Source organism: Rhopilema esculentum, chromosome 13 (assembly GCF_057945365.1).
Source record: "Rhopilema esculentum isolate cy_ngs chromosome 13, ASM5794536v1, whole genome shotgun sequence".
Classification (NCBI taxonomy): domain Eukaryota; kingdom Metazoa; phylum Cnidaria; class Scyphozoa; order Rhizostomeae; family Rhizostomatidae; genus Rhopilema; species Rhopilema esculentum.
The window spans coordinates 2301120-2362067 of record NC_142827.1 but is presented as its reverse complement, the minus strand read 5'-3'; the positions used below and the strand labels follow the sequence as shown (position 1 = coordinate 2362067).

The 60948-nt window shown below is 36.4% G+C and overlaps 4 protein-coding genes, 1 long non-coding RNA gene and 1 other non-coding gene across 8 annotated transcripts in view; 3 read left to right on the top strand and 3 right to left on the bottom strand.

The window, feature by feature from the left end:
* The first annotated feature begins 6685 nt into the window (after positions 1-6685).
* On the top strand, positions 6686-7320 carry LOC135691625 (uncharacterized). Its single transcript, XR_010516768.2, has 2 exons — positions 6686-6842; positions 6951-7320. It is a non-coding gene; the product is annotated as an uncharacterized LOC135691625 (long non-coding RNA).
* Positions 7321-8030: 710 nt separating this feature from the next.
* LOC135691622 (protein HID1) lies at positions 8031-36897 on the bottom strand. Of its 2 annotated transcripts, none has more exons than XM_065209541.2 (28): positions 36691-36897; positions 33657-33806; positions 33123-33186; positions 31451-31545; positions 30524-30559; positions 30166-30219; positions 29208-29258; positions 28381-28427; positions 27967-28088; positions 26965-27019; positions 26231-26302; positions 25624-25762; positions 24991-25047; positions 24566-24622; positions 23625-23708; positions 22436-22526; positions 21180-21245; positions 20451-20536; positions 18954-19032; positions 17937-17998; positions 16614-16716; positions 15909-16053; positions 13122-13171; positions 12400-12527; positions 11708-11799; positions 10649-10748; positions 10008-10066; positions 8031-9540 (listed from the first exon to the last, which is right to left on the bottom strand). In XM_065209541.2, the coding sequence occupies exons 1-28, from the start codon at positions 36754-36756 to the stop codon at positions 9477-9479; spliced, it is 2274 nt and encodes a 757-aa protein (XP_065065613.1). In that variant the 5' UTR covers positions 36757-36897; the 3' UTR covers positions 8031-9476. The 2 variants fall into 2 exon arrangements, with proteins under 2 accessions (XP_065065613.1, XP_065065612.1); XM_065209540.2 differs by having other exon boundaries at positions 12400-12545; positions 36691-36896.
* Trnay-gua (transfer RNA tyrosine (anticodon GUA)) lies at positions 21946-22031 on the top strand. Its single transcript is given in 2 exon segments — positions 21946-21982; positions 21996-22031. It is a non-coding gene; the product is annotated as a tRNA-Tyr (tRNA).
* Positions 36898-40221: 3324 nt separating the features above from the next.
* On the bottom strand, positions 40222-46381 carry LOC135691623 (uncharacterized). The gene is made up of 7 exons (XM_065209542.2): positions 46227-46381; positions 44152-44376; positions 43583-43666; positions 43028-43124; positions 42125-42239; positions 41345-41598; positions 40222-40787 (listed from the first exon to the last, which is right to left on the bottom strand). Exons 1-7 carry the CDS (start codon positions 46247-46249, stop codon positions 40323-40325), a joined length of 1263 nt encoding a protein of 420 aa, XP_065065614.2. The 5' UTR covers positions 46250-46381; the 3' UTR covers positions 40222-40322.
* Positions 46382-46418: 37 nt separating this feature from the next.
* Positions 46419-53203, top strand: LOC135691624 (uncharacterized). Of its 2 annotated transcripts, none has more exons than XM_065209543.2 (8): positions 46419-46564; positions 47273-47341; positions 48084-48119; positions 49005-49079; positions 49219-49286; positions 49846-49871; positions 50390-50680; positions 51215-53203. In XM_065209543.2, the coding sequence occupies exons 1-8, from the start codon at positions 46508-46510 to the stop codon at positions 51733-51735; spliced, it is 1143 nt and encodes a 380-aa protein (XP_065065615.2). In that variant the 5' UTR covers positions 46419-46507; the 3' UTR covers positions 51736-53203. The 2 variants fall into 2 exon arrangements, with proteins under 2 accessions (XP_065065615.2, XP_065065616.2); XM_065209544.2 differs by lacking the exon at positions 46419-46564 and adding an exon at positions 46609-46957.
* Positions 53204-59187: 5984 nt separating this feature from the next.
* The window catches only part of LOC135691821 (uncharacterized), a 5561-nt gene continuing 3800 nt past the window's right edge, over positions 59188-60948 (bottom strand). The window contains exons 4-5 of the mRNA XM_065209799.2: positions 60385-60451; positions 59188-60153 (exon numbers count right to left, since the gene is read on the bottom strand). Coding sequence (XP_065065871.2) covers positions 59458-60153; positions 60385-60451 — 763 coding nt within the window. The 3' untranslated portion in view covers positions 59188-59457. The remainder of the gene's footprint in view (positions 60154-60384; positions 60452-60948) is intronic.

Genomic DNA, 60948 nt, shown 5'->3' with positions numbered 1-60948 from the left:
GAGGATGAGCTATGGGGGCATGAGGGGACAGAGGATAAGCTATGGGGGCATACAGGGACAGAACCTGAGCTATGGGGGCATGAGGGGACAAAGCCTGAGCTATGGGGGCATGAGGGGACAGAGCCTGAGCTATTGAGACAAACCTTCAAAAAAATTAATTTCAAAATCGTGGAGTTATTTACCAATTGGGGTGTTTCATCAGCTAATTTTCAAAAGTGTCAACAAATAAAGTATGAAAATGGCTTTGAAAAAAGCAAACATTTTACAACATACTTAAAGCTTTTTCGTCTGACACTCCTCAGAGCATAAAACGTCAGAATAGGTTCCGAAAAAACACGTTTGAAAAATATATACCCAGTTGTGGATCGAAATAGGCCAATCAGAAAAACGCAAGCACAAGACCGGTATAGTTGACCAATCAGTGCCGCGAGCCTAAAGAAAAATTACCAATGGAGTCCAAGAGAGAAAACGAACTCCTTTTGTCTACACAATGGCGGCTTTTTCGTTTTTATGTAGATTGACTCCAAAACTGCTAGATGGAAGGACGACTGGGCTCTGCCAATTATCCGAAACATGTCGTCATTATAGAGTTTTGTACAATCTGGGTTGTCTAAAAGATGTTGACCAATGGCAGAATCACTTGTTTTAACAGTGTTTCTAGACCTACAAGATCGAGGAGGCTGTTCTCTTTGAGGGGCAGTTTTGTTGTAATGTTGTAAAATGTTTGCTTTTTTCAAAGCCATTTTCAAATTCTGTACCGCAAAAAAATTGTTCAAATAAAGTATGGCCCAACCACTTTGTCGGCAAATGAGACCTGGACAGCCCCCTTTGAGCAACATAACCTTGAGCTTTGTTGATATGATTTTAATACAAAAATGACTATGCCAAAAGACAAAACCAATGTCTTATAAATACTGGTGTGCATAAGAACAAGTTCCCATTTTAGGAAAGCGGACAACCAGCAAATGGTTGGCATATTATCTTAACACATTTGATCATAGCTAAAAATTGTTTGGCTTTCAAAGGTTTCAATCATGTGTTTCCCATGGGAAATATAAAGATTTTCATCATACTTGAATATAGATTTGCCTACACACATTAAAGAAGCACCCCCTTGCCTAAAACAATAAAATAAGACAAATTCTTTCATATGAAGGCAAAAGGGGAAAATTGCCCCAGTTTTGCTAATATGAAGGCAATACTGGTTATGAGGTAAAGTTGTCCCAAAAAGGCTTGAAAGAAATTACAATGAACCTAACAAAATGCCTTTTTTAAACCAGAGTGCATTCTGTGATCCTTTTCCCGGAGTAATCTAGTGGAGAGGGATCTTCCAATTTCTTCACGCCAAGGTTTTTGTTAGAGATTTGTTTGTTTTTGTGGTAGACAGTACTGGTGTTCACACAGAATCTTGATCATAAAATTCAATAAACTGTCATGGTGGCAATTGTCATGGCACCAAATATTGTCTAATGGGTTGTTTGTTAAACATTTTTGTGCTTCGTCATTTTTCTCAAAAAAAGATATTTTCCTGCCAAAAATCTTTGTCACAAAATGATTTTTCTTAAAACATGGATTAAGTTGGCAGCATACATTCTCATATGAAGACAACAGGGATAAAGGGGTAAAGTTGCCCCCAAATGTTGAAAAGAAAATAGGCCTTTCTTTAAACAATAGAAAAAAGGTGTATATTTGAAGAAGTAGAGATGACAATGTCATTGTTTAAAGAACAAGGCTTTACCCCTCCCCTTGATTCGCCAAGTGTCCAGAACTAGTTTCAGTCATTATCAATCATTTATTAAAGGAAAGATGACTTTGATGTTGCATTAGCATTCTAAAATTAGTGACATTGTATACAAGAAAAATTACTGAACTTGTGGTGATAAAGTTGCGGGGAAAAGATACTTCTCTTCATGATGTTCAATTATGGGAATTTGTCAAAAAAGAAGTGTGACATTCAAAGAAAAAAAAATTATATTTCATACTGGAGACTGCTTGTTAAGTGTAACCATCCATTTTTCAAAATTGTTTACAACCCTGTGATTCAAACAGTTTGCAAGGCCAGATTTAAAACTCTCTGTCGGTTTGGAGCAATTTTCATTTCTTTGTTTCAATCTCATTGTCTTTGACCCTTAGTATTCATACAATCACATTTCTATCTATATGCAGCAGGTTCAACTATAATAGCCTGTGTGCAGACTTAACAAATAGGAGAAATTTTTAAATCTGTGCAAAAATGTTTTCTTTTCTTCTATCCACTAGGTCACAACTACTCTAGGGAATCATTTCTATTCTGCAGTCTTTTATCTTTGGCAAAATGGCTTCAACTCAGATTTTATTTAAAATTACTACAAATTATATCACCACTTTGGATTTCATGGCAGTTTTTGACGAGATCTTTGGAGTGCACAACAGGAATGTAACTATTGGGGGGGGTTTGGGGGGGGTGTTTCACCCCCCCCAATCCTGAAAAACAGCATTTTGCAGGACAAAGCAGAAGGAATTAGTAGTTCTCGCAGGGCAAAAGAGATTAGAAATCAAGTTTCACAAAATATCTTAATTCATTTTACTTTCTTATCAAATCCAAAACATATGTTAGTTTTTCCGATTTGTTGTGGTATTGTGAAGTGAGTTTCTTATTTCCGTGCCCCTCGCGAAGAAAAAGTGACACTGCTTGGATAAACGGTATCGCATCATGGCATAAGATGAAAAGTGGCAAGCTTGCTCAGCATTTTTCTTCTGAAGCACACCAAGCAGCATTGGCTGATTTTGCTAGGTTTTCAGTCGAACAAGGACATATTGACATTCAAATGAATAGGCATCTGAAGGACTTCATCATTCAGGAGAAGGCTGACGAAAAAAAATGCAAATCGATAATGAACATTTTGTTTGATATTGCTAGAACATTGGCAAGGCAAGGAATTGCTTTCAGAGGCTCCGCAGGAGACCAGAACGGCAATTTTGTCCAGTTTGTGAATCTTCTGTCCAGGCACTGTCTACAGATGAAAGAATGGCTTGATAGCAAACGATTGAAGCCTTTCAGTACGAAATACATGATTCTAGTTCACAAAATGAACTTTTAGAGATCTGGGGGAAGAATGTTAGAGAAAGAATAAAATATGACATTGAGTGTGCTAAAATGTTGTCGGTTTCGGCCGATACAACACCCGATGTTAGCAATAAGGATCAAATGGTTGTGACTGCAAGATATATTGGTGAAAATGGAATTGTGCGCGAGAGAGTCGTGGAAATGAAAGAGTGCAATGACAAACATGGAGATAAGACAGCAGAATGTATTCTCAAGTGTCTGGAAGCAAATGAAATTAATGTGAATTATCTCTGCTTCCAAACATACGATTTCGTAAATAATATGTCTGGGAGAATTGCAGGGGCACAGAGGGTTCTACAAGATATTCTTGAAAGACCAGTCCCGTACATTCCATGTCAAGGGCATCGATCTAATACTTTCAAAGAGCATTGTGCAAAACAAAGTGCCATAATTACGTTGATATACGATAATCTTCAAGATATATATGTTTTCTTCAGTGCCAGCTCCAAACGAAACAAAATTTACAATAAAGAAGTTCAAGAAGTTGATGAGTACTCCTTGAAACTCCGCAACATGTCTAAAACGATATGGGTCTACTCTTCAGAGTCGATAGAAGCAGTGTGGCGAAGTTTACAAAGCATACTCAAAGCAATTGAAAAAGTTGTCAGTGACAACAGCACAGAAATGAAGGGTAAAAGTGACTTGACTTTCTTTTTGCATTTATTTTCATGAGATTAATTATGAAGAAAACAAAGATTTTGACGATGCAACTCCAAGCAGAAGAGCTTAACATCCTAGATGCGATGAAGTTAATTGAAGCAACAGTAGAAAATCTTAAGAAGATTCGCATTGATAACAAGGCTATGGATGAAGAGTTGGATGCTCTAAACGAGTGCGCTAAACAGCATGGAATAGATTCAGCGGCTGAGTTTAGTGGAAATATCAACTCAGGTTGCAGCCAAGAAAGATTGACAACGGTCCAGAAACATCAGCGGAATTTAAATTTGATTCCTTCTACAGAACAGAAATGTGTGTTGTTCTCGATTCTCTGATAGCAGAGTATGGTGAAAATATCAAGGCATGCTTAAAAAAAATTGAGCCATTGGCAATGGCGTTGCAGCCACCACTCAAAACGATAAACCCAGAAACAGTCCACGATCTTTAAAAGCTTTTCCCACCAGGCTTTCATATTGAAGCAGGGGTTATATTATGTGAGCTAGATGTTTTTAAGTCAATGATTGAACAGCAACAGATCCAGCCAACTTCCGTCAAAGAGGCTGCCAAATTTTCATATGAAAACAGACGACTTTTCCCAACGGTTTACAAATGCTACAACCTTCTTCTTACAGCACCTGTGTCTGTGGCTAAAGACGAGCGAACCTTTAGCAAACTTAAGATTGTTAAAAATTTGCTGCGATCAAGGATGAAAGATGAACGATTGAATGATCTCATTCTACTTGCTTGTGAGAAAGACCTAACAGACACTATCCCACTTGATAAAGTATTAAAAGTATGGCATGAAAAAAAATGAGAAGAATTTCAATTAAGTAAATTAGTGTGAAAGTAGACTAATTATTGACTTTTTTATTGCGATTGTTGGTTTGTGTTGCTTTTTGAAAATAATATATGTACTTATGTAATATATGCATAAGTACAGTACATCTATACTTGTTTTACAGGGAAAATTTTGCAGGGCAATAGTGTTTACACCCCCCCAAAAAATTAGTGAAGTGACGTCCCTGGTGCACAAGTTATACTTGGATGGCCAATCTTTATCTTTGCCATCCACCACTCATTTTAGGAACAAGATTAAGTCACTGTCCAAGTTTGCAACAAATCATTTGCTTTTGTGACAAATCAAATCACTCAATAACTTTATGACGAACAAAGATATTTACATGAAATCGTTAAATCAAATTATCAACAATTAAAAGGGTTGCGGAAGAGGAGGAATTATTATTTCAAAATAATCACAAACAATACACAACACGAACAAAAAACACAGTAAACTCCCATAGACAATTTATAAGGTTTTGGTGGTAAAAAACTATAAAAGTTTAGGCCCTCATACAAAATTGGAATTGACCTTTGTCGGTCGGGAATGTTGAGCCCTTCACCCCTCCCCCCCCCCCAAATTTTTATCAATTTACGTCCCTGCTAGTTACTCTTTCGAAGAAAATCAAAATAACAATAGTAAAGCAAAAAACACCAAGAAAGCAGAGCAAATGTTATACTTGTATACCTGTTTGGAGCTCTATGCAGTGCATCCTCAAGCCTTTCTGCCGCCATTTTTTGAAATTGGCCTATGTTCCTCCACTGCGCATGCCTAGTGGCAGATGCGTTCACTGAATTTGGGCCTCGTATAAACTGGCTTTTCTTAATAAACCCTCCATTTCACAATTTAAAGCAATAAACAAAAATACATTTTGGGAGGGAAGTGCATCTGATAATAATATCCATGTATTTGCATCAAGAATCAAGATGGATTTTGCAATTTGGTTAAAAAATTATTGAGACATCACATCACTTTCAAGCAAGATAAAGTAAGATCTTGCTTCAAGTTATAAAGAATTTGTATGTAATAGATTTTGAAAGACTTCAAATTAGCCCGACATAAATTTCCACAAAAGTTTCAAAAATTTTCATGCTAAATTTAGCTTCCCTTCGGCATTAACCAGCGGGGCTCAGCCCTCTGGAAATACACCCCTATTGATGGACCACACCATAGACGTTTGCAAGGAAAAAATGTTCTGTTCTCCGGGAACTGCAAAGCATAGGTGTGAATCGTCAAAAATTATTCTATAATCAGCAAAACACAGGAAGACAAATTATAAGAAATAAGTTTTTCAAGCCGCCTAGGAAAAATACCCATTGATAACAAAAAATTATCATCGTGTTGACTTGCTCTCGCGTTGTGCAGTTAAAAAATACTGCTACGGTATGTGTCTTAATCTATTGATTAATGTTGTGTTCTTCGTTAGTTATATGGCTTTATTCGAATCTCAATAGCTTGATACAACAGATCTGTAACGAAAATTCTATGTCACGGATATGCAAATTTAAAAAATGGAATTTTTGTAGCTATCTTTCTAGGTAATGTCATTTCTGCACATATTTTGCATTCAGGGATGGCGCCAGAAAAGAAATGCTGGGGGGGGCTGTAATGTCAGAGTGCCGACAGTGAGTTAGCCACCAACAATGATCATATAACACCATCTCCCTTGTGGTAATTCCAGTTCAAAAACGAAACTGAAAAAAAATCAAACAATGAAAAAAAATAAAAAAATCACGAAGTGGAAGTTATGAAAATACCGACATTGCTTAAAATTTTTCAAAAATTGAAGTGCCGACGGAGGGGCTCAATGAATTTTTGGGGGGCTCCTGCCCCCCCCCCAAGCACCCCCGGTGGCGCCATACCTGTTTGCATTGCAACTCTATATGCAGTTGATTCGAAAGAGTCCTCTGTTGCAACGAAATGAAAGTGCATTATTAAAAAAGGACAGAAACGCTAATACAAAAATGCGAGTTAAAGCATTTTGTCTGATAACGATGCGTTTGTCCTCCGTCTGGTGTGACTTGTCTCTTTGTCGATGTTTACTTCATTGGACTTGAAGTAACAAAGGTACCTGCATATTAGAATCCCAAACCAGAATTGAATGCAGTTAACAATGAAGGTGGCTGCATTTCATTTGCAGCTTTGTGAATAAAATTACAGCATTTTTTAATATTGAGCACACTTTTCATGTAGCTTTGCAAAGTTCGAACGAAATTTCGGTTTGGTTTGCAGCATAAAATGGTAAGCGGTAATGTCAATTATCAATCGTTGTTAGAAAAGATATCTATTGATTGTAAATAACTAGTTTTGTTAATCGAAATGAACCCAACGCTTTCGTTTTTCGCACAGGATTTTTTCAAGTCAAACATTGGCAAAGTTGCAACACAGGTCGACGCTGTTCTGCCTGATGAAAAGCGCAAGGAGTTGATAAAAGAAAAGTTAGGCCCGCTAGTCATGAAAATAAACCCTACCCTTGGCGAGAAAATTACTGAAGAATTGATGAAGCAAGACCTAAGTAAGCTAGTGCCGTTGGCAGACGATCCGAAGAAACTCGAAGCCACTGTGGAGGAGGAAGCTAAGAAGATTGAAGAAAAGGAAAAGAAGGAGACTATCGATCTGGACTGAATTCTATTTCATTATCATCTCATTTCGGACATTTAGATAGATGCTTAATCAACGGCTAATACCTTCATACTTGAAAGAATCATTTTAAAGTTTAGACCGGATTTCTCTTTTTCTGAATCAAACCTAACCTTTGTATACGACCTAAGGGTGCAAGCTTTGTTAACGACCACACTGGATTCTTGTCGCCGTTTTGCTTTGTTCCTGGATTTTACCCTTTATATATATTATAATCATTGCAAGATTCGCAAAATCCGGCGGACAGCCTGTCCTGCGGTTCTTCCCTCTCTCGCAAACACACTCAGACTTTAAGTCGTCTGATTTTCGTCTTGACAGAATTTCATCAATAGGGAGTTTTACGTCGTATACAAGTTTTTGTTGACGTTGACTGCAGGTATATGTGAAGCTGACTTTTGTCGTATACGAGTTTTTTGGTCGCAGGCAAAAATTTGTCTCAAGAACGACGAAGTGTTTTTCATGAGCTTTTGATGTCCGTGGGGATGTTTTTCCTTCCAGGCCTGCGCCGGTTACAATTATCGATCAAAAGACCGTGCAATGTGCGGGTAGGAAGACGACAGGTCGTTTGTAAAAATGAAGTACCGCCCTTTGCCACTGGCTTGGAGGCTTTTGTTAATGAAAAGCTACTTCAAGTCTAAAACCACCGTTTTCCAATAAAGGAATATTTATGGCAAGTTTCTATGAAAAAGACTTTATGCGCTTGTGGGGTGCTTGCTGGCAAATAGGTTTTTTGAAAAGACTCTGAAAAATCGATTTTTAAATTGTTAAATGCAACGAAATTTCTGCGTATTTTCAGCATCCAACATGGTTAATAAAACTTTCTCAATACTACACTTTTGAATACTATACTCCAACTGAGAAGAAATACCTCGTTATCTCATAATGTCCTCGGCTGTCTATTTATATGTTCGCTGTTTAAGGAATAAAGATTTTAATCATAATGATTAATATCTACGTTAAACTTTTAAGAAAAATAAAGTAAAACTAAATCATGATAATCTCCTTAATTTTTTGCGTGTTTAAAAAGAAACGCTGAAATATTTAAACGAAGCTCCAATTAATCTGAATGTAATTTCAATAATCCTAGAATATAAAAATCAACAGCGTTTAGTTATTTCTTAAGGTGCAACGGGAGCCCAGCATAAATTATGTTGAGGATCAACTCAAATATACGGGTACCTAAACAAAACTTGAAAAAATGAAATCCTAAAAGCATCTAGTTTTACATTTTTAAGCCTTTAATATGACCAGCGATTTGAATTTTACAATAGAGTTAAAAATTGATGACGTCCAAGAATATATGTTTAGAAGTCTTGAATCTGCACCAAATCTGAAAGAACACAATAGAATACCGCATACTTCAACGCTTTTAAAATCAGCTAAATCTGTTAGACATTGGTTGAGATATGGCCAGTGAAAAACGTGGAATTAACTGAAGTGCTAATGAAGTTTTTGCTTGGTTCATAGGTAGTAGGGCTAGGACCAAAATACAGTGACTTGGAAAAGAAAATCCCTATTCACACCTCAGTCAATATGTTTTGGTTCAAAAGGTTTAGCACTAAGATCAAATTACATTATGTTTTCGGTCACTGGTTTTTAGGGCCAAGGATTTTACGTACAACTTACATTAATTTGGTAGAAAAGAGTCTTGCTCATGTGGCCATATCTCAGCAAATATTTGTTACATTCGATTACTTTATCAAATGTGGAACAATTTTTTGATGATCTTTCAGATTACATGATCAAAATTAAAAAAATTCTTAAAATATATCCTAATGACGTCATAAATTCTTGACTCTACATCAATACTATTACATTCTTCAGCCCCAATACAACAACAAAATATTAAGATGGTTCCCTGAATAAAACCATAATAGCGAAAATGAACTATAACAAATGAGATACTTGGGTGGTGTAACCCCCCTCCCTTATCTTCAGAATTTCCAAAAAGCAAATTTATGATTCCGCAAAATCATCATTCAAGTTACTGAAAAATCCCGTACTCGTCTCGAAAATAAACAAATTGGCCTTAAAACAGCACTTGAATCAAAGTCCCTTGATTACGAACTCTGTCTACGAGACGTTTTCCTGTTCCTCTTCATCATAAATACTACTTTTAATGCAAAATAAATACTTATGTTCTAGATATTGAAAAATGTGACTAAGTCGTATTTATTTCAAGAAAATGGCAGCGAATGCATTGCAGTCTTGTTCGTGCTGCCCTGACTGTGTCAACTAGACACGCTGGATTTCAAAAAGCCGCACGTCTGTGTCGTACCAGATAGGAGGATCAATATTCCTGCGAAAAAAAACATAAACAAGATGGATATGGCACTTAATAATTAAGAAATCATGCATGAAATAGCCCTTGCAAACAGCACGCTGGGCGTTTGTAAATATTTCTTTACTTTTCTTGGGGATGGGAAGAATGTCAGATAAAGGGAGGGTTCGACTGTGTCTTGTTTTAAGATTTGATAACATACAAGAAACAGATAATCTATTGCAACACGGACAAGGTAGCATCTTTCAATTCTGTAAATAAATAAATGGTTCCTATTATCCTGGTAGATAAAAACATCTTTATAGCATTTTAAGGCTTTTCTGGAAAGATTTTCTACCTACAGAAAAATGACGAAAATGAGTATATAATAACGGAAACAAAATTTCAGTTTCCGCAACTTGAAAGAATAAAAGCAAGTAAATGCTGCATAGAGCACCAAACATCAAGTAGCTTTCCTGAAAAGTGCCAGCGAGATGAAAAGTTACCTTAAATAGATAATTCCCCACATGTATGTTCTGAACCACAATTGTGTGCCACTATTTGCCTAAATGACAAAAACAAAATACAACGGAGGACCACACAGTAAAGAATTTACTTTCAAATGTTTGAGCTGATAGTAAGTGTTTCACATTACGAGTGCCAGTGCGATCTTCTAACAATCAGTGATACAATGAAGGAAGACGGGATATTGACAGCAAGTAACAAGGCAAAAATCAAAGATATCGTTTCCTTGATTGTTTACTCTTGATTTTTTTTCTAGGAGCCTATACTATTCTTCGTTGCATATATTTCGTTTTTGAGAATAAATTCTCGTGGCCTCAAATAAACAAAAAAATGTTGATAATTTTATCTAGCTAATTGCATCTCCATCTAATTACTGTTTCTCTTGCCGTAAAATTTGTAATGATTTCAAAGCTCTTCTAAAATCCGAAAGATTACTTTCAGTTGCACAACACAAAGGACTGCGCGTAGAACTTCCTAACAATTTTGACAGTTCTAACAGTCAGCCATAGGAAACAGAGACAATAGCCTATTTATTATCAGATTAAGCTGAAGAACAACAAAATGTTTTCTGATTACATTATGTGATCATTATTCTGGCAGATTGTTCAAAGATGGCTGGTACCTGATATTTCCGGATTAAAATTGGGTGTGGAACAGGTAGCAGCCCAACCAATGTTCCATGTTGAAGAAATTTTATGATCTCTGATTCATCTGTAAGACCCCTTAAAAAAGATATAAAACAATTTGAAATGAGATTTAACATAACTACTTGAAGCAGCAAGCATTGCTAAGTATATTAGAAACAGTCTTGAAAACAGAAATCCGGCGACGACGCTCAGCTGAGAGGCCATTCCAAGACCTAGCACCTCTAAACGAGAAGCATTTTCTGTCCATTTTCAGAATTTTTCTTTGGTAGCTTTAGGTGAGTTGATGCATTCCGAAGATTCCTAGAAGTTAACTTGGCTATTTCCGAGAAATGATTGCACATATATATATATATATATATTATATGTTTGACTCACTAGTAATTAGCTCGTCTATGGTCTTAAGTAACTACCTCACCTACAATGCCTGCCAAAAGTACTTGGAACACCCACCAATTCACACTGCATTTGATATTTTTCATTCCTTTCATTGAAAAAAATTACTACTTCCGCCCCCTTCCCCCTAAAACAATGTTGATGATTTAGAGAAATATCATAAAAGAGGCGCAAAGGAAAGTATTTCCTAAAATCCTAACCCGTTTGATAGTAAACCAACATTGTTCTGTAAGGGAGAGGGGGATGATTGATTTTGACCTTGGAAATTGACGTCAGTGTTCCAAGACTTTTGGCAGGCATTGTAAGCCTTTCATATTGTCTATGGTATCAGCTTTTTCCTTCCCTCTAACCCTCTTTCTTCCCTTAATCTATTCTAATCTTCTTTAGTCATCTTAACCAATTCTAAAAAAACACTCCAGAAGAGCCACTACCTTGATTAGGAGCATTGTAAGTAAAAACATTCAAACAACAAGGAGAACAATACAACGTCTTGATAAAAACACAATAGAAACTATGAAAAACAATGCAAAAGCACAATAGAAACTATGAAAAACAATGGAAAAGCACAACAGAAGCTATGAAAAACAATGGAAAATCACAACAGAAACTATGAAAAACAATGGATGCATCTGTGAACTTACTTATCTATGCAAATCTTTTCAACTTGAGGGACAAGGACTTGCAACAGTCTCATTATAGTTTGAAGAGGCAGCTTCTGCTTCCACGAATGGACCTGGTGGAGACAAGTAATTTGACGAATGAGGCGCAGCTTAAAGCTTATCAGGATGTTGATAGACGAACATGTTGAGTTGTATTGCATTGTCAACTATAAGTCTAACGAAAAACCTGTAACAATTGGCCAAGACGTATACAAAGACTGTATGAAAGGTCTTATATAAATAAAGGAAGATAGGCCACATTTGAATTTTAGTGCATGTCGAATGCGAGATGTCTAGAAATGAGTTCTATTGCTCGTGAACAGCAGAGAGGTGCCAGACCTAAAGAACTTTCAGATGCCCAGAGATATAACGATCGAATTTTATTGGAAAATTAATAGAAAGATCAAAAAGTGAAGGATTCATTATGTTTTTCTCTGTTGAAAAAAAGCAAAAAATTGGAAATATAGCAAGAAACATTGAATTTAGACAGAGCTTTGAAAGTATGGAACTCAGAGGTATGGAATTTAGTCGCACTCTTTATAAGCTCGTGAGGATTTAAGGCCATTGGCACCTTCACGCAAACTCATTTGATTATATACTCGTTATCTAAATGAAAAACTTCCTCTGGCTTTGTTTAATGCCAGCAATAGCGATCTTAAAAAATAGACACGTACCCATTCAGCAGAAGCGATGAAACCAGAAGCATCAGGCCTTTTTTGCGTCGGGTATTCACTGTCGGCTGGCTGTCCATCTGGGGTGGCTCGATGGTGTTCCCCAGGGCGTCGTGATGGGCTACTTTGCTCTGCGTGTGGATTTTGAACTAAAATTGAAATCTCATGCCTCAAAACAAAAATACAAATCTACCTTAAATATCGCCATACTGTTTGTCTCCTTATGACTTACGACGCAAGTAAGAAGGTTCTGAATGGCGGGCTTGAACAGGACAAAACTGATCACAGTTCTAGCATCGACTCAATTTGATTTCCATTTTAGGATAAAAAAAGTTTAATCTTAGAAATAGATGCTCTAAGTTTGAAATGGGAGACAGCTGTAGCAAGGCGTCAATCACAAAATTTATGAATAAACAAAGAACTGGGACCGAAGACCGCCTTGCTACTGAAATGTTCCTCGTCCTAAACATTCATTTGTTCAGAACCCAGAGTTGAACACGAATGTAATATGCCAAACTCTCTGCAAACACGTCTGCTGAACTTCAAACTTCAAGCTGCAAAAATCAACCAATAAACGAAGCGCTGAAGGCTGATTGGCTGAAAGCAGTTTGTTGACCAGATGTCTCCTAGCAACCAAGCGCTTAATGGATAGGCCACTCACAACAAGTTTGCCAACATGAAGTTGTTACAAATAAAGGAATGTATACGTCATTTAGAATACGAACCGGTTTTTGTCATGGTTGGAATGCCGTCTAGTCTTGGCTGAACAATTTCTCTAAAAAAATGAGAGAGATCTAGTGATAAACAGAAATGATCCCCTCATTTCATAGCAATCGTTCTATTTTGTTAAAAGGCCTAGGAGATGACTTTGAAGACACAGGGTAGGCTTATTGTCTAATGATTTGGCATTCTTTTTGGTAATGTACAGTGGGTTAGCTTGGGGTGCAGTTAACTAACACGGGAATATCAGGGAGTCACACAATAGCATTAGTGCCATGACGTACAATTGCTGCTTCGATCCTGTCAGAAAATTTCCAGCGTTAAACATTTGATGCATCACTGTGTTTTGTTTGAATTTTGATTGACAAGTCGATATGAATAATAGATAAATCCGTCAACAAACCCAATTCACTGTCATAGCTACTGTCTCCTACTTGTTTGCCACCGGTTAAAATCAAGAATATTGAAAATGGCCGAACAGACAGCTGAAAACCGTAGCTGTAAAACAGATAGAGTCCTAATCTGTGGCACTAAAATGACTGCCAAAATTACTTTGAACTTTTTACAATTGCGTCTCATTTTAGCTTTTCTAATTTTATTTTCCCAAATACTGCCACACCAAGATATTGTTGAAAGTCATTTGAGTTATACATCATTAAATTACGTCATTTTACGTGGCTAAACAAAAGTGAAATCAGGCAGGCGACTAAATTATTGATACACAAACTTTTTAAGGGGGAGAGGGGAATGGATCTATTGAATCAAGCTTAGCAATTCAAGTCTTTGACCGCCACTGTACCGGCATCGTAACTATTGAAGTGGACACAAACGTCCTTATCTGCTACACAAAGTTAGAGAACATGACCATTGACTCTAAATATGTTTTTCACATTCCACAAAAGGGTGTAGACAGTGGGGCGAATATGATACCCCTTCGAATTCGCAAACTGGGTCGTGTATTTAAGGGTAGAAGATAATTGATACTGTCAGCGGAGGTAATGTCACTTTTGCTAAGAAGACCCCCTTCCCTATTTCCCCCACAAAAATCCTGACTGCGGCCTACAGTAAACTTTGATTTTAGCACTGGTCTAATTACAGTTCTAGCTTTTTAAAACCTAAAGCCTCGCTTCCATGCCAATATCAATCATAAGCGTTCTAAGTAGCACCGTGTCACGTAATTACTTAAAAACTCATTGCTAACAATGGGCCTTTGCGAGCGTGGCGACGGTCCAAACAATGGCAGTAAACTTCTACGGATCAACCTAAATTGATTTCAGACAGTCTAAAAATGCATTATGGGATGCTTGCGTAGCGCAATGGCTCATTGTTAGCAATGAGTCTTTAACAACAGCAGCTTCCCCAGTCTCGTTTTTCTGCACAACATTTGCCGTCAACAATTTTAAACGCTTTATTCTTTAATGAACCTGACACCTATAAATGCGAGTTAATTTGAACCAAACCATTCGTGGTAATGAGGTCTCAATGAGCAGCTAAGCATCCATGCATTATGCATGGTTACTGCCAGTCGTTTCCATAGTGTAGCCTAAATCTAACAATAACACAAAATTCATTGGCAAACCACGAATTCTTGTCCTAAATCGAATAGAATGCCGTGATTTGCGTTAGATTGAATCGAATAAAATATCCTTGAATGCTAACGTCAGATTTTTCAATTCTCTCTTGTCGCATTCGTGTTAATCTCTTCTTGTTAATTTTGAAATAAACTGAAAATCCTGGCCTGCTTTCAGACAGAACAAAACTTAATGACAAAAAAATCGGCTTTTCTTTATTTCAGCTTGAGTCTACGATCTAGCTAGATCTCTGTGATCATTCATAGAAATTGATAGTCTGAGAGAGCACGGAGCCTGAAAGCCTGAAAGAGCAGGTTTTCACAACAATTCAACAGCGATGAGGTTTAGTTGGTAGCTTGTTTATCTGTAAACGATTTTAATCGAAAATTACCGGCCAAAACTCTTCTAAACAACAGCGAAGCTGGATAAGAAATAAATGCGACCAACAATCAGATTAACAATGCCCGCAGATGCCTACTAAACTCAAACAAAACGCTGCTGCGCTATTAGCAGAATTATTGCAGTCTTTAATATATTTCAAATATCTGTCTTTACGTTTGCTTTTTATATGAAGGAGCACTAAAGTTTTGAATATTTCATACTGCATCCTTCTTCAAACAATGTTGTTTTATGCCATGTTAAGAAATTCTGTGCGATCCAATGGATTCCCTTCAGAGAGCTATGATATTTGGCTTAACCAATATTCTTTTTGGGGAAGAGGGGATGCAGTATCGGTCTTTTTTAACCGGCAACAATTCATTTTTCAAAACAACAATGAGGCAACATGCGTTTCAAGGACTTTTGGCAGGCATTGTAGCTTATGTTACTGGCAAAGTTCAGCGTTTCAGTTAGTATGTAAATACGAAAGTACTTAAAACGGAACACTCTGATTAATCCTCGTTGGAAATAAAATACCTTCATTCGCGTAAGAAGGTTAGGAAATAGTTGGGGGGGGGGGCTGGTCGGTTGCTTCTAAACCCTTGGCGAACCTCTGGTATCTGATACCACGCAAAGCCATCAGTTTTACAAATCATCTTGCTTGTGGTGTCTTTGGAGAAGGAGAAAGGGGTACGTAGCCTGTCAGCTCCTGCCCTCCACAATACAGTTTGCGATGGTGATTTTCAACATATTAACTATCCGGGACATGAAACACGATGAAATGTGACGAAATACAACATACTTGAAGCAAGCACTGTCTCCAAATTCGATTTTTTCACTTACCCATCCTCCAGGGACGAATCTGAATCATTTCTTTTCTTCGCATTTGCCTTTGGGCGTGACACAGCAGAAGGGTCTGTAGGCAGGTTTGCCAGCTGATGAAACACGTTCCGTTTTCTAATTATTGCGTAAACAAGATGGGCATTTCCTGAGTAAAAAGAGTTCAAAACGTCGCATTAAATTTCGCTTCACTGATGGATAAGGTAATTTAAATATATAAACAAGAATGCAATGATGCAAGTTTGAAAAGCTATATTTCCTAGCTTGTCTATCGATCATTTTAAGTAAATCCTACATTTTGAAGTGTCAGGGTTGTTTTAAGTCCTTTAAAGGGCCGATTCTTTTCTAAAAGATATATTTTAGTTACAAATGCAGATCACAAAGTTTGACAGTATGTGTGCCACGAGAAATCAGATCATTTAGGAGAAAAGCCATTCATTATAAAAACCATACAATCAATCAGGCAAAGAAAGCTCTTAAACAAAAGATGCTTTTTCCAAAAAAGACAGTCTGTAATGTCTACAATTCTTAGGCTCATCTTTAAGGGAATTGGCAGATGGGGTCACACTGGAATGAAAACTGATTTTATAAAGCACACTAGAAGTATGAAAACTGATCTGATTTAAAATTGGCAGGTCATGTCACAGTGTTTTAATCAATTGAATCATAAATGTATTGCAGACTGCACAAGGAGAATATCTGACTCACCGTCAAACTGATACTGGATGATGTTGTTAAAAGTTTCAAGGAGAAAGAAAACTAAATGGTGATTTGTTCCATTGGTGAAAAGGAACCATGGCGTGGAAAAGGCCTACAAGAAACGGGATATTTGTAGCAACTAATACAGGCTTAGCGAGGAGAGAATATGTGGGCTAAAAGCAAATGTAAGAATGCAACAAACGCTTTCACCATTCGCAGGAAAGATAGAGAACAATGTTTACTAACTTTCGAATCTGATAAAATAACAATATATTTATTTCAGAGAGTTTGACAGTTTAACTGAGAGTAGTAGGTATCTTTGCGTATACATCTTTTGACACAGTATATTCAGATCTATTCAGATCCACAAATAGTGTTATCACTGTTGCTATGGAAACTATCTGCTCAAAGAACTCTTTTGCCGGTGTAATATGCGTTTTGGTACCCTGTGCAAAAGTGTAACATTGTGAAACGCAATGTGTTTCAGATCGTGTGATTTCATCATCGTGCGATGTTTCGACACGTTTTTAAGAGTTTCATATTTACACTTGTCAATCACGCAAAGTTTGGAGTCGCCATTAATGTTGTACTTTTTTGCATAAACTTAACAACGGTAATCACAGCACCGCTTCTTATTTGCATCCCTTTTATAAAAATAGCTTAATTGTTCTTTACATACTGAACAATATGACCCAGAACATTTGTGTACCCGGACCGGTTCGGATGCTAAATTCCAACATTCGTTTTGGTACCTTATTGTTCAAGTGCTTGGGTACTTTTTTGCATAACCAAAATTGTCATGCGTTTGTGTACCCGAACCGAAATGCATAAAGTTACCGAAAACAATATGACATCGACAACGAGGTCTGCTTATCATGCAACGTTCTGCTAGTCCTCGAGGCCTGGAACACTGTCTGCTGCTATAGCAACAAAACACTACCATCTTATCCTAGCTCTTAAGAATAGCATTATCTTTTCTACGATAACGATTGTCATTTGATCGAATCCTTAACAATAGGTTCCATCAATGATATCATCATTTTCACAATTTTTCACTGATACCTTGGGAAAAAAATTTAAATCAAAGAGGCTCTTCTCAATTGTTTAACTGTTTCCCTTGATTGCACATGTGCAGTTAACAAGCACTTTGAAAGAGACAAGGGTCAATTCTAAGAAAATATTTTTAGATACATTAAGGTTCTAGGTTCATTGAAAGTTTATCTTCAGATTACCAAGAAAATTTTCCATAACATCTCCAACAACTTGAGGTAATTCTCAAACTAGAGTTGTTTTCATTTTAGCAGTGAATACATTTATAAAAAAAGGCCTTACCTCAAGTAAATGTAAAAGCTTATTTGCTGCTACCATTGATAAAGACTTCAAGTAGGGTGACACTAAAAAACAACAGGACTGAAAGGTAGAAACAACAGCTGAGAAAGAGTATATAATTTCTTAGTGATTTTGGCCTTGTTTACACGATACTGTTTCCATATCATATTGGACCGGTTTCAGATCATGCTTGTCTACTCCTGAACAGGACAACCCGGTATTATTTATACAGTTTCCAGAGGTTTATCCGACATTTCTATATGCTCATGTAAATGGTCGAATACTGTACCTTGATACTTCGTTATCATTTTCAAAATGTCAAAAGGAGACCTGTACGGTATCGTTTAACAAGGCCTAAGTAACAAGGAGAACTTCAGTTACACATAAGTGTTTCCTTTAGGCAAGATCAATAGAACCCTAGATCAAAATGCAGCTTCTTTGAAGCATCAACTAATTTTCAAACAGATCGTCAACTGAAATACTCTTGAAAACGGGCAGGGAACCTTGTCATGAAACTTTCTACATAATTCTTGGTTCATCTGAATTATTATCCAAATTTGAGGTGAGTACCACTAGATACTCGTCTGAAACTAGTAAGATCTGATAGAAAGGTGAAAGGGAAGATCTAGCTAGTTGCAGTTGATCGTGCCCTGTACATTCGTCGACAGAATTCAGATTCAACCTAAAAACTGATGGTACACAGGATCCGATTACACGGGAGCGAATAGCCGAAACAGTTTTGATATCATCTCATATCCGAGCTCGGCATATATCTAATTACTTTGGCTAATTTTGTGAGGGAAGCTTTGGTCTAACCAAACAATTTACCTCGAATGGAATCATGCTGTGGATCTAACGAGGTTAGAGATTCATATTGGATCAATTAGGATCCGTCTAGGTAGGAGATACATCAGGTCTCTTGAAAGCGTTAAGTCAACAAACGACAAGCAGAACAAAGATCCAATTGGATCTGATTTGAGTACGGATCCACATTGGATCTGGCTATGGACTGGAACTCACCATTTACAATAATTGTCAGCAGGCAGTCAAAAAGAGGATGAAGTCTTTGATGGCCAGTGGTAATTATTTTGTGGAAAACCTGCAAAGAAATCTTAATTTTCAAACATGTTTCTATTTAGAAAGAACAAATTGAGAGCTCTTGATTATCTCAGGGTGGAAAACAAGTGATATCAGAATAGTTTTTTCCCGTTCGAGATACTGCCTAGCCCGAGTACATATTCTAAAGACTTTCAAAAGCCTTTACATGGGCCATATGTTGCGTGTCGCCTATCTTTTATACTTCCTATTCTAGAACCTTCTCATAATTTCTGTAGCTTTCTATTTCAAAGACCTAGAAAAAGGTATACAAGCATTATCCGCATTTTAAGAAGATCTTAGGTAAAAAACAACTATAAACTATGCCACTCTAGTGACCCTTGTTTTGTTGCCTGATATGAAAGGCAGTACTTGTTTTTATCAAATTCTAAGCAACTATACAAGGTACTTGATTTTTCTAACATGAAATAGTCTTAGTAGCCGGAAATGTCATAATTAATTTGTCAATATTTTTTTCTGAAGTTATAAATGTAAATTAGATATCTAGAACGGTTTCCAACCCCTTTTTGAATGAGATACAATCGGTACCGTTCATTACTTTGATAAACCCCCCCTTCCCCCCTCCAACACTAATCATGGTATAAAAACGTTTTGAAACATTTGGGTGATTTCACTGGCGAATGGCCTGCAAAATCTTGCACATCCCAAGCTATGGAATGTGAATCTTTTCATAATCCACCTCATCAGTTCCTTTTTGCGCCACGTCCAATCCACTTCTCTCAAAATTTGGCCAGTGTTATTTCCCCTAAATGCATGCATATAATAACTTTATAATTTTATTATTATTTTATTTTACTTAACTATTATTTGCATATAATTATTATGCATATAATTATAATAATTTTTTGCATATAATTTTTGCATATATATAATTACTTTATTACAATTATTATTTTACATATAATTTTTAGTATTCTACTTGATGTAGCAGAGCTGCAAAATGCATGGAAACTAGGATCCCAAAATAATAACAAGAGTTGGCAACACAATTTTAACCAAAAAAAATATATCTCATTAGAAAAATCTAAAAATTGAGCTCATAGGAAGAAATTATAATCATTTATTCCAATCTCTTACGTTATAAAGCAACAAATATTTAAAATTAAAAACAAGATCGGGAATGCCTTATGAATGCTTTGTGTCAAATGTCTGTGGAGTTGTTCAGTACAGTTTTCTTATGTAACAGGTTCCCAGAAAAAAATTAGTTTTCGGTGCCACTTAATACAGCATAACCAGCTGCCTTGAAAACGTATGGTTGGTTATTCACGAGCCATTAAACAGATGATATGAAATTATACTGTCTGGTCTAAGAAACTAGATATGCAAGCCAAACGAAATGAAACTTAATGTTGAGATATACAGCTGGACCTGATCATCAATAATGAAAAGAAAACGGCTTACTATAATAAGAAGATCTGCGTGTGTGCCGGTGAAAACAGGAATGTCCATTGCTATTCTAGTTGTATAGGGTTTGTTTAGTCGAACGCCTGCAAAAAAGAATTCCATGCAAACAACTAGGGGTGGATTTGTGACATATTAAACCAATATAGGAGTATAAAAAAAACAACACAAAAATCTTCAAGAAACATCCGGATTCCAAGTAATGGCGAGTCTTATGATGATTCCCACTGGTGAGTTAACCCTTTGATTCCCAGAGTAAAAGATACTCATGGATACCCCATTGGTAACTGATGTTTTAGACTGTCTTGATGTTAAAAATTCAATATATAAAATACAAACAAAACTTTTTAAGTCGCTACATTTCAAACGAAAATATGACCTTAGATGTTAATACACACAGTAAAAAAGTAATAATCTTTTATCAATCGATAACACGGTACCTTTTCGAAAATTATGTGACAAACATTTCTTAGTAAATCAAAGGGCTTCTGAGCCAACAATAGAGAACAATAGAAAGTTTTCTTGGATCCTGTAATGTTGTGATTTATGCACATATAAATTTACCATTGCATAAATCAGAATAATTAGCTAATTAGAGAACCATGCTGTAAGAATGCACGCTTCGATATATGTTCTGTTATGTTCCTACGAATCGTACGTTTTCTTGTGTACTACCTGCGACACAGGACATAATAGATGCAAGCATTTCGTTGCCAAAATTTCACTTACCAAAATTTCGCTCGCCGCTAAGAAGAAGTAAGATAAAAACGCCAATATGCATCAAGCCAATTCGAGCTGTAATGGAAGGGAACTTTCAATTAAAATCGGCAGTGAATAACTGATTTTCACATCTAGAACACAAATAATGACGGCAGGCAAAGAAATATTTGACAAGGGAATATAAACTCGACGTTAGCTCAATGACAGAACAATTCACGCTATACGTTGCAAAGTTGGTCGTGATATATCATTGAACACGTTGTAGTTTGCAAAATTGCACGTGGTAGGTTGCAAAACTGCACGTGATAGGTTGCAAAATTGCACGTGGTGGGTTGCAAAATTGCACGTGATAGGTTGCAAAATTACACAGTGATAGATTGCACAACTACAAGTCGTACCCTACAAAAGATGGCTTATTAAACAGTTAGAAAGAAGTATTTCTGACTGAACGAAACGAAAAGAACGAATGAAAACTCACAATAAACATTTAATAACTTTTTAAAAAAATTTCTCAGTAGTTCATGCCTACATACAGCCATCAGCCTCATTTTTATTAGTTATTGATGAAGTTTTATTGTCAAGGAAAGGGTAATTACTATTCAATCGCGGACATTTACGTTCCTTTTACGTTTCCGGCTTCGTTGAAAAGAGTTGACCCGCGTAACCGACAACGAATGTTCATGTGATATTGTGCCTCGTTGCATTAAAAGGCATTTTATGACGTAATTATCAAAACAAATATTATTTACAGCTAAACAAGCATTACTATTCGTGGCCACCGATAGCTCAGTTGGTAGAGCGGAGGACTGTAGAAGAGAAGTAGAAATCCTTAGGTCGCTGGTTCGAATCCGGCTCGGTGGACTCCATTTTGTTTGCATTTGCCAACCAGTCGCTAGAGATGGTTAAAGGCAGGGATGCTCCTGCGCAGGGGCAAGAAACTAAGCGGGTAGCGAGGGCTGGAAGAATTATTGGCACCGAAAGAACTTTTATTCTTATCCAATCTGGGGGTAACTATCAATAAAGAACAGTCGATAAATGTCAACTTTCAAAGTCAGCCACCCCCTGGTGCAACAGGATTAGTCTCGCCTCCATTAACCTCGTTTCATATTAAAATTGTAATCGAACTGCCAGTCACACGTCAATTATAATCTTTCAATGTAACTTGTTTACTTTAATGTTCGATGTTTTTAAATGTATTCTCAGCTAAAAAATCGCTAACAGAAGAACATATGAAAGAAAGTATAAAAACAGTGGCGTGAACTTACATGGGTCTCCGCGAGCATCGTTTAAATGATACAGAATTGGAACTAAAACGTTCAGCACGTCGCTGCTTTTTAGCACGTAGAAGAGGAATTTCTGAAATAAAAAAGTAAAAGTCTAAGAACTGTATGAAAATTTGATGATGACCAAATTTTATTAAATTTCTGATGAATAATTGAAGGTTGCTAGTGAGCAGTAAGTGGGCTTGCGTAAAGCGGTGCTAGCATGGTACACTCTTTTTTTAAAGAACCAAATAATTTTTGCCAAGGCTTGGTGTTATTGTCTTTGGATAATTTGAGAACAACTTTCTCATACTGTTATTCATATTTCAACATTGACCTTCTCTATAACTAGGTACATGCTAGCAATTGTTTCTCAGACCACAAAAAAACAATTTTGGACACAGTTGACTATCTGATAAAATCTGCTATGTTTTGTTAAATAAGAGAACACTTTTTTTTCCTTTTTTCCATCCGAGGCTTGGAATGTTCTGACGTTGTTCTTTTTTATAGCAAATCGAGCCTCAGTTTTCTTATAAAATGTGTTCTTATGAAAAATGTTTAACTCATAACCTATTCCGTTCAACTTTTCATTTGGCTTGCTCCCCAGAGCTCTTTCAAGCATTAACAAGAATTATTTACTGTAAAAGCTTTATAAAGCCCTCGGGGGGCCTATTCATTATTTTCAGTCCTAAAGGGGAACTTAAGAAAGAGGGGGGCTTATTAGAGAGAGGGGGCTTATTAAAAATTTGAAGTAAAAAATGCTTTAAAATGGCCTTTTTTGTTATAAAAATGTTCTCAGAAAACTTCGCTAGCAGCCTCGAAAGTCTAATAAATCAATTATATTGCATCATCTTCATCAGAATCATCAGGATCAATTGATAACCCTGAGACATCCTCTAAACAAATTTCGACTGACTCTTTAGGCGCACAAGTAAGCTTTTACATGGGCCGTATTTAACGCAAACGATCTTATTTTCATCACACCTGTCAAGAGACCCACTAAATGCGCATGTTTCCCTTGTTTGAAAAGAAAGGCCAATGAGGGGGAGGCTTAATAGAGAGTGGGGGCTTAATACAGAGAGGAGACTTAATAGAGCTTTTACGGTAAATCTCCTTTACCAAACATTACAGCACTACATCCCTGATTGGTCAGATTGGTCAACAATGTTTCACGTGCTAATCAGTTAATTACCTTGTTGAGATCACAAAGTTTCCAGAATAGAACTAGCAGCTCTTGGTGAAAGCCAATCTTTTTGGTTGAGTTTGGAAGATACGTCTGGAACAAAAAGATGCAAAAGTGAGTGTCTTAAACAGGTTTACACTATTATCTTATAAAATGATCATGGGATGCTTTTACTGTATAGAACAGGACGGTTCTAGGTTGCTACTCTAAGTTCTACGTCTTGAGATCATAAGGCAAATATGTTGCAAATATGTCCAGCGAAAGACAACCATAGGAAATTCCAAAAAAGGTTTTCCTTTATATTAACACTTCAGAGAGGCTAAGCAAACTCAGCTTCTACGGTCTCTGCCTCCATATGAATGTTATCTGATAATATTTAATTCGTGTTTATTACTTGCAGACTCGATTAGCAGTAGCAAAAGTCGATATGCAAAACTTTCAATTATGAAGATTTTAACACGATATCACTTCAAGACATTCAACCCTGAATCTAATTGGTCGTTGTAAATCATTGTGTGAAAAGTGTCACTTGATTGGCTATAGATTAGCCAATCAGACTTGTCCATATATAGTAAAGGCTTCGATTCAAATAGTCGGTGAAACGGGCTGTAATTTAACCATCGCTTAAATGCTATTCAAAAATCACCCAAATAATGATATTGTTGTTACTGCTAGGAAACTTTGTTGTCTAGTATTAAAATATTAAAATTATTACGAGTATTAAAATTTTAGGGCAACGTGCGTGATGTAGTGCCATGAATCCAACTGGGGAACTGGCTGCTCTGAAATCAACAAAATTTCAAGAACGAGCAAAATTATCGTCTTTGGGAGCTAAAAGATTTTTTATCATTTTCGCTACAAACAACTGATTGTTAATCAACTGGAAAAGTCACACACGTAACCAAAGAAGTAGGAAACAGCGATCTCGTTCAATGAGTATTTCAATATACCTGTGCAAGGGGGTTTTGCAGCAACTGTGTGACACCATGAAGAATAAAATGAAAGTCCTACAAAGAAAAAACCATTCATAGGTTATAGGTTGTACTGAAAAAAATTGAAATTTAAAATTCAACATTTGTTACCTACAACAGATGACCCACAATTCACCACCTTCACTTCAATACATCATCTGCTGAATTTTTTGTCACTTACATGAGATTCGTGTTGAAATTTCAACGCAGATTAAAATGCTATGTAAAGTACAGCCCGTTACCGTGAGATGTTAACGTGTAAAAAGAACATCAAGGCTTGCACTACCAACTAAGGTCAAACTCAGCCCATGTTGAACTCAATGGGTACAAATTTCTAAAGTAAAAGAACTCTAAACTAAACAGAAGAAAGCCTATGTAACGAAAAAAGAAAGTTGTTAATTCACCTCTTCACGGTGTATTCTGGTAAGATAATTGCAAAAAAGATTCTCTGGTCCGGTTGCCTAGAATACACAATACGAATTGTCAATAAAAGGAGACTTCAAACAATGAAACTAATAAGAACTGCAGTTTGCTGGTCTGTTTTATTGTGCTGGATGACGTATAGACAAAGCTTCAGGGGTGTCGAACAGGGAGATTCTAAGTTGCCAAGAACAAAAACACCAGAACAGACTAGAACAAATTACGAAGTTATGTCGATTTGCACGTTGTAACCTAAAGTAACCATTCACCCCAAGACAAGATGAATGATACGTAAAAATGCCAAATAGACATTTTTAGCTGTAGGACCAATTCTGTGTTTCATAATTTTTTCTTCAAACAGGAAATTCAAAGCAGCATAAAAGACGTGCATTTCTTTCCCTTGGGAAAATTTACCAAGTACTGGGTTTACGTAATATTTCACCATGGGAATAACAACTCTGTTCTATTATTATGAATATTGTCCCTTGATATTCAAAACAAATTTCTCCAACAAACTATCCACTCAATACCTTTGAAATATAACACAGGAAATCGACCACCTCGGGTTACAACAATCGACCACCTTGTTTTACATGAAGTATTTATAATAGACAGACCTCAAAAGACTGGTCACCCTCCCTGGCTTGCTCAATGAAGTGCTGCTGCTCCATGTCGTAATCGAGGACGACAATCAAAAGCTGAAGAGCGACCTCCACAAGTTGCTCACGGGAATCATTAAACAGCAAATGATTGTATCTGAAAATAATGCTAAAATAATTCACCCTCAAAGTCTTAAGAAAATGCATTAAGCAAGAAAAGCTCAATGTTTGAAACATTAGATGAAAATCTGGGTATGACTAAATTTCGAAAAATCCAAATTGACTTTTGATATCAACAAGTAGCAAAATAAAGAATTGGTCATTGAATCTTAAACCTAAAAATCAGGAAATGCCCTATATACCTATGGACAATGTGCCTTAGCTTCAAAAGCCGTCCATAAAAACAAGTAAAAACCAGGCATGATCTTGTTTTGGCACTTTAAATTATTTTGCTTTCGATAACCCTGCATATAAGTCATTAGCCGAGCAACCAGTGGCTCTCTTAGCTCTGCTTAAACCAACCTTTGTTCTGGCCAAAAAAATCTCAAAAAAGACCAAAGGTCTTCAAAAGTGTCATTACATATGACAATTATGAATGAAACATAATTAGAAACATGAAACTCACGGTATTCCATATCCAACGGGATCATAAGAGCACACAACGTTTAATAACGATGTGAAGAGTGGAAGCGCATGGCTGAAATAACAAAGATAAAATACAAAATTTATACTTGAATATAGCAAATATCTTGAACTGAAAGCAGGTGACGTCATAGCTGGGCCTGGGACCAAGTGACGTCATAGCTGATAAGAAGCTTTGCAACTGCATGCTAACGGTAGAGGTGGCTGCTTTAACAAAGCAAAAACAGAGTCGAGGTGAGAGATTTTCATTATCTATCAAACAACAAAAATGTCACAAATTTCAACCATTTTGCCCTATCTAGCCGAGTAGCTGCAGTTTGAGGCAGCTAGCAGTTTCTATCTGCCATTCACATTTTCTCCGGTTTGGATTTTATTCTGAGAGCTAAGTCCAGCTTTAGTTTCAGTTAGAGCGCCGACGAAACTGAGAGTCGAGCTTTTGTTACAATTTAACATAAATCTACAATGGCGAGTGGCAACTGCGGTGAATAAATTCTCTTTTTTTAATCTTCGAAAGGACAAAACTGGGCGTACCCAGAAAATATACATAAATATTTTTTTAACGAAAAAATGAAAATGTTACTGATAGGAATGCGATTAGCTAGAAAGGTATTCACATACAAAAAGAGCAAAATGCCAAAAGCCCTTCTGTCAAAATATTGGACTATTTTTGTGGCTTTGTTCACTTCACGACCAAAGAAATGGGATAAAATTACATACCGATTTTCAGATGATGTGAAATATCCGAGCCATTTATTTGGTGTCACCTGCGCATCTAAAACAAATATGATTTATGAAATCAACAAATGTCAGCAAAGACTTTTACAATTGATAATACCTTCTTGGAAAATGATTAAACTTCCAAAAAGTTCGGTTGGATATCAATAAATGTGTATACATTTTATTGTTAACTAGAGTTGTAGCCGTAGACGATTTTGTTTCACACGTTTTAATCAAATAACTCTATGTAGTTCTTCTAGTTTGATTTTCAATTCTTTAAAAGTAATTAAACTAACAATTTTACGCTTTCAGTATTAACTACAATAGATTTATAATAATTCTTTGTTACCAACATTTAGCTAAAATACTCCCCATCTAATTCTCGACGGTGATTGCATTTTTAATTGCTTCACGAAAACGCTTTAATGAAAAACGCACATTTCACAACTTAAAACTGAAAACAGCAAAAAGATTTTTATTGGGATCCACAAAACCACCAGCATATGGTCTTCAAATCTTTCAAGATATGATTTTGTTTTAGACATTCGTCTTGAAAAGGTTCGCTTGCAATAATGGTAATTTCTAAATAAAGAAAAATTTGACTTAAAAGCAATCATTGATTTAGGACCACCAATTTTCAATTCAGTTGAGTTTTTCATTACGTATAATTTTTGTTATGCAAAGCGAAAAGCAAAATTTTTCTTTTAAATATTCACTTTACATTGATTTTTCTGTCTTTCAAATATCTTCGGACGTGACTTTTTTGTTTTAAAAAGGTTGGTTAACAAACACCACAAGTGTCACTTTGTGGTAAGCATCAGAGTTCATATCTGGGAAGGATGACACCTACACCCTTAGGTACATTTTCAAATTCACATGCATACACGTGAGATTTTTCCTGAACGTTCTGCTAGAAGGCTTAAAATCCCGTCGCAATGCACAGCAGTGATGCAGCTGTAATATTGATCATGTTGAAAAAAGAAGCAAAAAATGAAAACTGACCCGCTGGTGATAAATACATTGCCTCAGAAAAGCAGGTTAGCAGCAGTTTCAAGAGCTCGGTTCGGTTGACATCATGCAAAGCAATCTGTGGTGGCGAGCTTGCAAATCCAACACCAGCTTCCCTAAGAAAACGATAATGCATGGTTTATCGAGTGCAAATTGCGGAAAAAGGCGAGCAGCCCTGATGACATTTGCAGGATAGGCGTGGCTTTAGCTTCACACGGGCCAGACTAAACTGCAATTATGACAAAAAAACATGTTCCTGTGTTTTCACGGATTCTTTGTAATCTGAGGATTGTCGCATGTAAAGTTTAGTTCAGTTAAACGTGATTTATTTCCTTAACTATCCTTTTTCAAAATACTAAAAGACCCCGACTTAGTTTGACAAGTTTTACGATTCTTAAGCACACTTACCATATAAAAGCACAACTATCTATGTTTGCAAGATCCTCTGGAGTCTCCTGAAAAGTATAAAATTTGATATTTGACATCAGGTTTTGGCAATATTTAGGCCGAGACAAATGTTTCCTAGAGGTATCAACAACTCTGCGGAATTAAGTGAAGTGAAATGGTGGCTTATAGTCATTAGCCAAATGCTTCTCTATCGATTTTACACAAAACTCCACGGTCGCTATGCTCTACTTCCTTTAGCAGAGTGCAGCCACAAACAACACTTGTAACTAATTTTCATTTTCATTTTATTTTCAATTGTTTAGTCATGGCAGCCCCTCAATTAGCGAACGATTGATTTGCAGGGGGTCATGTATTTAAATACCATTCAATTCAAAATGAAAGTAAATACAATATAATAAAATAAGATTAAAAAAATAAAATTAAAAAAATTAATATTTAAAAAAATACTGTGACTCATGCAATGCTTCACTTTATTAAACCACCTTCCTTAAATTTCTTTAGAGTTGGTTAACAACTTGCTCAAGGGTGTTTTCCAAAAAAGTGAGAAGTGCAGGTCTAGGGTTGTGAGTCCTATGCCTTAACCACTAAACCATTGAGGTCATTTGCAAGAAGAGAATTGTATAAGACAGCTTCTACGAAATAACAAAACCTTGGTTTTGTGTGGTACATAATTCTTGAATTCAAAATACACTATCCCTTTCACCACAGCAAAGGCAGATACTAACTAACTACCTTTCTACCATCACAACCCATCAACTCTCAAGCAGGAGGCGGTTTGAATCAAAACCGAATCAAAAAGCTCACAAAAAACAAATTAAAAATCTTACTGGTCCACTTCTTTTCGCATAAACAGTAAAATCTGGACAGAACAGCAAATCCTAAAAACAAGAAAATTTAATTGTAAAGATTCAGTAAAAATGTGCAAAGTTAATAAATCAAAATGAATATGAACAGTTATCCACAAGGGTCACGGTCAGGAAATAGGGCAAATGTTCTCTAAATGACATAAATAAATTGGAAATTAGATGTGCCTCCAGCATTAAAATCAAAAGACTTGCTGATTATTTTGAAAAACGTGATAATTGTGCTGTTGAAAGGTCTATGAGGAGATGCAGCTAAAACTGCCTTCAATTGCTTAGGTGTACAAGGAACAGTAGATTTACAAAAATGACCATGTATTGGGGGTCTTAGTAATTTCAATAGTACAAGGAGGTTAAACATGGCTAGATTTACAATGATATTTAATCGAATTGAAAATTGAAGCAGAACACAAAAAAACCTGCGCAAGAAGCTTGACTGAGTGATTAACGATAAAATTTATCATTTTACAAATTTAAGAATAATATCATAAAGCAGTAATAGAAGATACTTCTAAATTGTGCATATTTAGGCACGCTTATGATTCCATCAGAGGTTTTATTCCAAGAAATTACATGGCACAACGAGAAAAATGCATGTGCAATGGGACATGCAAATAAAAATCTAATTATTTTAATTTTATATTGGCATACCAGCTACCTTCCCCAGTTTTAATTCCTTGTTAATAAATCCTGTAGACAGGGGCGGACACTTGATCAAATATTGGGGGGGGGCAAGCCTATTGTTTTAATAAGATGAGGTCACATTTTCCATTGTTTTAGAACAAAAGACAATTGTCCTCTAAATTATTGGGGGGACGGTCGCCCCCTCCCCCCAAGTGTCTGCCACTGCCTGTAGACAACCTGCGATTCACACACTTGCTGGATTAACAATGCCTTGAAGAAATAATCTTGTAAAAATACTCACTCCTATAGCATTAATGAAAGACTGAGCCAGAGGTGGTGGGGTGTCTCCATCAACCTGTTTAAAAATTATAGAAACACAAGATTAGGCAAAGGTAGCCATGCAGACATGATGCCTACAGTAAACATGTTACAAAGAAAAGGTTTGCTAATAAAAAAATAGCAATCTATCTGAAATATTTCAATTCAGCATTTATTGACCCTGTGAAAATTGTTCATAGTAATCAAGTGAATTGTAATAAAACAGATCGATTGGAAATTGGTTGGCTTTCAAGAAATGATTATTTTCATTATAGGGGAAAACACAATTAAGAACAGGAAAACACCTAATGAATATACACAATTAATGGTATATGGTTTACCTCTCTGTCCAAATCCTGTCTGGTTTCATCACCATCCTATGTAAGAAACATTAAACACGTTAGATTTTTGGTCAACCTACAGGAAGCATCAGACAATTTCAAAAAGTGAGCAATTCTTTTATATGAGCTAAAATTCACCTTATTCGAAGGAAGGATGAATTGCCTGGTGTCATTTGTAGTTTAGAAATAAATAAAACTATGAAACATGCAATGCATAAAACAACCAAAACAGTCAAAGTGCATTTTTTGTTAAGTATCTGAAATTGCCAGCATAAAACTTATCATATATTAGAGAAGCTCAATGCACAACAAGACATAGTTTCTTGCATCAAATATGCTGGAATTGTTACATAAAATTCTGGTCTTATTCAAAAACCTTTGAATTATAGCCAATTAAAAATTTATTTCTAAGATATTCAGGAACAAATCATAACATCCCCTTAAAATCATATTGTTTGGGGATGTCTTGGTATGCCAGTCATTGAACCAGTTTTGTCTAGCAAGCTCTTTTTTGTGCAAATAATTACATTTACATTCAGGGATCTAAATCCATTGGGCTAAAGGCTAAATATTATAAACTAAAAATGATTCCTAGAGAAATTTCGGATGTAGTGGATGCAAAAAATTTGTCTCATTGTGCAGACTTTAGAAGTTTCCCCTTTTATTAAAGAATGCATGTAGGCAAATTGTGGTTAAGACTTTATGAAATTTCTCTAATTTTCATATCTACAATATGCTTATTTTGAGAATGACAGGTCAATAATAAGTAAAGAGTGAATTAGCGTAAAAATAACAAAACAAGTAAGGTCTGGACAGAGAACAAAAACTGGGGTAATTCAAGGGGAGTAAAAATTAAAAAATTAAAGTAGAAGGACACCAGTTTCTACTGACTGCAGCTGAAATTAAAACTTGATGAAATAAACATGCCTGTCTTGGAACAGTTGACCAAAAGAAGCCTCTCCAATCTGGATCTTCAAAAATGTATGGAAGTAGCCTTGTCAATAGTCTTGTGCAATTCAAAACTGTCAAAAGAAATTATTGATTAAAATCAATGAAAGCAGATCATCCTTTTACAAACCAGTCAATAAGAATACTTGTGATACTTGCTACTATACAATAAAACTACTTGTCAATAAAACAACTTGGGGAAATAATTTGGTTCAAGAGAATGTCAATGTCACAGGTATTTGTGATTAATGTGCCAATATGTATAGCATGCAACATTTGCCTTGCCAAATATTGCTAATAAAGATCTATAGCACAATAGGGAATTGAAATGATTCATTAATATACAGATGTTTGACGGGGAACAGTGGATACTATTTTTAATAATAAAATTGTGAAAAAAGAACCAGAAGAGGAATTCACAAATCCGGCTCCTGAATAGTGCTTTTAATATTGTGAGAGAGTAAAGATATCCTTAAAATGACCAAATGATATGATATGACACCATAACATGGGCCACCAAAGTATTACATATAATCAGACCCAATTGGAGTACGAAGGGGGTATGATAATTTCAAAAATGTAGACCATGGAATTAAAAAAAACCTTGCTCTGGGTTTTCAGCATGTTTAGCTCCCCCAACCTTTTCATTCCCTAAACCCATAATCCATAAAGTAACTATTTATTCGCTTGTTAAGGCATACATTTCAAGTTCCTCAAGCAGTTCATGACAAATTTTAATAAGATCAGGGTATCAATGCACCTCTCCATCCCTTAACAAAATCTTTGGCAAGTGTTGTTTTTTGTTGTTGCAAGTGATGTTACAGTAGGGGGAGGCAGGCCTTTCAGTCTGAGGCCTGTGATTGTGCGAGATATATTTATGTCATTGATTCATTTTGGGATCAAAAAAATGAAAGTTGCTTATGTTAAACACTTGAAAGACAAGAGTTATAAAAATTGGTACCACAAAGCTTGAAAATCGAATTGAAAAGCGGTAACATCAATAGAAGTGATATTACTGATGCGCTTTTCCATATGATTTAAAAACCAGAAGTTATGAATTGTGCACCTCAATAAAAATATTTGAAGGGTGCAATCAGTCATGCACTCACTAAAATCTTTACAGGGAGGCCTGGGGAAGGTTTGTTTTTCTATACAGAATTAATGATTAGCTACATTAAGATGCATTCAGCTGTCCTCCTACATGATAATGATTTCTATCATATTAACAGTTAATACAGGGTGATGATATAAAGAAAAATAATGAAAATAAAAGGTCATCTGACTATAGAGCTATCACTCTCAAACTGAAATTAGTGCTGAAAATACAAAACAATGGTTTTTTATTACATTTTTGGATCTTCAAAGTTATCTTTTGATTGATAGTCCATTCCAACTCATGTACCGTAAAGAAAATATCTTGAAATGATTACTATGCACAAATCAACATGAATAATTAATAAATTTTTGCAAACAGGTTTGATTCTTTGTGCTTGGATGATCACTTCATCTTTGCATTTCCAATCAATTCTCATCCATTGTTAATTTCATTTTTTTGTTTTGTATGAAGCGCAAATGATTCTTCTCAACATGCATAACATCTTGCACAATCACATTATCAAAATTATTAAAAAAACTAATCAGTTCTACAAACCTGCTTGGTGTTCTGTTTGGCCAGCACATCCAGTTGTTGTAGCATTCACTAATTTCTCTACACACTACAAGCAAAATATTGTTAATTTAGACTCACAATTGTATTCCTTGCCTTATCATGTGTGCAAATTTTAGGACCAAACAGATAAACATTAAATTAAAGTTTTCTGAAGCAGAAATCAAAGATCAAGAAACCATGATACAAGGATGAATTTTTCCCATTTATATGCGAATTAATTAACCAATTTTTAAATAGGTGGGAAAATTAAAAAACTACAATATTGATTGTACAATAAAAGAAATTCATGATTCACAACAAATTTATGTGGTCATGTATAAATTTATGAAACACATTACAAATCACATTATTTGAAAAGCAAAATTGAATTATTAAAATAGTGAAAGAAACTTTGATGTTCTGTAAACTTTCATTTAATAATAGCTATAATTGTGTACAATATTCTTTATATCATATATTCAATATCAGATATATTACTCAAAGAAATTTTCTGTCTCAAGATAATATCAAACTAACCTTGTAGCATAATGTTGCCAAATTTGAGGGGCATTCTTCCCTCAGTGTTCGTATTTCTGAGGCTGGTATTAACGCAAAGATGTCATTAACTGTTGAAATTGAATCACACCAGAACTGGTCCCAGAACACTTCATCATTAACTTCAACAGGCTGAAAGAATTTCACAGAAGCAATTAAGAGCAGGTGAAAAATCGTTTGATTGCATAATGATTCAAATTTAGATTATTCTAAGTTTCATGGCTTGGATATTCTTTTTCCAAGTAGCATAGAACTTATAGCTAAAAGCTAAGCAAGCAAATGAGATATTTTATCCTGAGAAACTGACACAATGATTATAAATTTGGTTTTTAGTTTTTCCTCAGTAGTACAGATCTTGAAAATGAAATTTTTCTTTATTTTCTAAAGCAAACAATATAAAGGCTGATGTTTCATGTGAGGTGTAAGGAAACTGTACTTTAATTACACAGGGCTATTGTACTGTTTAAAGGTTTAGAAAGGGCAGGCCTCTCCGAGAAAAAAGCAACGCAGGCTATAAAAAGCCCTTGCCAATTTGACTGCATAGGCTATTTAGTCCTTGCAGAACTGCTGTTAATTTTTATATTTGAGTATTGACAAAGGCAAAAATACATTCATCTTAAGGAGGCATTTTTGTGTGTATTACTACCTTCAAATTTTGTATTACCACTCTTTAAAACGAGACAAAAGAGGAACATAAATTTTTGGAATATAGCAAATCTTTGTTAGGTTTTGCCGGTCAAATATGGCTTTTTTGGGAATGCCTAGCTTATTTGTCGTGACCTAAAAGAAATTGCTTCGTATTTCACAGCATGGCGTAAAGTTTCTCACTTAAATTATCTGTAGCATTAAACATGCTATATGTTATTCCTTTCGTGTGAACACATTCCCTACTCGATTGCAGGTTTTAGCAGATGATACAATAGTTTGTTAACATGTGATAAACACATAGATGTGTAAGACCTCTTTCTTCTTATTTACTGACACCCTGATATTTAGAGGTAAGTAGTACAAACATTGGGAAGCTACACTGTGCGGAGTAAATGAGAGCATTGGTTTGAAAAACTACACAGGCAGAATAAGCCCTCACAAATTTATTTTGCATGGGGTTTGCGTGGGTGCGGGCTATAGCCTGCGTCTCGGGGAAAGGACTGCGAAGGGCTCAGTGCTTTACTTAGATGACACTGGTGCTCATTGGATTTTATTTCTACACAGAAAAGTGCCCGAGGAAGGAAAGGGGCTATATCACTGATAAAGCACCAACATTGTCCAAAAATTTCAGAAAATTTTCTTCTTAATCAAAAAGTTTAGGAAACTTCTATCTGTAACCCAAGCAAATTTAAATATATACTTTTTTCCCTGGTTCTGCAACTCAAAATCTAGTAAATCCAGAGAGCATTGAATTGAGGGAATTACTGAAGAATAAACTTGCAATAAACATATTTTTTTAACAACCCTTCTTGCTCTTCAAATGCATTGGATAAATGCTAAGCATGTGGCATGGTTGAATAACATAAGATATATCAGCTTAGAAACTTGGTCAAACCTTGCCAATGAGATATGTTATGAGCTTTGTTACAAAGAAAGCCTCCATGTAAACCTAGTTAAACAACTACCAGTACATTTTTCGGCATTTGACATAATCCAGTTCAATTATGCCCTTGATACTTAGCTCACATATTCCGTTCACTAGACAAAACAGTCACTTGCAACCTCTATAATCTGTTTCAATCTGAAGAAATTATTATCCTACCTAATACAAATATGTTGACCACAGTACACTTTTTGGTAGAAGAAAGGGACCTTTACTTATAAAAAGCAACAAATATACAGAAACATAACTAAATGACTTGCTCTATACCACCAGCTGTAGACAAGTCAAACTCACAAATGCCTCAAAATATGCTGAAAATTTTCTTGCTATCTTTCAAGGAGAAGCATGGATTAAAAACAGTTAAAATATAATACTATTTAACATGACAACAATTTATTTACATGAAAACTATGCAAGATTTTCATTCTGGATTTAATACAAGATTAAGAAATAAATGGTTTCCATGATCTTTCAACATGAAGTTTGTAATGATACCACCAGAACATAATTAATTTATAATGAGACCAGATCAAATAGTCATGAATATTTGCTTTAAAATGGTAAGTAGCAACAAGATGTAAGGTCTTTCATTGGCAATCAACAATTTTTCAAGTTTCAATTACACAGTTTTGAAGCATTAAATTTCTAACATTTTGCCTGTGTTTCTAAAAAACTTTTAGCATAAATAAAATTTAAACTTTGCTGGGGCAATGTGGTGACTTAAGTTTAAAAGACTCTGGACTTGGTAATCAGCATAGGTATACCAAATTATGTATTTGTGAGGAATTTAGTTTTTAATTAGCTGCTCCAAATAAATTCACAAAAACATAATTCACCAAGGTACTACTGGTATAATTTATTTTTTAGTATTGTATAAATTCATAATTTAAACCCATAATTGGAGTACTGGCACAGCTATGGCACATTGTACAAAGAAATAGGTAAGAAAGATTGAATCCTGGAAACTACAATTTGATTAAGGGGGATTGTGGTAGTAACATTATAACGAGTCTAGACATGTTATGGTTAATGCAACTTCTATATTGTTCTACCAAGGCTCGATAAGAATACTTCCTGTCTTTTTTCAAGAGGCAAGGCAGAGCCTAACAAATAAAAAATGCCTCAACATTTGGTGTTTTATTCGAAATAACCCTTTATCATTTAACATAATGCTTCACTCACTGTCTGAGTAGGATTTGGGTTGAGGAGAATAATTCTCGCGGGCCTGATTTGCGAAGGGGGAGCGGTCTAAATATCAAGAGGGGAAAACCAGTTTTACCACCAAATCTAGCAGGCTGCCTAGCTCTTTCGTCATAAAATTGGTGTGGCAGGTTAAGCGTAAATAAAAGATGTTGGTCTGATAAAGGAATATAACAAAAGATGGGTAATAAACTTGGCAGATTTTGCGAAGATTGGCGGCCTTACCGTTTTCTTGCTTGTAAGCTGAACCACAGCTTGTCTAAAACTCAACTTGCTGTCCGTCCCACCCATATCATGCTAGAATATATATTTGCGACGTTCAGTAAGCAAAATATGCGATTTTCAACGACTTTTCAGTGTAAAAACTCTCCAACACCTACACATCTTTACGCTCGAATTTTGTTTTCGAGGCAATGTCCAGAGTCATCGTTCTCGGGGGGCTCCTGCACAGAGGGGCTCGCAGCAACATTGCATTAAACCTCGTATGCTCTTTTAAACATTTATTTTCACATTCATTTTTTTCAAATAAAGCAAAATCTCTACTTGCAAATGCGAATTAGTTACTTTTACAGCTAGCTATGAGTTAATCGTTTTTCAAATAAGCCATTCATTTAATATTTAAGTGGCAACTACTAAACACTACAATACACAGGCACGCGGAGCGTTGAGAAAAGTGTGGGATCTAAAAAATTTGGAGGAGGGGCTAAAACTGTATAAAAGAGACTTTACTGGCAGTTTATTACTTAATATTTGGCATTTTTGCAGAAAGTGGGTGGGCTAAAGCCCCCCCCCCCCCTGCTCCGCGGTGCCTGGTGCAACAGTAACTTGACAAAATCACAGAATAGCAAGAATGAAACACCAAAAGACATGGAGAGAAGGCTTAATTTTGTCATTTGTTTAATAAAAGGATCAAGGCCCCTGATTTTGGTTTGGTTTTCTAGGAGACTGGAAGCTGGACAACTGATTGATCAGGTAAAGCACTCCCTTGTAAATATGGCTAGTTGCTACTTCTCGTTAATTTGCTTTCGATATATTTCAGAGAACCATTCATCCACCCTGTTTTGATTTTTCATATAATGGCAAGCTTCAATTTATTGTAGTTCAGGTCTAGTGGCCTCCCGTTGCCACTGTGAGCTTGATGACATATAGTTGGTTCCTACGTGAATGCGCCACATGGATACCAGTTTCTGTATACCGTATTTTCTGAAATAGAAGCCGCCCTCAAATAGAAGCCGCAGTTTGAAAAAATTGTAAATAAAACCCACCCTCGAATGATAGCCGCATTTCTTATCAGAGCGGGGTATTGCAAAGGTAACGGAAACAAAAATATTTTCACAAAAAATATAAAGTAATGACACGGAGATGTCTATAATAAAATAACTTCTTGTATTTTTTTGTTCAGCCAATTTCGTTTGTCTAGGACACCGAAAAAGCAATAGAATACTGAACGTCCTATCGTACAACTGCACGAACATTTTCCATTAGTTTTCCGCCAAACAGCTGCCTGCTGTTATTGTTATGAGAAAAACAATATTCAATTTTCTCTAGATGGCAAAATTTCGGAAAAATCCAGTCTTAGAAATTTTCGCATTATAATTTTAGAAATATTTGTGTTAATCGTTAGTACAAACTTTATCAATTATTCTTCCTTATGCTCATAATCATATTTACAAAGTTTTATGGTTTTCTAAATTATTATAGCTTTTATAACAGTGAGCAAATGAAGTCGGCATGCATGCTCAGTTAAAAAAACCCAGCTAAAAGTCCAACTTGCGTCTATTTACAAAGAAACATTTTGAATCTTTTCATAAGAAAACTAGTTCAAGATAAATGCTAGGTTTCTTGATATTTTTGCTGATTTCTACGGTGGCCCACAGGTGCCACGACAAAACTTTCTTTCTCACGGCAAAACTTACTTTCTCACGGCAAAACTTACTTTCTCACGGCAAAACTTACTTTCTCACGGCAAAACTTTTTTCACGGCAAAACTTTATTTCTCACGACAAAACTTTACTTCTCACGGCAAAACTTTCTTTCTCAAGGCAAAAATTTCTTTGAATTTAATTTATTACTTAAATTTAATATATTTTGAAAATTTTATCTCGGGACATTGGATTCTCGTCGTCGTATTTTTTTCTCCCCTTATATTATGTCCATGCTTATTATTTCATTTCTTTATTCATTGTTATTACTATTATTCGAAAAATTAAGTACCTAGCCATCAACCCACCCTGTGAGTAATACGATATGATATGATATTAAACACAATACCCAATTTATAGGTTTTTTACAAGCCACAATCGAGCGTGCCAAGTGCACGTACGAGATCTTTTTGCACGAATTTTATGTACACGCCAATTTACAACGAATTGATCTTTTTCGCTGCTTTCAAAACAAAGGAATCAAAGACCTTGCATGCGGTACTGTTTCGTTGAGATAGGCATATAGGCCTAGCCTAGCCCAACCTAGACAAATTTTAGAACATTTCTGGGCTGTCTTTCTGCAAGAATTATCAAGAGAAGATGTAGGTATTCGCAAATTCTGCGAAGTTTAAAACGTCTAAAGCATTGATTAGATCTAAGTATCACGTACACAACATCACGTAAAGAAAGTTTTGTAGTGAGAAAGAAAGTTTTGCCGTTAGAAAGAAAGTTTTGTCCTGAGAAAGAAAGTTTTGCCGTGAGAAAGAAAGTTTTGCCGTGAGAAAGTAAGTTTTGCCGTGAGAGAGTAAGTTTTGCCGTGAGAAAGTAAGTTTTGCCGTGAGAAAGAAAGTTTTGCCGTGAGAAAGAAAGTTTTGCCGTGAAAAAAGAAAGTTTTGCCGTGAAAAAAGAAAGTTTTGCCGTGAGAGGGAAGTTTTGCCGTGGCACCTGTGGGCCACCGTAGATTTCAAAACCAAAAGTTCCTTAACAGTCTACAAAATACCAAAATGTTGAAAAGCTACTTTTTGAAAATAAAATAACACATAAAAACTTCGTAAGTACTAACAGATAAAAAATTCTATATCTTATATCCATGTTATTTGTACCAGAATAAAACCTTATCATTTAAAATCGTTTCCATTTCATCCAATTTTTTTAGAATCGTCCATGACTATGATTTCTTACTTTATTTTTTAGGGATCCCTTTCTATAGACGGTTTCTTAAAAAAGAAATACCTGTACTCAGAAGAGTCGTGGCCGGAGGGCAGGGGGCAGGGGACAGGGGGCCGTGACCCTCTCTGCTTTCAAAATTTGATGGATTTTCGGAAACATCATTGTTTTGTCGGAAAATTCCCAGACTTGAGCAGTGGGTAATTTTTAAACATTTCGCAACATAAATTACTTGTACTAAAGTACTTACCGTAATTTCGAGGGGCAATTCACTTTTGTAAACATGTGATTTCGAAAGCGATGAACTTTTCGGAGGTGCTTTGAAATTTAAGATTTTCTTGATCAGTGTAAGACATGATATTTAAAAAAAAATTCAAATCTAGAAGATTTGAAATTATTCGGACTGATATTGAAAAGCTCTTTAATATGGCTAGTTACAAAAAAATCAATTACAATTAAATAGAACAGACAATTTCCTGTAAATAGGGCTAAAATTATTTTTGCTGAAGGTAAATTTCTCCATGATTCGTATGTGCAGCAAGGATTTTTCCCACGGATAAGAAAGTTAATTTGTGCTTGCATGCGCAAAAACCAAAATAAAATATAAGCTCAGATAGCAATTGAAAGAAAGAAATAGAGAAAACTCAAAACAGAATAATTCATCGTGTAATTGATTTGAATCTTTTCAATAATAAAGACGAATTATAACCCCCCTAATAAAAAATCCTACATTACCACTTCCTTTAATACAAATTCTACAAAATTAATTTAATGAACCCTGTGATTCACTGCATGCTGTTGCGCTATCTCTTTATCTCTTTTCTCCTGCTCCTTTTCTGTGAGCTTCACTTTCTTTCTCGCTGTCTCCATAGAATGTAAAAATTTCATTCCATTTTTGCTGATTGAATTCTCCCCCATTTTCCTTTCACCTATCGTACCGTCATCTCCCCTTCTTCCATACTTCTTCAAGTTCCTCGGATGATTTATGTTGTCACTCCCATCGTCTCCTTTTCTCATCACCCTTGTGACAGAAGCAGCGTCCACTTTGCCAACTCCAATGTCGGCAGTTACAGTGGTATCACCTTTCGGCCTAGTAAAGTTAACTGCATTATCATACTCTTTCTTTTCAACGGACTCAGTTGAATTGTTCAATCTCGTAGACCCACTTTTCGCTTCTAATTCCTTCAATTTTGCTCTCAACAACTCAACTTCCCTTAAAAGCTCGCCATATTTCTAAAAAAACGATTGAATGCCAGAAATAGTAATGCATCGTGTTTGTTTTACTGGTGTTCGCTCACATTGCATGATCAGCGATTTTCATCATAAATAGCATTCTCACACAGACTTTAAGCATTAAATGAAATATAAAGCCAGGCCAACAGTAGGGTGTTGCCAGGGGCGTACCTACCGGGGGTGTGGGTAGGGGGGTGTGGTACACTTTTGGAAAGTTGGTCGCTAAATTTTACGGATGGTCGGTAAATGTTATGGATTGTCGGTAGATCCGTATCTTGATAGCACGTGGAAGGATTTCATTTGCTCGTAATTGACAAGATTATATTGATAAAATAGTTAAAATTCACAATATATAACTGTAAAATAAGTTATACATTGATTAGCAAGAGTTTAATTTTGGTCGGTAAAATCACCCGTTTACACCCCCCACTCCAAATCGACAAGGTACGCCCCTGGGTGTTGCTAAACATTTTACAAGACTTTAAGGAGAGCTATATACATTAAAGCCTTCCCCTTTCTTGAACATCAGTATGTTGAAATAAAAATATAATTGATACCTGAATACATTCATGTCTTCCAAATATACGGTAATCATGTAGCTCGGCAGTCTTTTCTGTCTTGGCTGCTTCGACCTGTCCATCACTCGACAGTTTAGGTTGCTCGTCATCATCCTCGTTGTGCTTTAGGCCTTCACTGATAAACAAATCTGTTCTCTTCTTTCGGTAGCCTTTCAAAGTCAACTCTTTCTCGTGGTATCTGTGTTCTATTTCAGCCCATTGCTCCTTGCCAAGATCAGTTAGAGTAGGATAAACTAGAAGAAGACAACAATTTTAAAGAATACATCATAGAAAATATAAACACTGGCTTTAATTTTAGAACCATCGGGCAAGCAAGGAAGCTGTTTTATTTAGGGCTTTTCACTATGTTTTTACTGAGTCAAAACTTCATGAACTTTTTTGTAGACAGAAGGAGTTCTTCTAACAGTTATACATTTTCTTTGCACTGTAAAACTTTGCGAGGGAAAGTGGTTACCGATTGGTTAAAAAAAGGAACCCATAGAACATCTCATTCCTCCTTTAAAGCTCTTTTCGACAAGCTACTGGATATAATTTCCTGTTCAATTTTGGTCTCATTTTTCATACCTCGAGAAATCTCACAGGGAAACTTCTAAAGAATGATATGTAATTTTTCCGCTTTTTCGAGCGATCAGAAAATAAAAAATAAAATCGGAGTTATCAATGCTTGCTTCAACAACAAAAACTAAATAATAAGTAGAAAAATTAAGAGCATAACACTTAAAGGGGGAAAAATAAGGTTTACAAAATAAAGACGCCTACCCATGAAGACATCGAGCGGGCATGCCAATGGAGTCTGAAATGTCAGGTTATATCTACAGGTTTTGGGCTCATCTATGTCGATTACTTTGTTTTCATCACCACATCTGAAAAGTACCTGAAACGACCAAGGCTAAATTAAACAAAGGTTTTGTCCGCAAATGCGAAGGATGACAAGGGATATATAGGGCGGAGAAATGGGATGCGGAGGACCCCTTTTTATTACTTAGCCGGCAAAGTTTTCAGTTAGTAGGTAGTTAAATCATTTGAAAGTAAATTAACTTTTCACAGACTACCACCACTCCCTCAAGCCAGCAAGTATTGAAGAATGGATGGAGTGAGTTGATCAGACCTTGTGCCAGCGCCAGCCAGCAAAAGACATACAATAAGTCCTCCCACATGCCCCCACCTTTGAATAAGCCCCCTCCCACGAATAGGCCCCCACCCTAAAGCACCTTTTGTGAAATAAACCCCAACCCTTGAATAAGCCCCTATGGGCCAGGGTATTGCCTCAACAGCAATAGGTTTATCCCCATACACCTGCATTTTTAAGCATACTGACCAGCCTAAGAAAGACAAAAGACAATTCACCCTCTAGCAATTTTTTTTTGCTGCTGCTAAATAAGACCCTACCTTCGAATAAGCCCCCAAACCAAAATATTTTTTGTAAAATAAGCCCCCAGGGGGTTATTCAGGGGCTTACAGTGACAAGTTGGAAAGCTAGTGTCTGAAATGAATGTACTCTGCTATGGCTTTTGGGCAGGGACTTGGGGGATGCAACATTGCAGGAGACTTCAAAACTTCTGCTACTTTCTTGGAATAGGTAGGAAAGTTTTGTCTAAAGCCTTTCCTGTGGCACCCCCTGGTTAAAAATGAAGCATAGCAGTTAAATAAGGTATCTCATACCATCACTTCTCTGTAGCCATGTCCAATGCAACTTTCTCCATCAGTCATTAACATTGAATGAAATGTGTTGTTAATGATATTCCATTCTCTCCAAATCCTGTAAAATTGTGAAATCATTTCAGGAGCCAGTTATATGTAAGAAATGTGACTTATATGTAAGTATTATACCAACTTCCCGTTTCAAGTTTATGAATTCAGAATTTGCCTATGCAAGCCATTGAGATTAGGGCAGCCAAGGAGTAGCTTCACTACAGAGTCAGTTAAGATGCGTGCCACTTCTTGGAAATAATATACATGAAATTCGACTGAAATATGTGTCTCAAAATTTCTAAATATTCTTTAGCGAATAATAGTCTCTCAATAGGCTTTTTCCCTTTGAAATATCAAAAACAATGGGGAAATTTTGTCAGATATCTTTGGCTGGAATTGTCTGAGTAACAAAGCAGACAATAACAACCAAACTATGAATGAAAATTTATTTCATACTGACAGTTGATACTATGAAAGTCATAGATTTGAAAAAATTGATAGCATGGAAATAAGAACTATTCTTACCCTAAGACCCCTTGAAAAGAGTTCCATCTGTATGATAATTCTCTTTGTGTGACATTTTGAAAAGGACAAAATTCATATTTGTAGCTGGAATGAAAAAGAAATCTAAAATTAAAATCTTTTGAAATACATTTTTCACATCTTGTAAAATCATCGTGTTAGATCTGAGTCAGAAAGAAAAAATTCAATAATATGTTGCCTTCATGGTTTTCATGCAATTGTGATATTTTATAACATATGACTCTAATGTTGAAATAAATTACTACTATAGACTGACTTAACACCTTGGCAATTACACATAAAATGATTGACTCTACAAGGTTTTACTGATTGTCTTAAAGATGGATACAAAACAGAAATGTACCACAACTGTTACACCCAAAATCTTACCATTTAAGCCATAACACAATAAACTGAAATGGAAAGCTACTTCTAAAATACAAGCAGAGACTGCTTATTTCATAAATACCTGTCACTTGTCATATAGGTTAACAATTAAAAGAGGAGACAAATTATTTTATATGAAAATGGGTACTTGAAAAGCAGCTAGAATCATTATAAATTTTTGTTACCTTGATTTTTGAAGAATAAAACATTTTCCAGACAATTCAAACAGATGAGGTGGACCTGAAATCTTCCTTGGCTTGACTTTTGAAGCAATTTCTTTCTCAAGGGGAGCAATATTCTGTACATTTATCCCTGCATGGTTTAGTGAAAATGGTTCATCAATTATCTTTATCTTTGTGTTGCTAACACCATCAGTAGAACAGAGGATACAAAGTATTCCAAAAATATATCTGCAAAGAACAAGGTTTAAAATACCAATCAGATGAAGCATTCTTAAAATCAAATATCAAATTCATCATCATGAAGGGGACAAAAAAGAAAGAATAAGTCTAAAGAAAAAGTAGAATGCTCAGGGGCTGTGCTCACTTGGGAACACTTTAAATTGCTATGTTTAGTAATATGAAAAGTGGAATGGTAGGCAGTTGTTCCATTCCATTCTCTGTGAACAGGTGAACTGGTTCGAAAAACAGAACAATAACTAAGTTTGCTAAAGGCTTGCATTGTTCATGTGGAAATACAGACTTTGGTATTGGTAAACACTATGTTGAAATTATATCACAGAAAATGGAACAGAGCTAGTGTGTCCCTAGGTGAACAGGAGAAAAAGCTGGTATGTGTTTATTCCGTTCCTGCCTGAACACTTCATTTACTTGTTCCAAAATTTAGAACACTATTGGAACAGTATGCAATTGCCCCCTTGTGAACGGGGCCCAAGTCTGCTTCTGCAATCATTTCTTTCTTTGTATGTGCTCCCAAAAAAAGAAAACTAAACCAAAGCATGCCGACCTTTGTGGCACAAGCCAAACCATAAAAATTTGATTTGCTTAGGGATTGTTGACTAAAAACTTTTTTTCAAGAATTCTAATTTATGAAGATGTAACTAGCCATCCAGCTTATCTTAAGATGAATTCTTGGTGTTATAGTGCCTTGAAATATTGCATCCCTTCAGCACTGTGATTTATACCCAAACAAATCAGACACAAAACAGAGGCATTATGTTTAAAGTTGATGCAGGCATTTTTATTTGACCTCATGAAAAACATGGATAAACTTCTTTCTTACAACCTCAATAAATACATTATAGTTCTCAATGTGTGGACCACATCAGACACAATGTGGCCCACAGACCATGCCTGTTAACAGGCCTGCTCTTAGCAGATCTGAGGTTCACAGAAAAAGTGGCAATCCAAAGTCTGGTTTAATCGAATACTGTTACAGACAACTTTAAAAATTAAGAAGGAAGTGCTTTATAAAATTTGAACTAACTAATATAGCAGTAAAACAGAAAATTAAACTTTGTAAAACTTTATGCAGGATTTCTAAACCTTTGTCAAAAAACCTATTGGCAGTCAAATCAGCCAAGTGCAAAAACATCAGGGTTTTCTGTCGCCTATGTTCGGATTTTAAGCCCAGGTGTCCAAAAACTTTCTTTATTATCTATCTGTAAAAAACTAACATGCAAAGGCCAAGAAAGCAATGAATCAGGCGCAAAAAAAGTAATATAAACAAGCAACTGTTAGATTAATAATACTAATATTACACACGACTCATCACAATATCACAAACACCAAAACATCCAAACTTTAAAAAAACAATATAAACCCTTCTGCCCAGTCTGCAGAGTATGGCATGTGCACACCGGAGATATTTTTGTGCAAAACCTGTTGCACACCGGGTATTTTTGAGTGTGGCAAATAAGATTGGTGTGGCTTGGTGTGGTCCCATATAAAATGTCAGCTGATAAAAACAAGCACAGTTGTGTATGAACAATTTGAGATATCATGAATCTAACTTGACAAATATACAAATAAAAACTTGGGCTATCTTCAACAGTGTACTTCACATATATTTTTACGGTGAAATGCAAATTCACAAATTTTAACCACAACAGAAGAAAATAGTCGGTGCACACCAGCACACCAGACATTTTTGGTGGTGCTTACCGGCACACAAGGCTTTTTGCTCGTACACACCGGAGATCTCGTCGAAAAGTGCCACACTCTGCAGACCGGCTTTTCTCCTTATCAAGCAAGAAAAACACCAAATTCACGTGCAAATATGTTGCAAACAAAATCCTTACCTAAGGATTTCCATCAGATGCATGTCTGGTTCATCATTTTCGATCAGAAACTCTGACAGAGATGAACTTTAGAAAAACAGCAGACTTTTCATGCTGTTTTTCATGCAAGAGCCTTGAGGGTCAAATTCAACCTATGTTCGAATTTTATTGATTTTTATTGATCACAATCAGAACATTATTGAGAACGAGACAGCTAAGACGAGGCTGGCGCTATGAGGAAGGAGGTGTTGATGTTTTTTAATTAGAATATCCAGAGCAGAGTTGATGATATCAAATAAAAGATGTTCTCGATTTACAAAGAAGGATTCCTACAGAAGCAAGGGAAAAGAAAAGTGCAGGTTATTTACTTGCTTCACGTAAATTTGTGAAAATCTTTTTTCAAAGGCAAAATTTTAAAGTTTGTCGAAAGGCCAAATCAAATATCGTGTTTTGTTTTTGTTGCAAACATGCGCAATATATGACATTTCGTAAAAAGGATCTGCTACAATCTATCACGTGTATGAACGTATGAACTATACTTCCTTGTCTGTTGCGAAATCTGACAAAGTGTTGATTACGTTAGACTGTAAGATTCGCAGGATATCCTATAGTATGAGCCTAGAAGCCACATTTGGCAAAGAAGCCAAAATTGGCGTTCATTGACTTTGCTTTTGGAAATCATTATGAGCATCGACAGCCTAAGCTTTTACAAAGAAGCATTCTTGAAAAAACAATCTAGACTACTTCTCAAAGTATGGTTATAGCTTCTAAGGAATTATGCAGCGGAATTATATCCAATTTAATTAAAAGCTTGTCTCAATTTCACCCACATGTTCACAACTAAATTTTTGCATCTCAAAGCTGGACTCACCATATGATGCTGATGTGTAGGGGCGCTGGTTACATTGCATGTTTTCAGTTAGGGGTACTAGTTACAGGGGGCCAAAATTCTGGCAATTTTATCAGAGGAGGATAGCTTTTGGCATTTCATCATCTGTTTGTTACCTTGTTGGTAATTTTTTAATGGTGCATTAGTAATACAATATGTTGTCTTTTCAATTTTGCAGGGATATAAGAAAAGATGGTTTGTTTTATCTGGAAATATAGTGAAGTATTACCCATCACAGGACACATCTGTAAGTCTGAACTAATTAATTGCTGCAAAGGCTTTGCATTAAATAATGAAACTTCCAAGATTAGAAGAATATTTCCAAGATTCTTTAACAAATATTTGCATCTAACATGACCAATTTTGAGGTCACAGTATTCATTTTGCATTGATTTTCTCATACAGAAAATAATGAATTGACTCTTATCATCCATTTGGATCTTATCTAGAGTACACAGAGGGGAAAAGTTGAATAATGATTTGTATGTTGCTGTGTTATAAATGAGACACTTGCACAGTAGCAAGATGTTTGATAAAAAAACAATTTAAACAATTTATGGATTGAAATTTCATTGATTTAAGATGTAATTCCCATTCAAACTTTTTACCATGAAAAATGAACAGCACTATCAAGAAATAACTCTTCTTTTTTTGTTTAATAACCCCAGCGTATACATATTACTTTGCTCTCTGGGGTATCATCCCTTGTAGTGTTGTAGAGTAATTTCCTGTTTCATTCAAGATGTATTTTCCATTCTAACTCTCTACTATGAAAATGACCAGCACTGTCAAGAAATAGCTGGAGATACTGGGTCTAATTTTTATCACTGCCACAATTTGAAACAAATTTCTTATAGAAATCTATTAAATGTTTACACTTCTTGTGTACATTCACAAAATCCTTTTTAGAAGAAAAGCCAGAATCCCAGATTAAGAACAACATTATATAATTAGTTTAATTGGATCCAGAAATTTTGTTTTTATTCTAGGAAAACAGTGTTCTTGGAGTTATTGACATGGCTAGAGTATGTGTATTGTCAATTAAAATCATGTTATTGAGAATTATAATGTTAACTATTAACTATAACAATAATTTCAACCTTCCCACCTCCTTGAACACAATTTTTTGCTTACATTAACACCCAAAGCTGTTTTAAGCTGTTCAGATAGACTAAACATAAATCAGATTGTGAAAATATTCAAACTTGCTATCCATGAGTCTGTCAGATCTATGCTGACATTTATCAATATGAAGCATTAGAATTTGTGGTTGCTGCTGAAATTATTATCTGTTATCATTTTGATGTTTGCTGTAAACTCTACTGACAGGTTTACTGACATGTAAACCAAGGAAATAACTATATAATTTCATCAAACTTACCCCAGGGTGGTGAATCAGATATATTTCTCATCACCATCATTATGTGGAATGACATGTCTGCTCTACCCACCAAGTGTGACATTTTCTTCTCTATTAAGCTGATAGGTTTTTCTGTTGATGTATCATTGCTCAGCAACTTTATGGATTGATATAGAATACACAAATTCAACTTATGGCCTTGTTTCAGAAATTTCTCCAAACTTCACTGTATGACTTTTTTAAGCTCAGATTTGGTTTTATCACCATACTTTATACCAGATATAATTGTTCATATTGTTTGTGCGTTTGGTTTAGATTTAACGGTGGAATGAAGTTTGACTGCAACTTGCAAGAGGTTTGACTGCAAAAAATCCTCCCGGGTAAAACTTAACCCCCATAGTCGCCAATCATGGTAAAGTCCTTGTAAGCAATAACATAATGAAAATTTCCAAGTAGAAAAAAATTCTTGCTCTTATCTGCCTGGAAAAAATTTAAAAAATGTTTTCAAATGAGGCTGTAAGTTGAATTGGTACATTTATAAATTGTGCAGGTTGTATCTGTCAAAGCAAGCAAACATGTGAAACATGGTTTTGAAATTTCAACAGAAGCAAGGACATATTACTTGGTAGGTGATATATCCCTTCGTTTCCTTACTTCTTGCTATTTTCATGACAATTCTTGCTTTCAATCACAACTTTACAATGTAAAACTATTATTGAAGTTAATTTTTAATAGATTTAAAAATTACATACAATATTTTGCAGGCTGCAAAAGCAACTGATGAAAAAGATGAATGGATGAGGATAATTCTACAATCAGTGGAGGCCACAAAGTATTTTTCGAACTTTTTTATTTTCAGTCAGAACTGCAAAAAATGTTTTCCTTTCAGGGAACCTGGGAAACAGGATAAAACATTTTCTGTGATGTAAAAGTATTGTATAACAATAATACGCACAAATTTTGACACAGGGGCTTCTAATTTTTTGTCGCTTTATAAGCTTTATCTGTTGAAAAGGTCTTGGACAAGGAAACTGGAGGTTGCTTTGAAGTTATACAATTTTTTTGTGATATTTGACAGAGGAGTAATAGTTTTTATAAAGGTTTAAAAATGTGAAACTTCTTTATTTGATGCAATCTACAACCTGCAGATATCTGTTGTGAAAAGTCAAGAAACAATTTTTGTTAATTCAAAAACAGCTGTTTTTAACCAAGTTTTGCTGAAAATTTTCTTCCAAGCCAAAAACTTTTCTGGAAATCTATTTCCCAGGTTCCAATACCTTTTGGAGCTCTGTTTTCAGTTATCTTACCTGATGAATCATTTCAAATTACTGTTTGAATGTCTTTTATTATTTAGATCATATATTTGTTTGAGCCAAATTTTTACTTTGCAGGAAAACATCAGTAGCAGTTTGTACAGGTATGTTGGATTGCCACTGTGACAAGAAGTGTTTCCTTTTCTGTATTTCATTTCTGTAGATCTTCTTCAAGTATCTTCTTAATGTATTCACAGAGAAAAGAAACTTTGAGTTTTTATCTAAATAATTTTGCCCTAAAGACGTAAAAGAAGAGGAAATTGCCCCTTTGCCAATATGCTGGAAAAGATTCTCAAAAATTATAGATTTGAGAGAAAGATTATTACAGCAATACAAAGAATTTCAAAGGAAATTCTAGAATTAAGACCAGTTAGAATGCAACTCTAGGCCAGAACATACAATATAAAAATTAAAATCTTCTTCTGACAAAGCTGACATTTTTTCAACCTTTTTCAATCATAAAAATGGAATATAGAAAATTTTGCTTGGACTTCTGTTATTTGTTCAAGAGAGTATATATATGTGAAAATCCACCAACTTATTATATCGGCAACAGCCTATAGGTATATAGGTCTATAGCAACAATCAATTTGTGTATTATTTGAAGACCATTCAACACTAGGCACTCCCTCATCTGAAGAGGCGCCAAATACATATGAAGTTGTAGGCGGCACAAACAGACCTTATGTACCAGGCTATGATACATATGACATTGTCAGTGGGGATCGCCACTCTGGGCAATCAATTACCTCACAACAATACGTCAAAATAGGTGAAGCAAACAAACAGCCACCATATGGAGATACAGCACCAACGTACCAAGTTGTTGGTGAAAATGCTGGCACTGATGCTGCAAATAGTTCCATGGCAGGAACAGCAACCTATGATACCATTCCAATTAGAACGGCCCATGGTGAGTATTAAATTATTCTCCAATTTAAATTAGCTCCTTGCATTGTCTTTGAAAGGCCCTTGGTATTATGGCTTGCCTATGTTGATTTTAGTAAAAACATTCAAGAATTCCATCGCGTACTGTCAAGGCACTATTAAACTCCAATTATTTTATTCAATTCTGAAAGCTCTTGAGTGTTCTTAAAAGAATGGTTTCTTAGAAGAATTGGAAGGCTAACATCAAATATATTTTTGAAACAGGACTTACTGGAGGGAGGAGGGGGGATAAGTAGAGCTTTAATAGTAAATTGAAATTTGTTTCATTTCAGTTTGTACCTTTTAATGAAATATAGAAAAAAATTTCTATGTTTCTTAAGATTGAGAGTGCTACGAAAGAGTGCCAAAATCTATTAACACAATTGTATCATTTATTTATTTTTTTTAACCAAATCATTTTTCATATGTGACTAGAATAATGCTTGATTTGAATACATAATACTTTTGCCCACTTCCCAAGCTTGCGTGTGTACTATTTATCTATTTCAAACCAAACTAGACATAGAAGAGGCAGCAGAGAGTATATACGATACTGTTGGTGATACACCACGTGCACCAGTTAAAACTCCATCTCCATCAACAAGAAGACTGCCCCTAAATGACCAGGGTGCCCCTGAAAGGGACATGTTCCACGAGAATGAAGATGGTTTGTCCCTGAAGATGAGTTCTTTGATGTCAAAGCTGTCTGTTGAAAGCCTGGATAGCATTGACTCACTTGATCTAACTGAACTGACAGATGATGAATTGCAAGATGATGAGACTGATGGAGAGGTGATAGTTGACAATGGCAAAGTGAAATTGGGGGATGAAAGTGCCTTACCACCACCCCTTTTTGGAACAACATATGCATGCAATGAAATTAGGAACTTTATCAAAAACCAAGGGAGATCTCCTGCAAAGGTGGATTTTGCAAGAATCTCAAAAGAATATAAACTTGATCTTGAAACAAAATCAGACTATCCTGCTTTTGATGCACTTAGAAAAGTGTTTGATGTTTATAAAATTAAGCCAACTACTTAGTTATTGCCTTAATTGAAGTAATTTATCATTTTTATGATATTATATATCCATTCTTCTTTACTGCTAGTGTATTATAAATGTTTTACTTTTACAACTAAATCTAAAAGCCAGCAAAAAACATTTATCCTTTGAGCAAACATTTGTCTCAACAAAAGTTGCTCTGTGTAAACTTTGAGGCATTAAATCTAAAGAAAATCTATACTTTAAAATGTCAATCGTGTCGATCTTGGTATGGTGAAGAATTAGCGCAAGCCCTGGTGAAATGTTTGATTACATTTAGTGGCACAAATATAGTGCAAAATGCCCGCTAAAAGGCTTAATGAACTTAATTCCGCCAGAGACAACATAACTAACAAATCCAATAAGGTTACAAGCAGGGCAACAAAGAAGCAAAATTGTGCTTTGCATTTAAAATTTACTCGAGTGGATCAAGGATTTTTGCATTCCACTTATCATCCCTTACTACAGAATAAAATGCACCTGTGATAGGCCCTTTTTGTATAAATGTCAAAACCAGCTCAGGAAAAGAAGACGAATCATCTGTTCCTCAGAAAAAAAAGACGAAAGAGGGGGAATAATCGCCCAAGAGAGTGTAGAACACCATCATACAGGGCCGGCGAAACGTATTTGAAAGTGGAGAGGTCAAAATAGCAAATTCTTGAAAGGGCTTAGGAAAGGCAGCCACCATGGTTGGCGGCAAGAGAAATTTTAGAATTATGATATCTTAGGGATGGCCAGAGACTGTATGTAAAATGGATTTTGACTGAAGCTTTTTTTAATCTGCTTAAGCTGTTCAATATGTTTAAGCTTTGTTTAATCAATATATCCCATTACTCTACTCCTTACAATACCCCGTTCCTTATTTAAGTCGTCTGCATGGGAAGTCTCGTATAGCTTGTTATGAAACTCTCTTTTAGATTTTAAAATTACCCAAAATGGATTTAGCAAGATGACGAATGGTAAATCTGTTCTGTTTATAACTAATCAACCCGCCTTAGTAAATGCACAAATTAGTTTAATCAGCCCTGTCTTTTCAGCGGCTAATTTGCCTTGTCTGAGGAGAGCCCGCACAATTGAAGTTGGCCTAGGTAATGGAAAGTTGGGACCACGTTGGGCACCATAGCATTCGTTGGCAGGTATTCTTGCAAAGCTCGAATACGCACGATCTTGCATAGATTGGTGCATAATTTAACACACAAGTGTAAAGGTGGGTTGAACTTAGATAGCCTGCTTGCCGAATTCGGCAAATTTAAGCCAACAGTCTGGCAATTGGGAGAGTTTCATGTTTCGTAACCGGGTCTTTGCTCCGATATATACTCTTTCACTCGCTTTGGCCACAGCAAAGTAAAAGGAACATTCACCTCTCCATTACTAACCTCGTAATTATGTACTTTATCAAACTATATTTATTTCAGCGCGTAGTTGATTGTAGGTCTATTTCTTTTGACGATGAAGCCAAAAACACAAATCCAGTTCTTTTCTTTTTGCCACATTTCTCCGATTAAGATCCTGCTACATCAGGGGTGTCCAACATACGGCCTGCGACGGCATATTCCGTGGCCCGTGCCAAGTCAATAAATAATTTGGTCCTTGAATCATACTTATGGAATGCCATCACTGCTAAAATTCTCATAATTTATCATTTGGCATACTTTCTCATTGTTATAAGCAGAACTTTCTGTTACGAAGCTGAACAGAACATGTCAAGGCTACAATCTAACCATACAGAGAAACATCAGGCGTGTACAGCTCTGCCTTTACATACGGTTTCGAGCACTTTATGACAGACCATTGAACAATAATTGTCATATTCAGAGCAACATTTACATGATATTCTTAGCACGTCAACAAATATTTCATGAGAACTTTGAGTTCGCACAACTAATACAAACTATACAAAAACAACGACAGACGCTGAACTGGCCCCAGAATTCAAAACCAAAGAGATTATTGAACCTACGTATGTCAAAGTCTTGAAGGTAATCCAAGCCTCAAACCTCTTCTTTTTGGAACGTGCAATACTGGCTAGAAAGGCAAGAAAAGACGCGAAGACACCCATATGATTTTTCCTGTCTAAATAACCATTATTAATGCGAAAAACATAACTATAGAAATTTTTCTTCGCATCAAAATAAGAGTTTGATCCACCTTTAGGCTTGCAGGGCTGCAGTATTGGCGCCTTCTCGCTAATGTATTGGCCAAGGGCAATGTTTTCCAAATTAAAATGTAACAGCATACCAAACGAGAACCAAGGCTTGAGCACTAGTGTTGTATCGACAGTTATTTTGTAGTGAGTCTAACTGTGATAATGAAAATCTTTCTGGAAAAGAATTCAATACAAAGAAACGTTTTGCCGTAATAGTTTTAAATAGGAAAGGGCTGGAAATAAGTGTTAAAATATTTTGTGAACAAAATATCAATGTTCGCAGCCGATTCCAAACCGTTAAAATTTGCTAATGTGCATGTCACTAGAAGATCTGGTAAAATATAATAATAATAATAATAAATTTATTTACAGTAGGCGGGTATAATATAGCTGTTTATGTACAATTTGTGTATGCTTTGTATGAACCAATTTGTGTAAAACGTATGCTTTGATCAATGGATTCCAACCGAAACAAGATATGGCGTTTCATATTTGCTTTGCTTAGAAAATTTGAAACAAAATATATCACAACCTCAATCGATTTCACTACGACAGCTAGACTCTTTTTTTAGCAAAACCAGAGTTTTTCGAAGTTTGAGGCTGGATTGTTGTTTATTTGTTCCTAAATTATTAGAGTGGAAGCAGTGCGATTGCTAGCTTTTTCGCTTTAGGAGGTGTTAAGGCCTCGTTTCCCAATAAAGTGAATGAGGCATCCTTTATTTGCCGACAAGTTTGAAAATTCACCGAAAAAGCATCCCTAGATGGCAAAAAGGCCCTCGTTTTTGAGATATAATCTTCTATGGGGGTTTTCCAACATTGTTCAAAATTACATTTTACAGTAACTCAGCCTCAGCTTGTTCTAAAATTAATTTGTTTATAACCTTGGCCAATGTCGAGCCTCGTGTTCTTATAAAATTGTTCTTATAAAAAAGTATAGTGGTTCATAAACATTGCTATCACAAACCACTATACAGTAGACAGTTGAAAGACCCTAGAGACATATGTTACCATTCCCCTATTACTACTCGACACCTATCTCATGTGGCCTTTGCCAATAAAGCGGAGAAAAGTCGTCACTTTTACTAAGCTGGAGAAACAGAGTGGCACCCAGCCCCTATTCGTTTCAGAGCCTGTAAAACCTTAAAGGAATTACGATTAACAAAGGCTGAAAATCCTCGACAGAACAGCTAATAGAAAAACATTCTAAAATCATCGTGCCCCATGCATCTGTCTCACAAAGCAGGTCTTGATGAAGCGGGTGTTGATGTCAATACTATGAAACTATTGAAGACATGTAAACTAAACCACTCAAAATCTGTTTATATGTCAAAGAATGAAAAGACACGTCCTTGAATTCGGAAAAAACTTCTGCCAGTTAGATCAAGCACTTTGATCCCATTACAACGCCAAAACTAATATGCAAAATTATGTGCCTTTTGTCATCTGGAATTTTATCGACTGTATTTTGTCATCTCAAAACCTATCCTATGTATGTATTTTGAACTATGCTACCCGTTGTCGATCGTTTGGTTATCCAAGACTAAGAAAGCTCTGACTGGCCAAAGACGTCATAGTAAACGTTTCCTTGCTTAAATCGTCGATTATTTATGATCATTTGTACCTATATGTAGAACTACAGTCATTTTAGTGTTGAAATGGTTGCCAACCTAGACCAAAACAGCCATGGAAGATTTCCAGATTTATTGTAAAAGAATATCCTGATAGGATATCGAAAATCATGGTGAGATTCAAGATCCATTGGAATCGCTTCAAAAAATACCAAAAACAATCTCCTTTAGCACGATGACACGATGATTTCTGCTTCTTGGCCGACTTTACTGAGATAAATCAGGCAGTGAATAGATTGGATAAAATTTACCTGTCAATAAGCGACGACCAATCAAAATAACGATCATCAAAACTCTCGGGGCTTAGTTAAAAGTACAGAGCAAAGCGATTAAATAACATTCCCGTGGATACAAATAAAATAATAACAATTTGTCTGTGTATTCCATCATTACATAACTCAAATCAAAACCTGCATTTTTGCAATAATTACTCAAACAGACTAAAGATGGTCACCATTTCCCGAATACGGTTTTTAAATTTTTCTGAAAAAGAGGTGCTCTCTTCTCGATTATTTTAGCTACTGAGAGAATTCCTCTGCTTCGAGAATTCTCTTCTATGCATCAGATATCCTTCTTTTCTTCCATGTGGCTAGTCTTCTTAATCTATCATTTAGCTATTCAAATTGATTTCGCATTACAAATTATTTAATGTTAGAGTATTTGTATTAAGAGTAAATTAAAATCTATGAGCAAAACAGAACTGGACTGGTTTGGACTGGACTGGACTGGACTGGACGGACTGGACTGGACTGGACTGGACTGGACTGGACTGGACTGGACTGGACTGGACTGGTTTGGACTGGACTGGACTGGACTGGACTGGACTGGACTGGACTGGACTGGACTGGACTGGACTGGTTTGGACTGGACTGGACTGGACTGGACTGGACTGGACTGGACTGGACTGGACTGGACTGGACTGGTTTGGACTGGACGGACTGGACTGGACTGGACTGGACTGGACTGGACTGGACTGGACTGGACTGGTTTGGACTGGACTGGACTGGACTGGACTGGTTTGGACTGGACTGGACTGGACTGGACTGGACTGGACTGGACTGGTTTGGACTGGACTGGACTGGACTGGACGGACTGGACTGGACTGGACTGGACTGGACTGGACTGGACTGGACTGGACTGGACTGGTTTGGACTGGACTGGACTGGACTGGACTGGACTGGACTGGACTGGACTGGACTGGACTGGACTGGTTTGGACTGGACTGGACTGGACTGGACTGGACTGGTTTGGACTGGACTGGACTGGACTGGACTGGACTGGACTGGTTTGGACTGGACTGGACTGGACTGGACTGGTTTGGACTGGACTGGACTGGACTGGACTGGACTGGACTGGACTGGACTGGACTGGACTGGACTGGTTTGGACTGGACTGGACTGGACTGGACTGGACTGGACTGGTTTGGACTGGACTGGACTGGTTTGGACTGGACTGGACTGGTTTGGACTGGACTGGACTGGTTTGGACTGGACTGGACTGGACTGGACGGACTGGACTGGACTGGACTGGACTGGACTGGACTGGACTGGACTGGACTGGACTGGACTGGACTGGACTGGACTGGACTGGACTGGTTTGGACTGGACTGGACTGGACTGGACTGGACTGGACTGGACTGGACTGGACTGGACTGGACTGGTTTGGACTGGACTGGACTGGACTGGACTGGACTGGACTGGTTTGGACTGGACTGGACTGGTTTGGACTGGACTGGACTGGTTTGGACTGGACTGGACTGGTTTGGACTGGACTGGACTGGTTTGGACTGGACTGGACTGGACTGGACTGGTTTGGACTGGACTGGACTGGTTTGGACTGGACTGGACTGGTTTGGACTGGACTGGACTGGACTGGACTGGACTGGACTGGACTGGACTGGACTGGACTGGACTGGACTGGTTTGGACTGGACTGGTTTGGACTGGACTGGTTTGGACTGGACTGGACTGGACTGGTTTGGACTGGACTGGTTTGGACTGGACTGGACTGGACTGGACTGGACTGGACTGGACTGGACTGGACTGGACTGGTTTGGACTGGACTGGACTGGACTGGACTGAACTCAACTCAACTCAACTCGACTAAACACGACTGGATTTGACCTAGTTTACAGCAAATCCCCGCATATAAGAACCTACTTTTTTGGGGTTCAGGCTGAAGTAGGTTCTTATTGGAAAGGTACTTGGATTAATTTCAGGGTATGAAGGTTCTTATTCGAAGGATCCTTATTTAAATTTTTAGGATTCATTATCAAGAGATGCATTCAACCCTGTTTTTTCCTTTTGGCAATGTTATTAATGCAACATTACAAAGATATTTACAGGAAGACATTTGATCGCACTGGCTGCCTTATGACAGTGGATGGATCTGGAGATTATCTCATACCTCCTCAGGAATTGAAAATTATGAATTCTAATGCTTTTATTTCATTTTTCAGCATTTTGGATTTTGATATATATAATTATGTTAAAAAGTCGAAGTGATTTTAAAGTTCTCTTTCGCTAAAGTGTATAAAATGCTGAAAATGCACAACTGAAAATTTTTTTACCGATTGTGATTCTACCTCATCTTTAAAAATCTGGGAGTAAATAAGGACCATTGAAAACCCTATTTTTTGCCCTTGGGATAAGAACCTATTAAATTTTATCACACTGAAACAGGTTCTTAATTACAAGGTGCATAATTTAGGAAAACAGCCTCTAGGTTCTTATTTTTGTAGGTTCTTATATGCAGGGATTTACTGTATTCGGGCTTGAAAAGGGTTCAAAAACGTGTACCAAGAACATGGCATAGTTCTCCACAAAATATTATAAAATGCATCAGAATGCTGTTAGAATGCTTTAAGAGAATCGGAAATCATTTGCTAACGAAGAAACTGTAAATCGACGACTTGTTCTATACCAGGATGTTTATCAAAGTTTAACAAATATTTCTAGTATGGTTACTCAATATGCAACCTAACGGGAACTATGCTATGTTGTGACAGGGTATATAAACATTGTTTACCCGTTATTTTAAATTCTAAGCTAAGATCCCACGTGACACACTGTGTACGGCCACAAAACAAAATAACTATGGCCCACAACGTGGAAAACGTCTTGCTAGCTTGGCAGTTGCCAAAAGCTTTTGCAGTCATCCGTCAAAAACTAGGGCAATAGAAAATCGAAGCTGTTAAACGTAACGTACAGGGCTTATAGTCTCTGTCTACATGAAAAGGCTTTATCAACGTTCCGCATCCTCGTACCCCTTAACTACCTTACTTATGGTTTAGCTACTTAAACCCAGGGTCTGGATTCACCAGCCCATCCAAAGTCCGTTAAATCGAGCAGTGCGTCAATAGACACTTGTAGTAGGGCTATGTTTCTTCTCCCAAAAATCAAGTAGTGATTCTGATTGGATTATAGAAATCAAGCAGGGTTTCTGATTGGTTGATTTAAATCAACTAGGAAATCCGATTGGGTGAAAGAAACATGCTAATTTACGAAACAGAATCGAATGAGGCTGTGCTTTCTGGTCTCGTCTTCGTCCTTGATCGTCTAGAACGCAGGCAAGATTGACAGAATCCGATTGTTTACATTTTCAAGCAAAGTGAAGCAACTAAGAAACTTGCTGTCTGATTTAAGAAAACTGACAAATTGAAGCAAAAACGACTCGTAAGGGCAGAGTGACTATTGCGTTAATAACACAAAATTAATTTCATCTTTTCAAGGGAATTCTATCTTTTCTTCCAAGATAAGAACAAATTAAAGCGCAACGGCAATTAACATCTAAAAAACATAACATGCACGTACTTCTGCTTCTATTTACAATTTTTTCAAATTTTGTAACCTGTTATCTATTCCTCAAACCTGCTTCGACGCCAGCTAATTAACGGCCTCTGCGAAGCCTAACAAGCACCGCCTATATATTTTAAAACATATTCTAGCTGCTATGATCTCTTCCTGAAGAAACCTTTATCAGTATTGCTTTCACGTACAGTCACGGTTACGAGGTTGGACGTGACGTCAGTGATAACTATCTGGTCTATCAATGGCTTTCGCCAACAAATACATTCGTCACTTCCTTCAGTACGGTCAACAGCCTCGCAATTCGCTTCCAATTGCTTAACGTCTAGTTTTCGTTTAGGTGATTCGAGTTTTGTCGATTTAGGCGAAACTTTGGAGATAACAGGAGATTTCGAACGATCTTCGGTATACACGTGTAGCCTTTCGATTGGTATTTTTCCAGTTGTAACTGGCGATTTATCACGATTTATATTTGGAGAAATTTTGTTATCGCTGTCACTCTTTGGGGAATTCGATTTACTAGAATGCTTCGTAACAACTAGCTGCGGGCTGCTTTCGGTGGTTGCTGCTGTGAAAATGATAGGGGACGTATTTACGCTTGTCTGCTTGCTTGGCGAACTTTCGACACTAAGTGACGGCGATGTTCGATTTGCGACTGTATTTTCCACATTGACAAAAACTTCGCTTTCACCGCTTCTGTTTAACTCCGATTCGGCCACATCTGGTTCGATATCAGCTTCACCGTAGTTGCTATGAGGAGAGCATGATTCCCCAGCGATGCTTCCGTTGCCATGCTCCTCAGAGTCCAGAGACACGATTTCCCCCGAGTCATCAGAATCCTATCGCAGAGAGGAAGCACTTTTCAAGGGACAAATCAGTATTGGGTTGCACCGGCTAGGCCAGGAACAGAGCCTGCCTCAAGGAAAATTTCCAAGACCACATAAAATAGAGTAAGATGTCTGGGAGGAAACAATTGCGAGAACGACCCTAGGGAACTAAAACAACGGGGGCTGCTTACCCTTTGATAAAGACCATATGATGCGAAAAGATGATAGAATTTAGCAGCTTACCTCCTGTTTAGAACGTTTTGCCAATTTGACACCAGACGATATCGATGAACGTGATCTTTTCTTGCCCCTGAAAAGAGAAGAAACTTCTGATGGACTGACGTTTAGTCGTATAAGACCACTAGCACCATAATCAAATGGTATATAATTGCTTTTCAAAGGCTTCTAAATTTGGACACAAGGGATCAAAATAGACCTGGGATAGACCTTGTGATACAGAGTGCTTGATTGCAGAGATAAAGCAGAGTCAATTTCATACGCTTAGTAGGCATTTGACTACCCTGGGTACCTGAGCAAAAGAAATTGGGTGAAGATTTAAAATGAGAGAAATTGCCCTTCCCTTCTGAAACCCAGGGTAGCACTTGACAAGCACATCTCAAACATGGTTTGTGATACTATCAGTAATCCTTGTGTTTAGAACCCAAGTAAGTACTAATGTGATCAAAATGGGCACTCGGATGTGCAGTTCACATGCTTAAATTAAACCTGTCTCACTGCAATCAAGACAATACTAGCTATGCTATGTTACTTGGTAATGAATAAAAACCATAGTGGGCCACCATAGTA

Coding starts and splice junctions, on each gene's coding strand:
- LOC135691622 (XM_065209540.2), bottom strand. CDS start 36,756: ATGGGTGGGACGGACAGCAAGTTGAGTTTTAGACAAGCTGTGGTTCAG. Junction 33,187..33,656: donor TGGCAACATTATGCTACAAG/GTTAGTTTGATA, acceptor TTTTGCTTGTAG/TGTGTAGAGAAATTAGTGAA. Junction 16,054..16,613: donor CATCCAGTATCAGTTTGACG/GTGAGTCAGATA, acceptor CTTTTTACTCAG/GAAATGCCCATCTTGTTTAC.
- LOC135691623 (XM_065209542.2), bottom strand. CDS start 46,249: ATGCATCTGATGGAAATCCTTAG. Junction 43,125..43,582: donor TCTTTTCAAGGGGTCTTAGG/GTAAGAATAGTT, acceptor ACAATTTTACAG/GATTTGGAGAGAATGGAATA. Junction 40,788..41,344: donor GAAGACATGAATGTATTCAG/GTATCAATTATA, acceptor TCGTTTTTTTAG/AAATATGGCGAGCTTTTAAG.
- LOC135691624 (XM_065209544.2), top strand. CDS start 46,889: ATGAGCATCGACAGCCTAAGCTTTTACAAAGAAGCATTCTTGAAAAAA. Junction 48,120..49,004: donor GAGTTATTGACATGGCTAGA/GTATGTGTATTG, acceptor TAAATTGTGCAG/GTTGTATCTGTCAAAGCAAG. Junction 50,681..51,214: donor TCCAATTAGAACGGCCCATG/GTGAGTATTAAA, acceptor AAACCAAACTAG/ACATAGAAGAGGCAGCAGAG.